Genomic DNA, 72,089 nt, shown 5'->3' on the forward strand with positions numbered 1-72,089 from the left:
AATCGATACCTGAGTTGTGTTGGGAAGGGACATTTAGGGATGGGGAATACCTAAGATAGGTGAGCAATTGTTTATAGTAAGGCGAATGGCCCAGGGTTGTTTGTGTGATGTTCACCTGTTTCAATAAAGCTGCCCTTTTCACACGAGCATGGTGTCAGTGGTTTGTGCTGCTCCCCCTGTTCCCCAAATAAGGCTGCTGCCTGCCATCTGTAGGTGCTGACTCTGGTCAATCAAACACTGCTGTGAGGTTGCAGGGGCAGGTGCCACTGCAAAACAACAACAGGAAAGGTGCCGCCCCCCCAGATCCACATGGTTTACTGTCTGCCTGGTCTGGAATTTTTAATAACACAGACACGCTCCACTTGGATTGATTGATTCTCCCACAGGGAACCAGAGTTCACTTATCAGGCACTGCAGTGTGTAAACATTAAAACAATTGCAACAGCACGCTCTGGTAGCACAGCGTATGTAAGCGCAATCTCAATGGTGTGCAGCTAAGCTCCTACAGGTGGCTCCTGCAGTGTTCGGTAGCAATATAATTACGTGACTAATTCATTTTATTGCTGTGATGCAGACACCAGCACTAAAATTGGTTAAGCTAACTGCTGCTGAGTAGTACTTGGCAGGGCTGATTAAAGTAATTAAGGGCCACATACATCAAGGAAAAAAACTGTTGCAAACGGGCAGATTTGCAGATTTTGCCCTTTTGTGACCTGTATTTTTGCATTTGGGATGCATAATCCCAAATGCAAAATCGTAATTTAAGGAATCGCAAAATTTGCGATTACTTAAATTGCGATTGCATTTAAGGAATCTCAAATTGTGATTCTCAAATGCTATGCATTAACCAGTAAAATTTTGCGATTTTGCAAATAGGAATTGCAAAATACCGTCAATCACAAGTCGATGGTAATTTGCGATTTCTTTGAAAAATGCACTAAAGTGCATTTTTCAAAGTCCCATGTTACACACACCATGCTCTTGGGGCATGTGTGTGCACAACATGTGGATACATTGAAATCTCAGGGGTGCAACAGGGTGTCCTTTTGGCACCCTTGTCCCTTGCTATTCCATGCGCAATTAGCGAGTACCTATTGGGTACTCGCAAATTGCGCTTGTAATTCCCATGAATGGAAAGGAATTCTTTAATTGTGACAATTTGAGAGTCGCAATTGAGGAATGTGTAGGAATCGCAATTTGTTTTGCGATTCCTACATGCATAGAAAATAGCGATTCTTTCATTGCAATTAAAAAATCGCTATTGACTATTTTGATGCATGTGGGCCTAAGTTGGATGTCATAAAAGACAACTTTAGAGAACTTGGGAGCCATGCACAAACATTCAATGGGCTTCAGCCCTTAAATAAATCTGGTTCTTCACTTGATTGCAATCTGTGCATGGGTAACAGCCACACACTGTGGACAGCTTCCTGAGCATACGTCTAGATGAGGCGTGCTATCCTGCACAGCAGCCTGACAACAGCCAACAGTCATTCAAACATTAACTTGCGTGATGTTTACAAACCGTTGGCTTGTTCTTGCTACGGCTATCAGCAGGTCAGCATGGGGCACACACAGTGCCTTCTGAATGCCAGGTTAGCAGTCGGGTTAACCTCTTTTGATTTAGGTACAGATTTTGTGGACTCAAAAGAAATGCTGGTTGAAGTTGCAGGATGCCCTCAATATTAGGCTTTCGAAATGTGCAGCAGAGTCTACTAGGGTAAGAAGCCACAGGTGCCAGGCAGGTAGAAATGCTTAAATTGTGCAGGAGCTTGTCAGTGGTCAGCATTGCCACTTATTTTTGGCGCCCATCATCAGAGAGAAAGGGAGAAAAAGAGAAGGAGGGGAAGCGAAAAAAAGGAAAAGAGTGTTAAAGCGAGAAAGCATTCATGAAAAAAAGATTCAGCAAGAGTAAATTAAAGAAACAGGAAGTGTAGGGTGATGGGAGAAAGAGGCCTGAGGTGGAATCAAGATTAGGTAGCCTGGATTTTCGGCGACCCATATATATATATATATATGGGTCACCGAAAATCCAGATTAGGTAGCTTTGTTCGGCAGGCAAAGAGAGAAACTATGTATTTAGGCTTTTTCTGGACCAAGGAGGCTTGGCTGTTCTTAATAAATGAGATCTGAAATGTATGTTTTTTATCATTGTGATTTCATCATTTGTCTTCTTCCCTGTATCTGAAGTAAGTTCAACAGAGGTCTGAATAAAGCACCATAATAGACTTAGTGGTACAAGAGCACTATGTAAAATAAATAAATAACAAACAGTGTGTTTGAGAACGAGATCCATTCTCAGGCTCACAAGAAGAAGCGGCATTTGTAGCCTGTAATTGGGTATTTTGCACCTAAAATGGTTACAGGAAATAGCTGGCTGAGGTGAGGGTAATAGGTGAGTAGGTGGGCACTGTTGTAGAGTAACGAGCACTGTTTCTTAAGGTATTTAAAGAGTCTCTTTATCAGGTTGAAAAGATCTGACGTACAGGGGCAATGGGAAGAGTTTTTGAAATCCTGCAGTACAGTTTTGGATTTTATATAGTTTTTATGGAGGTAATCCATTGGAGTCAGGTGCTGTCTAAATCCAATGTTGAATCCAGATTTGATGTCACCTTTGTTACGGGAGTAGATGAAGGGGTAATGTTAGCAGTGGGTTGCCCTGATGGCTGAAGTATACTGATATTGAATGCTCTATAATCAGAGCATAAAGCTTTCTGCCAGGTTGATTTTTGAAAAATTCTTGTTTAAATTGCAGTGTTATCGTTTAGAATAATGGATAAGGCGTGGGAGAAAGATTAGTTTCACTTTCAGCATAAGACTTCTTCAAGTGACGCATTCTACCTACTTCGGTTTGAAGAACCGTGTTTTAAACCCAGCGGTGCCAGGGGCACACCCAAAGTCTTCGGATTCACCTGTCTTGGTATACAGAGACACGGAATACTTCTGGGTGGCGTCAAAGACCAAATTTATTAGCTGCAGCTAGTAACAGAAATCCCAGCAATACAACACGGTGTACAACTCAGGAAACGGTTCCATTTTTGTAAGGCGAAACATCCCTTTTTATACCCAATATTCACATTATAAATGCACACCCACTGCACAAATTTCTGACCAATAAGATACATTTTCCCACGCAGCATCACATAGGAAAAACCTCAATTTACATTGTCCCAACCCACAAGTTAATTATTAGGAATGTCCCAAATTCAATCTCCACAAGCCGGACAAACCCATAATTGAAAGCACAATGCATGTAATGAAGAAACATAGAAAGGAAACAATGACAGATAACGAGCAAGATAAGGCATGTGTAAAGAACCTAAAAGTTAACAATGTCCTGAACTTTGATTGGCAATCTCAGACAACGATCAACCAAGGAAATTGGCTTAGCGAGGTCAGTTTCAGGTGAAGGGGTCAGTTCATTACAGTTCACCTTAGAGTCAAGAAGAACCTAGTTAATGTATACCGATATGAGAAGGCCATGTCACTTTATTAGTTCGACCACATTCATCGGCCTGCGTGATGTCAACACAAAATGGAGGCACGGACAAAATGGAACCCATATTCGAGACAAAGTCTCTGAATACGTAATGAACTCGCAAGTTAACGTGACGAATTCACTCCATATTAGCCGTACTTACTAAATACGGTACAACATCACCAAAATCGTGACGGAACCATAACCTCATAGGACATGACAGAATTTACAGAACCTCAGACCCTCCTTTTGCCAGTACGTAGGCAATAACCCAAACTCACGTTAATCTGAATCTAGGTGTATATCAATATTCATCAGATCATCAAGGTGTTGCTGGAGCATCATCCTACTACTCTCCACTTCTCTCGAGACAGGTCTCCGCACATACAAGGTAGCACAAAGACTACAAATGGCAGGACCACACTGGATGCAAAGACAACAGGAGAAAAGGATAGCTAAAACCATACCAAAGAATGTCAGAATCTTCCATCCCCATTTGGACAGTAGTCCCCAAAACCATCCAGTCAATAACCAGTCTCCTTCGTCCACATGAATAGACTCAGAAATCCTATGCAATTTAGAGATGGCTTGGTATACTGTAGGGGCATTATCTGGTATGAAAACACAGCAACTAGATTGGATCAATTTGCATACCCCTCCTTGATCTGCAAGTATGAAGTCTAACACCATACGATTCTGCAACGTCATAAGACGATCTGCTTGAGGCTCAGCTGTAACATTACTAAGGGCACCTGCAGTTTCATTTATAGTGGCCTCAACCACTCTCGTAAGTTGCCGTATATTCCAACTATTGGCCATAGGACCCCAAAACGGTAGGAAACCCTTGAAAAAGTCTCCTACGTCTTGTGCTGCCGTATCTTCCTGATCGAAGACACCTCTACTATATCTTGTCCTATGATAGTCTGGAGTTGTAGTGTATGCAGGGGGAAGCAAAAATGCCACATAACATGTTTCTGAAAAATCAGGCGGCAACCATGTGTAGGCTCTGTCGTGACAAACAAAATATGTGCCTTTAGCTGGCACGAACGGAGGAGAAGTCTGAGATGAATAGACATAGGTTTGAGCACACACACTCTAACCAAGCTGAGCTCTCGGATTCCGACCATTACCTTGCAAAAAAAATTGGCCTCGATGGGGTACAATCCAAATTGGGGGAGACCTTTTTCGTCTCTCCTTCTCTGTCAAGCTAGTACTGTATCCAGTCACGTTCCAACCAACATAAGCCTGCACCTCATCCTTAGTGATACTATTATATGCATCAATATCTCAAATTATATCTACTATTCCCTTTATCAAGGCACTATTACTCGGATTGTCTTTCACGGAACGTAAGGGATATACCTCATTTGCATAAATGAACATAGTCTGAAAAGCCCATACAGACCCATTAAAAGAAAAAGGCAAAACCAAATAAGGCATACCTCTATCTGTCGTATGAGGCATAAGACCACAAACCCAGCAATTAGTGGTATTTACTACCAACTGATGCTGATGCAACAGCTGTATAAATAAATTGTTGACAAATTCTGACCTCCTTGACTGTTCATGTTCAGGCAACGTATAGAATTGGTGCAAAGAAACAGTAGTAGAGGAAAGCATAGGTTGGGAGGTGGGTGCAGATTTCAGTGGTGTAGCATAAACAATCCAACCTACACAAGCTAATGTGATACTTAAAAACATAAAAGAACACAATATAATAAAATATTTGCTACGTATTAATGTATAGAATCTTATCTTAAAATCCATTTTATCAACAATTCTTTCAACAATTCTTTCAGTTACAAAAAACTCCATCCTCTAACGTGCTGCTCACTGCAATTTTCCTTCTGCGTCCAGGCGTCCTAGACGTCACTAGACCCGCAGACCTTTCGTCAATATGCGGGTCACCCCTTAAGAACTTATACCGTGACCCTGCAGCTGAGCTCGGATGGTGTCTCGAAAAAGAAAAATAGAACAAAAAAAGTTTCTTGTCTGAAAGAGTATAACTCTCAAAAAGATTGAAATTTTATTTGTCCTTTTTAGACCTCAGATTATAGCGTTCTTTACCAGGCACCGTCTGATTCTGAAAAAGTGTCTCTGGTTGCGAAGTGTCAAGTCTCAAATGCAATGGCAAAGCTTCTTGCAGAACTTCGTCATCCGCACGTTCGACTGAGTCCATTTCAAATGTGCATCACTAAAAGGCACAAATCTCGGAACCCTTTCAGTCTCAGAATCGGCAATACCTTTCTTAACCCACTGGTCACATGGTAAGGGTAAGGGTACCCTCTTACAATGGGTGCCGTGCACCCAATTTTTCTTGCCTCAAACCTTGACGGCACTCCGAGTCGCCAATAATACTTGAAACGGGCCTGTCCACCTCGGTTCCAGATTCTTGGTCCTTTGGAAGTTTCTCACCAGGGTCCACTCGCCAGGTTGAATCGAGTGACCTGCATCCACAGAGGCTGAAGGTAAAGTATCATGCACCTGTTGGTGAAGAACACGCAATTTAGCAGTCAAGTCATGTAAGTAATCAACCAACATAGGATACTCGATGTCACTATATTTATTTGGACTCGGCACACCCCAAACATTTGCCGGGCGAACAAAACAATCTTGTTTGGGCTAAGTCCCACACGAGAATGTACTGTCGTTCTTGTAGACAAAAGTGCCACCGGTAAAGCGTCTGGCCATGTAAGGCCAGTGCTTGCTTGTATCTTGGCCAATTTAAGTTTAAGAGTGCCATTGTAGCACTCGACCAAACCAGCTGACTGTGGGTGATTCGCAGCATGAAATTTCTGCCTAATTCCCAAATCCGCACACACTTTCTTCATAATCTGACCCACGAATTCACTTCCGTTGTCACTCCATACCATTCTCTGCAAACCATACCTAGGGAAATATTCTTTGAGCAAAACCTTGGCTGTAGATAAAGCAGTATTATCCTTGAGGGGGTAGGCCTCTATCCATCTGGAAAAGGCACAAACCACTACAAGGACATACTTTAGGTTATTGAATCTTTCCATGTGAATAAAGTCCAGCTGTAACAGCTCAAACGGATACGTTGGAGCAGCAAAATGACCCGCTGGAGTTGGGGTTCCCTTGTCAGGATTATGCATCAAGCAAATCATGCAGTTTTTAACCAGATTCTCAGCACATTTAGGAATTCCAGCATTCTGCCATACTGGAGCCAACAACTTACATATCCCTTTTGAACTGATATGAGCCGATCCATGAGCCATCGTAACCACTGGAAGCACATACGCATCAGGCAACAACCATCGCTGGTGCTCCGACAACTCAACCCAACAGCCAGTCGAATCCAACATTCCTATAGTCTCTATCCACACACTCAATTCTTTCTCAGTAGCTTCTGCCTGAATCGATTTCACACTTTCTATTGTGTCTTCACACATTCCTCCTGCCATAACACATCTAGCAGGGCCTGCAAAATACATACGACTCGTCACATCTTTCGCCGTTTCTCTCGTTACTTCATCCGCAAACGCATTGCCACGACCAACATCATCCGTAACTTTCCTATGTGCGCTGCACTTCACAATCGCAACTTGTGTCGGCAAAGTAAGTGACTCAAGAAGTTCATTCACTAATTGTCTATGCTGAATTTTCGTACCATGGGAAGTAAGAAATCCTCTCTCTCTCCACAAACGTCCAAAGCTATGAGCCAAACCAAATGCATATTGGCTATCAGTATACACATTCACTCTCTTTCCTTTTGACAACACGCACGCTCTCGTCAGTGCAATCAACTCTGCTGCTTGAGCTGAATTCTGTGCAATATGTGCAGTTTCAACAATCGTGTGCAAAGTCGTAACCGCATACGCTGCAGTCGTATTGCCATTCAGAAGCTTAAAGCATAAACCATCTACCCATAAGGTACCATCTGGATTCGTAAGAGGAGTATCTTTCAGCTCTACCCTTCGTTTCCTCCTCTGTCCGGAGAAAACAATCATGCTGTTCCTGAGCATCTGTCTCTACAGAAATCGGCAACAATGTAGTTGGATTCAATGTGTTACACTGCTTAATGTGCACATGACTAGCCAAAAGCGTCAACTCATAACCTGACAATCGCGCACTAGTAAGATGTTGAGTCCTTGTTCTATTCAATAAGGTATCCACTGCATGTGGGACCATCACAATCAATGTATTATCCAATACCAAACCAGCAGACTGTCGGATAGAAACAGCCGCTGCCGCTGTAGCTCTCAGACAACTAGGCAACGCCCTAGCAACCGGATCTAAAGTAGCTGAAAAATACGCACATGGGCGCTGCTTGTCTCCAAATTGTTGCGTCAACACTGACAACGCACAACCTTCTCTCTCGTGTACGTAAAGTGTAAAAGGCTTACTGTAGTCGGAAGTACCCAACTCCGTAGCAGAACACAATGCATCACGCAACTCAGAAAAACTCTTCTGACATTCGTCAGACCAAGGAAGAGGGTTTGGTGTGTCCTTAAGAGTAAGTGCCAACAAAGGTTTCGCTAGCAAAGAAAAAATCGGAATCCACTGTCTACAATACGAGGTGATACCCAAAAAGGCACGTACATCTCTCTGTGTGGATGGCACAGTCATTTGAGCAACCGCTTGAATACGCTCTGGGGTCAATCGTCTTCCCTCCTTCCACGAGAGATGACCTAAGTAGGTCACTTCTTGGCGGCAATACTGCAACTTCGAAGGTGATACTTTATGGTGAAGGTCAGACAAGTGTCGTAACAAAGAAAGAGTAACTTCTTTAGAAATCTCTTCATCATCAGCAGCAACCAACAGATCATCCACGTACTGGACAAGAGTCACACCAGAAGGCAAGACAAAAGTATCAAGCTGAGTTTTCAAGGCCTGGCTATAGATGGAGGGACTTTCACAATAACCTTGAGGAGCGCGCTTAAACCGGAAACTTCGGCCTCCCAAAGAGAAGCCAAAAATATCCCTACTTTCTTGAGCAATCGGAATACTAAAGAAAGCATTCTTCAGATCAATAACAGAAAACCAAGCAGCTGAAGCAGGGATCATAGTCAATAACGCAGTAATGTCCGGAACAACAGGAAATTGTGGTACAACAATCTTATTAACCTCTCGAAGGTCGATCACAAACCGATACACAGATGGCTGAGAAGAGTCAGTACAATCTTTTCAACAAATCCAAACCCAACAGATTCTCACCACAACCTGTCGTTAGATTAAGGGGTGCTTCCAATTCACAAGGCCCAATAGAAAGAGGCAAAGGACAAGAAACCGGATTACGAACTGGGGTGCCAGAAAATCTTACAGAGACATTCATCAAGCCAGACAAAGGTGCGCCAGGGAGTTTAGAGTGCATAATAGAACTCTTAGCCGCACCAGTATCCAAAAGAAAAGGTTCTACCACACCTGATGTAATTACTTCATCATAAGGTCCACTCTGGTCTACTGAAACTGACCCTACTCCCTCCCTTTGTCCATGGCTGTCCTAGCTATCATTAAAACCAACACTCTCGCTTTCAACATAATAGTCATCCGTGTAGTATTGAGCAGACTGAACAGACGAAACGTTCTGTTGATCAAAATAATTCATAGAATTCTGAGGGGGAAAGGAACGTTCATTCTGAGGAAACGTACCACGTCCTCTACCCCTAGGTGCTTGTTGAAAACCACCACGACCTCTCAGGCCAGACATACCATTCTTACGTTGTAGCAAGACCAGACAACTATTCTTAAAGTGACCTTCTTCCCTACAATAAGGTTAGGGCCTAGCGGAAGTCGCGGAGGTAAAGACTCAGGCTTCTGCAACAATCTCTGAAACTGTGGGGGCTGCCGAAACTGGGAAGGTTGCTGAAACTGACGCTGATTAGGGTGCGAGGCGGATACGCCTGCTGTAAGAGAACCTTCGTCTTCAATTCTTTAGTCTTCTTCTCTACTTTATCCTTCTCATCTTTATCTCTGTTCTCGTAGTATTGTGCAGTAGCCGATATCTGGGCCGAAGAAGAAACAGCCCATGAACTCTCAGAGTCCTTCAACTTATTACAAAGTTCGGGAACTAAATTAAAAACAAACTTATCTACGAACAACCTTTGACCACCTTCTGTACTCATGTCCTGACCACTGTGATCAATAAATGTTTCCTCAAACCTGGTGAAGAAATCAGACACACTCTCGTCTTTCTTTTGTTTGCATGCTGCTAACTTGTCCCAATTCACCCGCATAGGAGACATCAAGGTTTTCATTAAATTAATAATCCTACCAGGTAATTCCGCAACTAAAGGCTCAGGTTTGGCACCTCCTACCTGTCGACCATCTGCAGCAACAATATTAACCCACGTATCTCCGAACTCTGCCGCATGATCCTCATGACGGATCTTCGCCCACAAAGGTTGAGGAACTACATTACCCAACAACATATCCACGTCAGCTAAATTCATAACGCACGCATCAAATGTCTGAGACAACTCCTTGTAGTAACCAGAAGGATTTTTACGGGGGTCAGGCAAAGTCTGCTTAAGAGCCAGGACCTCAGCTCTCTTCCAAGGAACATGTACCCACACTCGCTGAAAATTAGCCCGTGCAGCCGCAATACCATGAGCGGCGTCAGCCAAAACTTTCTCTCTCCATACAGGGGGAACCTCTCTCATCAGGTACTGCTTCACTTTCCTCCTAACAGAAGGATCAGGTTCGAACAACGACTGAGAAGGAAGTCTACACCTAAACGCAAGAAGCATCTCTACCGCTTCCTCAACATCGGGACCCACTATCGTCCCTTTAGCAAATTCAGACTGAACACCAAGCACTTTCTGCGGAATCGGACCCAACTCATTATTTTCCCATTCTTCACGAAGGAAAGTACACATTACATCAAAAACATACCTTTGCTTAGGCGGATCCCACTGTAAGAAAACATCCATAACGGCTTGTAAATTATACCTAGAAACATTTAAAACCCATCTACAGGCCAAAAGATCCAACACTGCCCGCTCTTCGGGACCAGGAAGCTGACTACGACTCTGCTTACGTTCCGAAACCGGTGTCATATTCAGTGACCCAAAGAGTGGAGACAAAAGACTAGCAACAGTCTCAGTCATGCGTTTTCGAGCAGAAGGAGAGGAAGTTGACATAAGGACAGGAGACAAAGTGTTTTGAGGTTAGAGAGACGTAGGGTCAGTAGCAAAGGAAGTCGAAGGTAAAGGAGAGGAAGGCAAAGGAGTTTGAGGCAGAACTGTTAGCAAAGCTGGCGGCCCTAGAGGGGCCTGCGCCAATGGAGGAAGAACTAACTGTGGAGGAACGGGTGGCTAGACAACACCAGGTGGTTGTACAACTGGTGGTCGCGGAGGTGCCGTAGCACTCTGCACATAAGGAGGTGGTAATCTCAACAAATGCAACATCAAAGGATCCTTTTCAGGGTCATTTGTCTCATTCGGAAGAAGAGGTGGCAAAGCCGGATAACATTTGCCAATGGCCATGCAATGTTGTCTATCTGACACCTCAATCGCACGATCTTCTTCATCTTCCTTAAGCTGCCTAGCAGCTTGTAGTATCGATATATTCTTTTCTTTCCTATCTCTCTTAGCTTGCTTAATTTCTCGCTGTTTGGCTTCCTTACGCCAGAGGCGGAAAGAGTCAAACATCGCCGGCCAGGCTTTCTTCTTAAATAGCGTAACTTCTAGGTTATCTAAAACTTCTGATTCGAAACTACCATGTTGGGGCCATCGTAAGACACCATCTTTCTTCGTATAGCGGATCCATACTTCATTAAACGTAATTGGACCCATGCCATGCTTTGAACAGAGCTCAAAAGTTGGAGTTCCAACCGGAGGTATCGGACAAAGGTCCTCCAATCGGGAATCCCTGTTACAACTACAACAAAACCATTTCCTAAATTTGCTAAGACCAGGCATCTTATAGCTCACTAATCTAGCTTAAAACTTCAAGGGGTTATCAAAAAACGATATACTCGCAAATATACGAGCCCCTCGGCTTTGGTAATTGCAATAACCAAATCAAAACCAAGAAACCAAACAAAGTCGTGGGAGCGACCCACTTGTACTTAACCAAAATGTCTGTCACGCCACCAGAAGACCGTATAACGTCTCGCCTTACAAATCATCACAAGAGGGTCCGAGACAGGGCGACATTCAGGGCAGCAGTCCTTCGTAGCCGTCGGAAAGGGGGAAGCCTCGCAGTAAAAACCTTCGGTCCACATTCGACATGCAGGGGTCGATGAAGTGGGGGCCCTCCTCCAGAATTTCCTCACGAAGCTTCTCACAATCTTCAGGCTTGGACCGGTACCGCTGAAGTCGCCCCACACTGGGCGCCAGTTGAAGAACCGGGTTTTAAACCCAGCTGCGCCAGGGGCACGCCCAAAGTCTTCGGATTCACCTGTCTTGGTATACAGAGACACGGAATACTTCTGGGTGGCGTCAAAGACCAAATTTATTACCTGCAGCTAGTAACAGAAATCCCAGCAATACAACACGGTGTACAACTCAGGAAAATGTTCAATTTTTGTAAGGCGAAACATCCCTTTTTATACCCAATATTCACATTATAAATGCACACCCACTGCACAAAGTTCTGACCAATAAGATACATTTTCCCATGCAGCATCACATAGCAAAAACCTCAATTTACATTGTCCCAACCCACAAGTTAATTATTAGGAATGTCCCAAATTCAATCTCCACAAACCGGACAAACCCATAATTGAAAGCACAATGCATGTAATGAGGAAACATAGAAAGGAAACAATGACAGATAACAAGCAAGATAAGGCATGTGTAAAGAACCTAAAAGTTAACGATGTTCTGAACTTTGATTGGCAATCTCAGACAACGATCAACCAAGGAAATTGGCTTAGCGAGGTCAGTTGCAGGTGAAGGGGTCAGTTCATTACAGTTCACCTTAGAGTCAAGAATAACCTAGTTAATGTATACCAATATGAAAAGGCCAGGTCACTTTATTCGTTCGACCACATTCATCGGCCTGCGTGATGGCAATACAAAATGGAGGCACGGACAAGATGGAACCCATATTTGAGACAAAGTCTCTGAATACGTAATGAACTTGCTAGTTAACGTGACAAATTCAATCCATATTAGCCGTACTTACTAAATACGGTACAACATCACCAAAATCGTGATGGAACCATAACCTCATAGGACAAGACAGAATTTACAGAACCTCAGGTTTTCACCTTCACTGCTATAAGACAGAAAAAGAAAGGAGAACATTTCTAAAAGACCGACTTTCTGCTTTTTTTATAGAAAGAATCACATAGGTTTAGAGAGGGCATCCTTCCTTCATCAGAAAGAATCTGTTTAGATGAAGACATTCTGAGTTGAGAAATGTGTATATAGTGAAATTCTTAGGGCATGACAGAATACAAGATTTATGAGACAAATAGTTGCAGCATGAAACTTCCCTCAAGGAAGCTATAATAGAAATGCCATGTATGGAACAATTTATGAATACCTATCCCATTTTTTAATTTTTAATTTTTAATTGTATTAAATACCCGGCATACCAATAATAAATACATTTTACAATTCATTCTGTACTGTATAGTATAAAATATAAAATCCTGCGTATACATAAGACCAGTAGATTAATTAAACAGTCAATATGATTAATAAAAGATAAAACATGGGGAGACAACATAGATAGGATTACATTGCCTTGCAGTTCAATCAGTAGTAAAAGCAACCTATCGACATGGGGGTGGCTTCCTTTAATCAGAGACATATGTGCCATTTGACGAGCAATACAATTACACTAGGCTTTCTCTGACTACCATAATTCACCTTTTACCCTAGAGATTTATCATATTGTATCTGGGCAGTAACCTAGCCCACTCCCTCGCTCTCAATAGTCGGAGGGCTTTGCGCATTATCTCTCTATCTCTTGATGGGGGCCCAAATTCTCGAGCCCAACTCCCTCATCTTCCTACCTCTCCTTATATAAAGGGAGGATTCCAAGTTGTATATCCCTAAGAGGCGTGCAAGCCACATTTGAAAAGTGGGGGGAATTGGGCCCTTCCATCCTGCTGCTAGGAGTATCCTGAGAACTGCTACACATATGCAAACAAGGGATTCATCTTTATTACTGAGGCCCAGGCTAATATCATGCCCCATTAACATCAGGGTAGGGGATAGGTCGATATTAGATCCCAGCAGCCCCTTCCAGAAGATCCTGATCTCTCCCTGAATTACACTTAGTATTTTACATTGATAGAACATGTGTATTAAATCAGCTGGCCTATCTCCACACCTCGGACATTTGTCATCTTCTCTCTTACCCCAATCATACAATTTAGCTGGAGTAAAATAAAGATTAAATATGGTTTCATAATGTTGGGCTTTTAAGTTAATTGAACCGAATAGCTTTTCTGCTAAATACATCAGGATCATTTAATTTAGTTACCCAGGTAGCTTCACATTTTTCCATATCATCTTGTGAATTCAGGAGCAAGGTACTGTATATCATCTTTATTTTTCTTCCACCCCCTACTAAATAAGATTAATTCTACCCCCCGGATAGATCCGTGGCCTAAAATCGAATAGATTTTTCTGAATTTGTATAAATGCGAAGCCTTGATTTGCAAGGAGCCCAAATTTCTGCTGAATGCCGCTAAATCCCAACATTTGATCTCCTTCCTATATATCACCAGTTTTTCTTATACCTTGTTGATCCCAGATCATCCCCATCCTACCATACAATAATTGCGGCAGTACAGTTGTTTTCCAAAGAGGGGTGTGCTAGTTTATTTTGGGGATTGCCAAAGTTTTTTGTACTTCCTTCCAAACCTCCCATGCGTTAACCATTAACTTGTACCGTATTTTCTTGTAATATCGCCTGCCTGTTTTACGGAGTAAAAGTCTTATGGCCTCTCTGCCTAACATTAGCTTGAATATTGTTGGGAGGGTGTGATTACTTGCTGCCATAATCGTTTGGTTCCTTTGTGGGTCAAGTAGTATTGCCATCTGGCTCAATAGACAGGACCACTGATATAATCTAACATTCGGGATTGCAAGCCCTCCCCTTACCTGCGGGAGAGATAGATATTTCATGGCATGTCTAATTTTCCAGTATTGCCACATAAAATTCAGAAATGTTGATTCAATTGATTTCATAGTTGACTCCTCGATCATGAATGGGATAGATCGGAACAAATACAAGATTTTGGGTAGCATTGTCATTTTTAATACGTTGCCCCTCCCGATTATTGATAGATGCATACCATCTATCCTTTTTAGATCCGCTGAGATTGATTTCACCAGAGGGTCAAAAGTAACCTTTAATATTTTATCAATTGATGGGCTAATTCTGACTCCTAAATAAATTGCACTTTCTATACATCTCAAATCATTCATTTTGATATTATCCGTACAGACTATATGGATCTTGCTTTCATTTAAAAGATAATCTGAAATAGAAGGGGGTTCCCCAGGGCTAATGAATGATATAGGCAGGAACGAAGGGGAAAACACGCATGCAAATAGAAAAAATCACCCTGCCAAGAACGATGAATAGTGGTCCCAAGTGGGATCCAGTTTTGATTAGGAGGGAGCACTATCAAGTGAGTACCTAGGACCAAGGAGGCGAATGGACCACAGTCAAAATCATTCTTTATAGAAAATACATATTTTTTATTTTGTTTGATTTAGTGCAGTTAGTCATATTAGCAAGGTATTCAAAAAATGGTAAATACAAAAATTCATAAAATCATCAGTGCTGTTCATCATTTCATGGACGGAAGTAAATTCATAGACAAATAAACATAGAAAAATACAGTGTTCCACTCACTCTGGGGGGTAAAACGGGGGGCTCAACAGGCACTCGTATCTAAAAAATCATTCATACTCTAACACATTCAGTCACTTCATAAAGGTGATTAACGTTTGGTCTGCAACAAAAAGTAGATGGAATTATGGTTGCATGGACGTGGGTACACTTTGGAGAAGGCAAAAAGATGGAATATTGTTGCCGTTCCTGATGGTAAACGCCGTAATAACGCCAACGCGCGTTTCGGTGTGGGGCACCTTCGTCAGGGCTGGCAGAAGTGAGGGGGGAGGGGAACACACTAGCTGAAAAATTTCAAATAAAAGATACTTAGGTATATCACAGGTTAAAGGGGCAACATTTCACAGGTTTAGCATGACACAGGTTTGCACATTTTCAAACTTCTCATAGAATTTCCTATAGTGGATATTCAGATAATATTTCAAGACATGTTATGAACATCAAGTCTATGGGACACATCGAAAGGTGGTCTTGGTCTAGGTATTCACAGGTAGCTCCCAGGATAACATACCCCGAGGACTGGCAAATAGTCCAATCCGCCGGGATAAAACCGGTGAAGACACAGAAAATCTCTAATCAAACTACAAGCATTTTTCAATCATACTTCATATTACACGTTCTCATAATTAAGGTCCCTTATAGTTTTAAGTAAACTGGTCCAGATCTTCTTCCCAGGCTAAAGTATGTTATGGGGGACTATATTCTAGGATCATACCTGAGGAGAATGAAGGTCGAAAGTCTAAAAGACAGGGTCCTTTCTGAGGGGTCGTGAAGATAAGTAGCGAAAATTCCGGGAAATGGAGAAAGGAAGAATCACACTGGAAGGATAAAAGACAGGGACACCCCTGCTACAGTTAGACTCCTAGTTAGATCTGGGGTTCCTACAATGGGAGTGTCGGAGTAGGGAATGGGGGGATTCAGGAAACAAGAAAGCCAGGTAGCATACTTACCTAGTAGACTGGTGGAAAACTGATCAATGGCGAAATTATGGTTGATCAATTCTGGCAGAATTTTTAAGGGAGGAGGCTTCCGTTATTTGGGGAGCACTAGATAAACAATGAGGCATATTTCAGAAGAGGGTTATTTTCCCCCCATGATACATAGGCATAGGTAAAAAGCCACTAAGTGGACGGGCAGATGGAGAAGGTCTCATAGGTGAACTCACCTGGACATGAAGCCATGAGAGCTGCCGCGTCTGGATGCCGGTAATGTAGTGGGGCCGAAAAATGGAGCAATCTTAGATAATGAGTAAGTCGGGCGGATGGGAACTGAATAAGAGACAAAATAGATGAAACAATAATGGGTATTACAGCTCTCCGTGTAGTGTGGACACGATCTAAGGCGGTAGGGGTGCAGATCTGCCGATTCTCAGCGTGGGCTTACCTGATGATAAGGAAGTTCACGCTGCCTGAAAGAGATGTGGGAGCGACATAGGACTCGTCACAGGCAAGCAATACTGTTAGGCATTTAGGTTCAGGTCTGGAAACGGGATCTGAGTTCGGGAGAAGGAAAAGATAAGGAAAGTAAGGCGGATCATGGATGTATATAGGCGGGATCGGGGGTTCGAGGGGAGGAAGGGAATATCCTGGGCTTACCTCAAAAGAAATCCAGAAGGCTCGAATCCACCATGCGGGGCGGACAAAACTGGGTGCTAGCTGGTGTCAGGATACCCAGGATCAGAGAGCAGGGAAGGATCGGCCGTCTTAAATACAGGTCCAATTAATTGGATTCTAATAACCTGGATCACGCTGAAGTAATGCGGGTAAACAAGGGACTAAGGAATCGCGGTCCGTCGGATTTGAGCGCCATCCTGGAGAGGGGTTGCTGTGGTAAAGGACAATGTTAGGTGGAAGGCGTGTGGGTCGCACTGAGGTAGTGCGGGTAAACGAAGGACTAAAGGGTCGCGGTCCGTTGGATTTGGGCGCCATCTTGGAAAGGGGTTACTATGGTGGAAATCAATGTCAGGCGGAAAGCGTGTAGAGCGATAGATAGGTTCAACAGAGGGTCAGAGCAAAGGATGAGAGCGTCCTGGTAGGCGGCAAACAGACTAGGTGCAGCCCTCAGTTTGGAGTGCCATCTTGAAATGGTGCTATAGAAATACAGGAGGGTATAAACTCCAGGGAGGGGGGAAAAGAAACTGACTGGGAAGGGAATTAAGAAAAGAGTGGGATGAAAGAATACCGACATGTATAGAGAAAACGGGTCTCAAAACAGAAAGGAACCAGGACTCATAGGCCTAATGGGTCTAAAGGGTGAGCCAAGGGTGAACTTTATAGAAAAGTGTTCTGCCATGGGCATTCTTCATTAAGACCTTTGGTGATGGAATTCATCAGGAAAATCCAAAAGACCTCCCTTTTTTTGCGGAGGTTTACAGGATCAGTTCCAAGTCTTGCTTTTATTTTCTCCAGTATAAACCAACAAAGGTCATTTTCCGTGTGTCCCTTTTCCATCCAATGGGATACGATAGGGGCGGACATCTTGAGGTTTCTGATGTTGGACTTGTGCTCCCCGACTCTCACCCGGCATTCGCGTCCAGTTTCTCCCACATATGGGAGATTGCACAGGCATAAGATGACATAAACCACATTGCTACTTCGACAGTTGGTAAATGTCTCATTACGAGCCACTGAAATAGTTCGCTCTGTAGTGGTTATGGAGTCGCCAGTTGTGGCCTGTGGATATGCATGGCATGAACCACATCTGTGGTTTCCAAAGACTGGTTTCATACAGGTTATAGCACTTTATGTGCCAGTGGTGGTCTCAACTATCTTCCCTCGAACAAGGTGGTTCTTCAGGTTTTTGTTCCTTTTGAACGCAAAGATCAGTCTTGGTATGGGGGTTCTGTTCTTTTCCAAATTCAAAAGGTGCCAGCTGGAGTTGATGGCTTGACGCAATTTGTGATTTAAGTTGGAGTGTCGGGTGATGCAGACTAGTTGATCAACCTTGTTCTCCCTATTGGTGTATCTTGCTCTTTTGAAGGCGTCCTTGACCAGTTTGGGGGGATATCCACGGTGTAGTAATTTCTCTTTGAGGATGTCAGACTAACTGCACTAAATCAAACAAAATAAAAAATATATATTTTCTATAAAGAATGATTTTGACTGTGGTCCATTCGCCTCCTTGGTCCTAGGTACTCACTTGATAGTGCTCCCTCCTAATCAAAACTGGATCCCACTTGGGACCATTATTCATCGTTCTTGGCAGGGTGATTTTTTCTATTTGCATTCATTTAAAAGATAACCAGACCTCTGTCTGAATTCCCTGGCTATATCAGTGATTGCACTGATAGCTCTAGTTGGATCCGAAGTTAGTATAGCCAGGTCATCCACATATGCCAGCAACTTGGTCTCAAAGCCATTGATGACTGTAGGCTTGATGTCTTGACACCTCTGTAATCTTTCTATTAGTGGATCAATTTATAGGGCGAACAATATTGGTGAGCAGGGACAGCCCTGTCTTGTTCCTCTAGAAATAAAGATATTATCAGGGCTGTCCCCTATTAATTGAATTTTGACCTTTGGATCCGAATACATTGCCCTGATGGCCTTTGATATTCTTGGGCCAAACCCCTTTCGTTCTAATATCCCCCACAAATACGTCCACTTTACACTGTCAAAGGCTTTTTCTGCGTCGAGAAGGATCATGGCCATTCAGCCCTCAGTGGCAGCCTGTATATCAAAGAGTGTGATAGTCCGCCTTATATGATCAGTTGTTCCGCGCCCTGGGACAAACCCATGCTGTCACAGGGAGACAAAACCCCCAATGAGCCTTCCCAACCTTTTCGCAAGCACCTTGGAGTATACTTTAGTATCTGCATTGATGAGGGATATTGAACGATACGATGCTGGTTTATCCTTTGGTTTTCCTTTTTTTATGGAATACTACTATATTAGTTTCTTTCCAGGATTATGGGATCTTACCAGTATGTAATATACTGTTAAATAAATCTACCATAATTGGGGCGATCACACTCTGGAAACATTTATAAGCTTCCGGGGGAATGCTATCGGGCCACTGACTTTCCAGGTGATAGTTCTTGAAGGGCCTCATTTACTTCCTCTATCGAGAATTCATTTTCTAGTTCTTCTTTTGACTGACTGTCTAACTGAGGGCCTACACCCACAACCTCCATACTAGGGACTTCTGTAACAGTCTCTTCTTTATACAGCTTTTGGTAATAATCCTTAAATAGTGACAACAAGAAGGTGGGGTAGGGTCCTAGGGAAAAACTTTTAAAGACCAACGAAGAGAGCTTCCCCAATACGTAATCATAAACACTATACTACCTCGGGTCTATATACTTGGCACGTAAATTGTGTGTGATATTAATACAAATACCCTCATATACTAGTGTGAAGGAAATACAATCAATAAGGGGGATTATCCCTTAAGGACTAGAACCCTCACTCACCCTTAGGTGACATGCTTCATCATATGGGTTCCTCCTCCCAGCAGGAAAGCCTGGTCCTGCTGAGGGCTACAACCCCTTCACTGTGAGGGAGGAGCTCAGGGATGTTTTTCAAGATGTTTCCTGATATCCACATATGGGATTCTAGGATGCTAGAATCCCATATGTGAAAGTGTAGTGTAGTGAGGGCGCAGCGCAAAAATTAATAGAAAAGGTGAGACTAATAGTGAACTTAAAACTGCCTGGGACGATGCAAAAAGTTCTCTCTTTATTAGGTAGCTGTCACTGGCAGGGTTACAAAATGCAGTGCGTGGAACAGTATGGATTTAAAACTGCTCACTAAGTACTGTCAACATGTTTCAGCCAAATGATCAATGGTATGTATCGGTGGCTTTCTTCAGGACCAAATGAAGTAATGATATTCGCTGCTGCCAATAGTGATCAAGTGCTCAAATTATATATAAGAAAACAGATAGATACAACACCAGTAATCCTGGGCGGCTGTGTCAGGATTTACTGGGACAATCTGTAAAGAGAGAGAACAGAAAATATATGTATAACACACACAGTAAGTAATCATGCTTTAAGTCAAAACCATTTTGTGATATATTCAATCATCAAAATGAGAGTGCAAGTAAAATTGCCTGGAGTTCCACTTACCCTCCTATGTAGGATAAGTCACCTCACCTCCACCTGGCTAGAGTTCAGGGGATGAGGCCCCGCTCTGTGTGGAAATAGAAATTTGCGTAATCACACCTATTTTCATTTTGAAGTGGGATTGCTATATAATTAGAAACTCAAGGTGTATTAATAAGAAAAGGGTGGCATAGCGTCACCTTCAAGTCTGCCTATCTTACAGAGACAGCATGTACATAGTTAGAAATTAGACTAGAAAAAGGGGTGTAGAAACACCCATATGGCAATTGTGTCAGAGTACCATGCAGTCCTTGTGAAACTGAAAATGGCCTCTCCATAGAGCAGACACTAGTCTTATAAGAAGTTAAAATACCATTTAACAATAGGAGAAAAAAGTCCTTGTAGTGGCAAGTAACTTAGCTAAATATATAAAGTCATTACCCTCGTTTGTTTGAGGACTATGTCAAAGTAAATATACACTCTAGCCCTCCAATTTACTGGACCAGATACAACCCCAGACATCAAGACACCTCCTTACCTGTCTGTCGGTACCTCGTCTATGAACAGAGCTGCTCCAGGAGGTACCGAACGTGCAAAAGGGCTCTGTCTTTATAGTCGAGCTAATTACAAGTTCCTATCTGGTGTGAGTGTTAGCTGCCCTTTGACGCTGCCTGACAGACCTCATAGCGGAATTTTTGTATGTGCGCAAGCTCTCTTAACTAATACTAAAGTCATCTTGTCGTGCATGCGCTACAAAATCACCACTGTTTCTAATAGGGTATGGGGTTGCCTGCCATACAACAACTCACACGGTGAATACCCTGTGCTTTTTTGTTGTATACAGCCTATGGCGAAAAGGGCTTGGGGTAGCATGTCCTCACATTTGCAGGTTTCCAGATCAAGGATTTTTTTTAAGGTACTCTTAAGGGTGGCATTGTATTGCTCTACCAATCCGTCAGTTTGAGGATGAAAGGATGCCGTCCGGATTTGTTTGATGTTTAACTGTTGGAATACCTGTTTCATCAGCCTATAAATAAAAGGAGTGCCCTGGTCTATTATGATTTCCTGAGGAAAACCCACCTGGGAAAAAATAGTTATCATGGCTTTGGCAATTTGAAGAGCATTGGATTGCCATAATGCCACTGCCTCTGGAAATCGAGTGGCATAGTCCACAAGGATGAGTACATACCGACACCCACTGCGGGAGGGAAGGAGAGGTCCAATTATGTCCATCCCTCCTCTTGTGAAGGTTTTCTAGATGATGGGCAAGGGTAAATTTAGGGGAAGGGACCTACTGTTTTTCTGACATATGGAACACTCTTTACAGTATCTATGAACCTGCTGATATATCCCGGGACAGTAAAACCTTTTGAGAATCGCTTTTTCAGTTTTCTCACTCCCAAAGTGACTTTCCAGCAAGTGACTATGGGCGAGGAATAGTACTTTCTCCCTATACTGTTGGGGTACTAATAACTGTGGGGCTTGGGTCTTCCCCCCTCTTCTATATACCAACCCCTTCTTGATAAACAACTGGGAGCCTACTTGTTGTGGGTCCTCAACACCCATGACTCTGTTCCAGGCCTCCCTTAGGGTTGGGTCCTCTCTTTGGGCAGCTTGAAAGCCCCGATAGTACTGCCACATGGCATCGTCCTTGGGTTGCATTAAAGCCACTTGTATCCAGCCTCTTTTTTCTTTCCTCTTTTGGTTCCTGCTCTTCCTGGGCTTTCCATGGGGAAAGCCAGAATCCTGCTCCTGTGCAAAGGGAGCCGTTTTTCTCCATTCTTCTCCATCGTCCCAGGCTCCCTGTAGTACCTTGTTCATGTAGGGATAATCAGTTCCCAGGACAAATGGCTCGGGTAACTTAGGGATAAGTCCTTCTCGCAGAGGGACTAGCCTTAAGCATGGTTTGTGTTCTACCTGAACTTCGGTGGTGGGATATTTTCTGTTATCGCCATGAACGCTTTGAATGTTTACAAACCAAGTAAGTTGTGGGATTCCTCCTGGGATGGTATGTGGTCACATAACACTATGCAAACAGCTGGTATCAATCAAGGCTTGTCTATCCTCTCTGTTTACCATCACTGTTCTGTGGTAAGGAGGAACGCGTCCTGTGGGGGCACGGTAGAAGGAACTAGTAAGCTCTACCTCCATCTGCTCTTCCTTCTGAGGACATACGCTTGCTATGTGACCGAATGCCCCACAATTGTAGCTTGGGGGTCCGGGATGGGGTGGAGTTTGGATAGGTACCACTACCAGCAAGGGTCCAGGCATTAACTTGACTGTGTCTGGTTTCCTCTGGGTTGGCTGTCTAAGAACCTTTGCTGTGGTCCCCCCATGTTTCTTCCAATGGGTTTCTTCCTTCCCTTTTTGCAATTCCTGGGCCCTGTTGAAGGCGCTGGCTATCTCAACCGCCCTATCCAGAGTTAGCTGTGTGTGTTGGCGAACCCACTTTTGTATGGGGCGGTGTAGGGACAATAAATACTGCTCCGAATAAATCCTTTCCATTATCTTGTCTTTGTTGGATACCAATGGTTTTAACCACTTGTCTGCCATGTCCTTGACTCGATAAGACAGAGCTCTTGGAGTTTCTTGGTGTCCCTCCTTAATTTGTCTAAGATGGATACTGTAGGTCTCTCCATCCACACCGAATCTCTCCAGAATATTTTTCTTTACTTCTTCATAGGGGGTAATCATGAGTGGGTAGACTGCCTGATAAGTGGCCCGTAGGTCCCCGGAAAGGAGCAGCCCCAGATACTGTGCCCATTTGTCCAGAGGCCACCCTGCTGCTCTGGCATCCTCTCAAAGTTTGAAAAGAAGAAATCTGGGTCCTCCCCACTGACATACGTCTGTAGGACTACTGAAGGGAGGGTGGTATGGCTCCATTGCTGTCTAAGTGTGTCCGCCAGTTTACCAATCACTGTCTCATGTGTTTGGCTCTGGTCTGTCAAAGTCTTATGGAGCTGCTCTCTTTCCTCTTCAGCGACTGCCGGGAACTTTTCCATAATGCGCCCCAATTTCTCCTGGTTTTCAGCCATTTTCTGCACTGCTGCCTCCATTTCCTTGGGTCCCACTTCTGACACCAACTGTGGGAGGGACGGGCGGAAACAGAATCTAGGAGGCTTGATGTGCAGCTCAACCTTGGAGTAGGTTTATTGTAATGACACAAAGCAATAATTTAGAACAGAAATGGTAGGGGTATTCCCTGTGGTTCCAAACAGACACTCTTCTCCTTATTTTTCCTCTCCAGGTATCTTCTGTCAGCCTGTCAGGACGACGTCCCCCAGAGTCTCCAAAAAAGAAGAAAGCAGCTGTAAGTATGTGAGTCTTTTGCTTGGGCTTCTAGTGAAGGCTCCATCACAACACTAAAAGTGCAGGGATATAGAAGCGGAAAAAAGGCTTATGAACATGCTGGACAAAGAAAAAGAATAAGAATACGGTGCCGCTTTATCTTCTCCCTCCCTCTTGGCCAGATTCTGCCTATCCCTTAGTCCCAGGGAATAGGCTGTGTACCATACGAAAACAAGAATAAAAAGAAATAAGGTATAGAGAAGCATGCGTATCTTCAGAAGGTGAATATATCCCTCTAAAGAATCTCTCAGCCTCCCTCTCTGGAGATTATGGGTAATCCAGGAGTGAGGAAAAAGATCGAAGAAGTGCACACTCTCAGTGGGGTGTCTCCTCCTCCCCTTTTGTGGTTCTTCTAGGCCGGACCTTTATGTTCACTCCCCCTTTGCCTGAGTCACCTACCACAACTGATGTAACTAAAGGCAAACCCCATGGGGCGTCCACCATTCCTCGCAACAGTCGTCGGGGTTGTCGTCTTTGCCTGCGTCCTCTCTCCTGGTGTCAGCTTGGCTCTCTTCGACTGTCGGCTTTGAGTCTTCGTTCTCCATCGCAGCTGGGCTCCTCCAACACTCTGCATTGTCTGGGTTTCCTCTCTTGGTTTCCTGGGATTCCCTCTCTTACGTCCTGAAGGCCCCTCTTCTTCTGCCCACGTCGATATCATCCATTCGCCGACCTGCCATGGAGAATGCTCTTCTTCCGGTGAGGAGGAGGTGTTGGTTAATGTTAACTCCTTCCTTTCCATTGGGTCCAAGTTGCAGACGTCGGAGAGTGGTGGACCATGGAACAGGCATGGTAAGTTACCGGCCCATGTCCTGTCGTCCCCCTCACACAACGCCATAAAGGACAAGAATGGCTTCATACATGCCAATCCCAATAAGATTGTAGAAGTATTTAGAGACTTCTAATATAAACTTTATAAAAATAATTCCACGCTAGACTATACAAAATGTAAACAATACCTGGAGGAAATTACCTACACTAACAGAACAAGTAAAAGAGTTGATTAATGGTCCAATCCAGAAGAAATAAAAGAAGCAATTAAAAAAATAAAGTCTGGCAAAGCACCTGGTCCAGATGGCTATAATGCACAATTCTTCAAGTTTTTCTCTGCATTTATAATCCCCCCCGTTTAAGGCTCTATACTCATGTTGCCATGTCAAATCAAGTTACAGATACACCAGCAAAGGCTATAATAACAGTAATCCTAAAGGAGGTCAAAGATGCCCTGTTCCTAAAAAAACTACATGCCAATCTCATTAATCATATATGCTATGATCTTATCTAATAGGCTACAAAGCTACATCTCTAAACATGACAAATAGACTTTCTAGTGATAATGCAAGAGTTCTGTGCCATGTTCTAGAGAAAGCAAAAACAACAAAGTCATTGCAGCAATTACATCAGATACAGAAAAAAACTTTGATTAAGTTAATAAGTCATATCTAGATTTAACTCTGGAAAAATGTAGCATCGGAGAACCTTGATATGTATTATCATGGCCCTCTATCACAAACCTTTTTGCTAAAGTTACAGCGGACAGCACTATCTCCTCTACCCTCCCTTTGAAACAAGAGATGAAACAAAGTTGCCCAATTTAACCCCCACTTTTTCTATTAGCACTAGAACCATTTTTACACAATCAGAGAGAGGAGTAAAACACACCCAGCATCTCATTCAGAAAGACAACAAACAATTGCTGCCTATGCGGACAAGAGTTTAGTTGTCTCCGAGAGGCCCCATCTGCCATAGCCGCCCTAATGTCATCAGTCCAAGAATTCTCTGAGATTCCGGCTACACACTTAAGAAGGGCAAATCCAAAGGTAAGTGTGACATCGGTCAATAAATCTCCAGACGTTTGGTTAAGCAAGACCTTACGAAGTTTATTAAAATAACTGTCGACCTGACGACCTCAGCCACAGCCTTTCACCCAGGTCAAACTTCACACAGTCCTCCCCGGCGCTCGCCTTGGAACGCTGGTCGCGGTGACATTCTATGTGATGTCACCGCGAGCAGCTCCATTACATGCGGAGCCGCCGGGGGGGGAACAAAGGTGGGAGATACCACACATCCCCCTCCCCTGCGAAATGAAACATGAGAATAAACAGAAGAACAAAAGCATGCAGAAAATCACATCATAACATATTGATCAAAATGTCTTGGGGGTCTGGACACTCTCCTGCTAGACCTACCAACTGGATGTGAGACTGGCAACGGCTCCCTAGTGTTTGCACGATTGCTCCCTCCCACATCACTTTTCCCCTCTCCTTCCCTATCAGCGTCATGCCCGGGTGGGTGAAACCTCACTACTCTTCCCAGGTTCCAGATTTTCCCCTCTTGAGTCTTCACAGCATTTTTGAACAGTTTTGTGATCTTGGTTGGACTACTGTAACCTGACCAGCTTGCTCTACCAGTAGGTGTCCTGATCTTACAAAGGTGGGAGATACCACAGTAAGCTTCTTAATAACTGTGGAAATAAAGGCATATTAGGGAGCTCAAGACTGGCCTAACAACCTGGCTGCATCAAATACCTAGTAATATAATTCTCCAATGACCTCATCACTAACTTACATGTCAATGAAATCTCCCTATAAAAAAATTGATACTTTTTTTGAAGCATGGTCACATAACTTCCTTTCATGGTGGGGGAGGGCTGAAACATTAAAACTGATGATTACCCCTCTGGTTAACGACCTAATCAGTAAGCTACCTATGATCCTATTCGAAGACTTCTTAAAGAAGATTGAAAACATCTTCAATACATTACTCTGGCAAGGAAAGAAACCGAGAATCTCACTTGAAAAGCTCAGCTGTCCAAAAAGAGAGGCGGTTTAGACCTCCCCAAACAGCCTTTCTCTTTAAGCAGGGTACTAACTGGTTTGTTGAGGGTATGGACCATCAGCCAGTTTATGGAGCAGTAGAAAAGTCACTCCTAAAAGACTTACTGCATCCCTGACAATGCATGCCTCACAACTCCCTCACTCCAGATATATCATACTTAACACTAAAGCGCTCTCGTAAGAATAGATTACCACTCAAAGACCAAAATGCGAAACTCCAACATAGCATCTATATTGCACAACCCCAAATTTGAAATAGACAGCCACCCAGTACACTGGCCTTACTGGTCCAAAATGCAATCAATCTGATCAGTGACATCTCTGGGGGCAAGCCACAGCAGCCCATCTCTACTTCCCAAGCATGTTTCAGACTAGATAAGAACATGGACTTTTATGAATTCTTGAGATTGAAAGTACAGATCTCAAAACATACGCTATTAACTGACTACTCTTCACTACCCACTCTAATTGGGCACTTAGTCAAAGCTGGACACACTGTGTCCAAGGTATAAAAACTCCTCAAACCAAAGCCCCATAAAGCTCACATTCCTAATGAACTGAAGTGGGAAGCAGAGCCGAACAGTAACAATATAAAATTGGACTGGAAATGCCTACATAGATCCCCTTTTACAAACAAGATCTCACATTCACTATTCCAAACCTAATACATGATTATTATTAAAGCCTACTGGACAACAGTTAAACTTCGCAAACCTAACCTTATACAAAACTCTAAATGCTAGAGCTGCAGCTTACACGACAGCGACTTGGCCAACATCTTACTGGGACACTATCTTTAAATATATAAAACACACATTGAATATTGACCCCACTAAAGAATTCTCATATATAATGCTGAGCTACCTAGACAAGCAACTGAAAACCAACAATGAGCGATGCTTACAGGATTTAATACTGAACACACTATCTGCGGCAACCTTGGCGAAATACTCGAAAATATCAGAGCGAGCTACAAGAGACTGCACTTCCCAGAATGCCAGGGGTGAACCGTGCCTGAGAGTCAGCGGTGTGCTCCCACATTCTGTTGAGGATTTAATACTGACCCTTGCATGCAAAATATTTCTTAATAATTTGAAAAACTTTAATATAGTCTCATTCCAGATGTGGCGCGAGTTGTTCAGCTTCATCAGAGGAGCAGACAGCATATCACTGCAACTCTCACAGGCCACCCGCCCCACAGACCGATGTGGGACTCACTTGATGCCACCTCCTTTAATTTTAAACTCCCTTAAACTCAGAGATACTCTCTATTGCAGTATATTTTAGGCTACATTCACATATCACGAGACACCTTGCATCTACAACTTATGTTATGGGCCCTTCAAAGGCTTAAATTATCCAGATACTCACTCAAACATCACCTAGATTTCTATCAAATTATGTGCTGAAAGTTCTTTTCACTATGCACTCATAATCATGAGAAACTGATATCTGCTATAGCCTTATAACCCACGCTAGCAGACTATACCTGCCGTTGAAGGCCCGCTCCAGCGTTAACGGCCAAAGGTGAGAGCCTTTAACAAGAGAGTGGGATTTTAATGCTGGTATAGCCGAGCTACGGAGGGCAATAAGGCTATTAAAACATTCCACCACAATGAAGAAAGGCCTCACGGAGCCCGAGGGGTTGAAATCCCCTCGAGCTCCGTGAGGCCTTTGTTCACTGTAACAACTGTGAAGACAAACATTGGGATGTTGGTCTCCACAGTCTTCAGTGAAACTCCCAACATTCCAATGTTCTAATACACCTTAATGTATGTGAATACTCCATGAATGTCAGTATGATGAAGATATATATATATGTTTATAAATATGAATCAGATATATAACTATACCAACAGGAATGCAGGTCAGGATCGTGGTATAGACCTATGCACACTTATTTCTTTTGTACCCCTTATATTTATATAAGTGCCTAAAATGGTATCCACTCAATACTCGATGCCTCTTGTAATAAATTCTTTTGATCAACTTAGTTTTACCACTGTCTTTATGTTGTTGTTTAATGCAATACAACCAATAAAGACTACTTGAGCAAACAACATAAAGTAATTCACTGCTTGAAATAGACCCCTTAACATGACTTACTGCTTTCAAGACGAGTTATAGAATGGCTCTGCTTTAGCCCAAGTACTGCAAACAAAGATTTCTTTTTGCTGTAGAATAAAAGATCAGGAGACTCAAATATTGACTTCCTTTTTTTCTGGACCTATTTCTGCCTCCTGGCTGGGTATGCATATTCGATTGGATCTAACTACCCAGTGGCAAGGATTTTGTCATGGTTCAATGTTTTCTCTTTGCTGCTCCCCTCTAAGCAAGGATTTAGTTAAACTGGTTTCTTTGGCAAGCACTCCCTATGAACATGCAGGTCTTGCCAATGGCAGTGATACTTGGCAAATACAGAAGCAGCCTCTGGAAGTTGCTGATGTACCTTGCTAGGCTATTAAATATGGGCAGTGGATTTATGAACAGGAAGACTCTGAGCTCTGTTCTCTGTCTGATGTGACTCCAGAGTAAACATAGCTAAATCTTTCCTTTTAGTGTCATGCAATTAGTTCAGACTGTTTTGAGCAGCTCATTGAATCTGCAGTAAATGGTTGACGAGATTAAAAACATCATGCACAAGAAGAATTCGTGCTGAAGAATTTAGGAGCAAGATAAGGCTCAGAATAAATAACAGGAACTGATGGCAACTATGCCATGTGGATGAAACTAATGGTGCTCAGTTTAATGCCATCTTCCCATCTTTAACAATCATTGAACTTCTTTAATTTGTATTGCATTCTAACAAATGCAGGAGAGTCCCATTGTTGTCCCTTTGTGAGTTCAGATTTCCCATAGAAGGACTTCCACAGAATCTAGAATCTAGAGCTGGTATTAGTGGTGCAAATCATTCTCCCCAGTAGATTCAACATTTTACCATAAATGGAAGTAGGGTGATTTCAAACAAAATGATTGCTGCCCTGAGACTTTCTGTGAAGATACCAATAGTAAGCTCTGCAAGGAGATCTCTTCTAACAAGGACTTAGGGCCCGATTATGATGCGGTTGGGAAAGCATTCCCACCTAGGGCCTGATTACGATGCGGTTAGGAAGGCCTTCTAACGACATTTGCTCCTTACAAAGCGGATCAGGGATGTCTTCCTGAGCGAGGGCCCAATTAAGATGCGATTAGGAACATAGGCTCCCATTGAAGTCAATGGGAGTCCAACCAAGTCATATCTGAAAGCCTCCGGATGCATCATACTCGGTCGGTCAGACTCTCCCGATCCGAGTGGGTCGCAAACCATTTCTAAACTGATTCGGTCAGGAAGATTTCCTAATCGGGCCCTTAGTGGAAATTAAGGGGACACTATTCCTTCTCAGATATCAGTGACCTTAAAGCTGTCTATTTAAATCCATCCACAATAGCAATAGTAAGAGTATAAGATGAAGACTGAGGAGGTGAATCATAAACTGCGTGTTGTGGTATGTTTAGTAGTACTACAATAGTACAACTTAAGTACTACAAATTGCTATTCACAAATCTACGGGGGGTAAATCTCCACCTCTAACTCTCCTGTCTTTTCTATGAGGAGAGCCTTACATAAGTAAGTTTACTACTTAGGGGCCAATATCAATGTTGGATGGACATGCGTCTGTCGGACATCGTTCTGGAACTGGAACGAACGACCTTCTGTTGGCGGTCTCAAACCAGCTAGTAGAATGCGACCGAACACTGGTCGCAATCCTATTCTTTACAATGGGAGCATGCATTCGGAATGGAATACATGCTCTTATTGTAAAGAGCAGATTTGCAGCTCATCCCTGCACCCGTGGCAAGCACCTCAATGTGCCTTCCACCGGGTGCAGGGATCAACAGGGTGCAGGGATCCGGAAGCCTTGCACCCATGGGGGCCCTGCTGGGATCCCACAAGGTCGGATTCCCACAGCCTTTCTGTGTTGAAAGGATGGCACAGAAAGGCTGTGGAAATCTGCCATCGTAATCCTTCGGGTGGAAAGAGCAGTCCTTGGGATTACAGGCCCCTTTCCGAATGGCAGCCGGGCTCTTCAAGCTCGTCGTAAGGCATTCGGAAATCCTGTTTGGATTCATTTCCGACCGACCCCATCAAAATGCGTCGGTCGGAAATTATACCAAACAGAAGATTTTGATGCCGTAGGAACGGATACGACAGAGGGTCAGCGCCATTTCCTACAGCATTGTAATCAGCCCCTTGGTAGTAAATGTAGAAGCAACTGGAATACACTGAAAAGATTGGCATGCTTACTAATAAATGGGAGCAGTTTGGGGAGGAGGAAGGAAAGCTTTAGGAAATTTAGGGAGGGGTTTTGGAAAGGGCATGCTCCCACCTACAAACAAATGAGTCCATCGCTATACACAAACTGCAGTTCCAAATTTACTACATCCAAAAAGGGACCCAAAACAGTTGTAAATTACTCCAGCACAAAACTAGAGGATGTCCAGTGCCACAGAGGGCCAAACACTGGTACTGCAACACCCTCCCATAGAAAACAGTAGAAGTAGGGACTTAAAATAAAACCCCATAGAAAATAAGTACCATATTTTGAAATTGTTGAACATTTCAATAATTACAATGTAATGTTAAAGAACAAAACCTTAAAATAAATATTTATTATTTCATTATAAAATATTTTACCCCCCTTTTTTGAATTTATAAATTAATGTAACATTACTTTTCATGAAAATATAATTACATTATTTTAAATTCATTCTATACATCACTTTTAATAATTATTACTACATTTTGAAAACACTATTTTAAATTTAAGCTTTAGGAACAATTTTTATTTTATTTATTTGTTTATTTAGATAAAGATTTAATTCAAAATTAAGTTAATAGTGCTGTATCAGTTGATTTAATTTTGGGTTGCATATAAAATAAATAGATAAGATTAATTTACATGAATACTTAACATAAAAATATATTTACAATTTATTTGAATTAAATACAAAGTTTTCTATTCCCTATACTTCACCATAGGGAGACTCCACAGTAGGCACAAAGATCTTCCTATGGTACAGAACAGAGACCATTAAAAAGGTTTCTTAAACTTTAATAAATTAGTACAAATATTTTACTAAATATATATAACCCAATGGGATAGAGTGGCCGTGGTAAGGCGATGACCCTGCTAGGCAACACCAAAGGTAAACAAACGAAAAATCTACCTGGCGAAAGGAGGCAGTACGCTCCAGGTAGATCACTAGAGCCATGGTCAAATCCAGGGAATGGAGACGAATCTCCTCTTCCGAAGAAAGGGAAGGGAAAAAGGCAGGAAGGACAATATCCTTAGACAAATGAAAAGCCGATGAAATCTTGGGAAGAAAAGCTGGGTCAGGACGAAGGACCACTTTGTCAGGGAAAAAACAAAAGGAGGATGACAAAGCAAGGCCCCAAGTTCCCCCAAACATCGGCCAGAAGTAATGACCACCATAAAACAAACCTTCAGGGTGAGAAACTCCAGAGAGACTGAAGGCAGAGGTTCAAAGGGGGAAACCTGCAAGGCTTGAAGGACCAAGGGAAGATTCCAGGGAGGGACAGAAGAAGCAACAACAGGCTGCCGAAGATAGAAACTGCGCAGAATGCACGAAGCTAAGGACTCAAAGGGAACAAGAGAGCCTTAATGGCGGACCACTGGCTGAGGAGAGTAGAGACCGACAGCCCAAGGAAAAACCCGTCCAGGAGGAACACAAGGACAGAACCCCCCTCACAGGAATCAGAGAGAAACCCCCGCAAAGAACACCAAGCGGAGAAATTCCACCAGTGACGATCGTAGACCTTAAGGGTACTGCCCTTCCGAGAATTTCGGATAGACAATGCCACAGCAGAGGAACACCCCATGGAAACTATCCTACGCATTTCAATTTCAAAACCCCCAATGCCAACTGGCTGAGAACCTGATGAGACAGGTCAGGAAAGCCGTGAGGACAAGGGGACAGCGGGAACCTCCACGGAGGAGCAACCGCCAGACGAACAAAGAGGGGATACCAAGACTGAAGGCCAAAGGGGGGCCACCAAAAGCACCAACAGCCTCTCTGACCTGACATTGCCAGAACCCTGCTGAGAAGAGGAAAAGGAGGAAAGGCATAGAGAAGACCCTGAGGCCAAGGGAAACTCAGGGCATCCACTCCCCATGCCTCCATGCAAGGCAGAAGGGCGAAGAACCTCGGCAGAAGAGCATCCTGAGGGGACGCAAAGAGATCCAACCAGGGCCTCCCAAACCTCTCCGAAAGTTCCAGAAATACCAGAGGAGACAGGGACAGAGAGATCGAAGAAGGAAGAAAGCGACTCAGCTGATCCGCACACCCATTCTTCCTCCCGGCAGATAGATAGCTGTCAGACACAGCAGAATGTCCTCCGCCCAAGACCCAATGTGATCCGCCAACAGAGCCAAAAGAGGAGAGCGAGTACCCCCTAAATGGTTCAAGTAGGCACAAGCCACCTGATTGTCCGTCCGGATCTGAACCCACATGTCATGCAGGCGAGAAGCAAAGTACACGAGAGCATTGAACACAGCAGCCAGTTCTTTCCAATTCGAGGACATCCAGCTCTCCATGAGGGACCAAGCACCCTGAGCAGAAAGAACCCTGAGGGTGGCCCCCCAACCCCAAGGACTGGCATTGGTAGTCAGGGTACAGGGAAGGGGAAGGTCCATGGGTACCCCATTTGCCAGGTCGTTCGGCACCAACCACCATTACAGCAGGAGAGAAATGGCTGCAGTCACAGGAACAGAGGTCTCGTAGTCCAGGGACACTGGATCCCAGTCGGACAGAAGGTGCTACACCAGATGGTAGAGGTGTTTGCAAGCCCACTGGACCAGGAAGAGAGAGGCAGACATGTCCCTGTGAACCCACAATCAGGTCATTGTATTTACTTATGCTTGTTTTATGTTGCCCCAGTCATCTGCACTAAAGTCTGGTTACAAACATTGCACTTGCCTGTGCTTGTTTCTAATATGCGAATTCAGGGTGCATTTGTTTAAAGATTCAGAAAAGGGGGTGGTGATGAACAGAGTGTCTGAATTAAGCAGACCACTCTTACCCAGTCCAAAGATCAGGGCTTGATCCATCACCGTTTTTTAGCTCACTGCACCATCCCAGCTCAGAACTCGGCTATATGCAAATTAGTCTGACCCTGGCCCAGTGCATCATGGGAACAGGGCAGACCAAACTACCAAGCCAATTCTTATACTGGGAAGGAAACAAGCTACCGGGGACCGGTTTCTGGCATTTCAGCCGTCTTCGGCCCGGCTTGCTTGAATCCTGATGGTGCAATGAGCTAGGGACTCACATCTGAGTATACCCTTCCACGCTTATGGTGGACAAAAATGATTCAGAAAAGGGGGTGGTGATGAACAGAGTGTCTAAATTAAGCAGACCACTCTTACCCAGTCCAAAGATCAGGGCTTGATCCATCACCGTTTTTTAGCTCACTGCACCATCCCAGCTCAGAACTTGGCTATATGCAAATTAGTCTGACCCTGGCCCAGTGCATCATGGGAACAGGGCAGACCAAACTACCAAGCCAATTCTTATACTGGGAAGGAAACAAGCTACCGGGGACCGGTTTCTGGAATTTCAGCCGTCTTCGGCCCGGCTTGCTTGAATCCTGATGGTGCAATGAGCTAGGGACTCACATCTGAGTATACCCTTCCACGCTTATGGTGGACAAAAATGATTCAGAAAAGGGGGTGGTGATGAACAGAGTGTCTGAATTAAGCAGACCACTCTTACCCAGTCCAAAGATCAGGGCTTGATCCATCACCGTTTTTTAGCTCACTGCACCATCCCAGCTCAGAACTTGGCTATATGCAAATTAGTCTGACCCTGGCCCAGTGCATCATGGGAACAGGGCAGACCAAACTACCAAGCCAATTCTTATACTGGGAAAAAAACAAGCTACCGGGGACCGGTTTCTGGCATTTCAGCCGTCTTCGGCCCGGCTTGCTTGAATCCTGATGGTGCAATGAGCTAGGGACTCACATCTGAGTATACCCTTCCACGCTTATGGTGGACAAAATTATTCAGAAAAGGGGGTGGTGATGTTTAGTCTGCCCTGTTCCCATGATGCACTGGGCCAGGGACAGACTGATTTGCATATAGCCAGGTTCTGAGCTGGGATGGTGCAGTGAGATAAATAACGGTGATGAATCAAGCCCTGATCTTTGGACTGGGTAAGAGTGGTCTGCTTAATTCAGACACTCTGTTCATCACCACCCCCTTTTTTGTACCGTTTTTGGCCACTATAGGTGTGGCAGGGTATACTCAGACATGAGTCCCTTTCACACTGCACCATCAGGATTCAAGCAAGCCGGGCCGAAGACGGCTGAAATGCCAGAAACCAGTCCCCGGTAGCTTGTCTCCTTTCTGGTGAAGAATTGGCTTGGTAGTTTAGTCTGCCCTGTTCCCATGATGCACTGGGCCAGGGACAGACTGATTTGCATATAGCCAGGTTCTGAGCTGGGATGGTGCAGTGAGATAAATAACGGTGATGAATGAAGCCCTGATCTTTGGACTGGGTAAGAGTGGTCTGCTTAATTCAGACACTCTGTTCATCACCACCCCCTTTTTTGTACCATTTTTGGCCACTATAGGTGTGGCAGGGTATACTCAGACATGAGTCCCTTTCTCACTGCACCATCAGGATTCAAGCAAGCCGGGCCGAAGACGGCTGAAATGCCAGAAACCGGTCCCCGGTAGCTTGTCTCCTTTCTGGTGAAGAATTGGCTTGGTAGTTTAGTCTGCCCTGTTCCCATGATGCACTGGGCCAGGGACAGACTGATTTGCATATAGCCAGGTTCTGAGCTGGGATGGTGCAGTGAGATAAACAACGGTGATGAATCAAGCCCTGATCTTTGGACTGGGTAAGAGTGGTCTACTTAATTCAGACACTCTGTTCATCACCACCCCCTTTTTTGTACCGTTTTTGGCCACTATAGGTGTGGCAGGGTATACTCAGACATGAGTCCCTTTCTCACTGCACCATCAGGATTCAAGCAAGCCGGGCCGAAGACGGCTGAAATGCCAGAAACCGGTCCCCGGTAGCTTGTCTCCTTTCTGGTGAAGAATTGGCTTGGTAGTTTAGTCTGCCCTGTTCCCATGATGCACTGGGCCAGGGACAGACTGATTTGCATATAGCCAGGTTCTGAGCTGGGATGGTGCAGTGAGATAAATAACGGTGATGAATAAAGCCCTGATCTATGGACTGGGTAAGAGTGGTCTGCTTAATTCAGACACTCTGTTCATCACCACCCCCTTTTTTGTACCGTTTTTGGCCACTATAGGTGTGGCAGGGTATACTCAGACATGAGTCCCTTTCTCACTGCACCATCAGGATTCAAGCAAGCCGGGCCGAAGACGGCTGAAATGCCAGAAACCGGTCCCCGGTAGCTTGTCTCCTTTCTGGTGAAGAATTGGCTTGGTAGTTTAGTCTGCCCTGTTCCCATGATGCACTGGGCCAGGGACAGACTGATTTGCATATAGCCAGGTTCTGAGCTGGGATGGTGCAGTGAGATAAATAACGGTGATGAATCAAGCCCTGATCTTTGGACTGGGTAAGAGTGGTCTGCTTAATTCAGACACTCTGTTCATCACCACCCCCTTTTTTGTACCGCATTTGTTTAAAGGTCACGCTGTCAAGCCAAGAACTAATTTTCATAAACTGCGCCTGTCTGGTTAAGCAATTAAAACATGTGAGCCACATTTCTCTTCCCTCTCCAACTGAAGAACCCCACCCTTCAAGAACTCTATAAAAGCCCTTGAAACCCAATCACTCATCAATCACTATGGCGACGTCAATACAGTGATTCCTCTTTCCGGTCCCGATTCTTTTCTGCTCCGACCTGAAACACAAAACAAAAGAGAAGTTCAAGTAAGGTTATCGTGTGCATGATCAGAAGCACTTTTAAAGAGATTAAGGTATTTACGAACTTGGTTTTATAATTACTTTAGTTTGGATTCAATGCACTTTGTTAACCAAAAGCGATTCAAGGGTTTTAAAGGCAAGACGCTGTCATCGTTTTAACGTGCATAAACGAAAAACGATCTTTGAGAATAAATATACTTTTACGAATACTCACCTTCGAATTCTGGAACTTTTCCCAACACTTTGGTGCAATGAAGGGCAGCAGCTGTGCCTATAAAGAAATAAGACCAAGAGAAGAGCAAAACAATTAAAAACATTTCTAGACTCATTCATATGTTTTAAGTGACGCCGTATATTGTTATTGAAGATTGTTATTAGTAAGTTAGAGACAAGAAGCACATTATACTATGAGCAAAGATTTGGTGCATATAGTGAATATTATTCTTTTATTTCTCTGCAGATCTAGTCAGAAATATAGTTTAGGCTGCATTCTTTAACGAACACTGTTCGGGTGAAAATAACCACAAGCACTGAAAGGTAATTTCCCTAATGATAATGTTTAATAGATAGACAGACTGTTTCATTTGTGTTTTTAAATAGATGTCAGCTCACAGACGCAAGAGTACCTGAAACTCGGAACAAAAGAAAAGAGTGGCGTCAAGTGAAGTTGAAACCAGTGGAGTGTTTCTTTTTGTTTATTATTTTGTTCCAATTTTCCCCCTTCCCCTGGAGATCTATTCTTGTCAGACTGCGTTGTGAATTTAATCTGGCAGGTATAGGTTTTTAGGGGCAGAAGAGAAATAAAGTCTCATCTCTCAAGTAAAACAACCCGGATTTCAGGTGAGTGAAGGTTTAACACCAGGGGAGCCAAGACCTTAGTAAATACCTGAGGGGCAGAAGCCAACCCAAAGGGGAGAACACAAAGTGGAAGTGCTGACCCAGGGCAAAGAACCACAAATATCTCTGGGAGATGGGGTACACAGGAATATGGTAATAAGCATCCAAAAGGTCCAAGGATGATAAGAAGGCCCAGAGGAAACAAGGGAAAAGATCCGCTGCAAACTCACCATTCTGAACTTCTGGTAAGGCACATAGAGATTCACAGCCTTGAGGTCCAGATGTAGGGCGAAAGTTCCCCGAAGGCTTCGGCACCAGAAACATCAGGGATTAGCAACCCTGCTCCATCACCGGCCCGGGAACAGGCAAGACAGCACCCTTCTGGAGAAGATCCTGGATCCCCCGTTGCAAACCCAGCAGCCTCTCAGGAGTGGGAGTGGGAACAAAAAATCTGGTGTAGGAGAAGAGAAGAGAAGACAATAGAATAGCCTTCTACCACCAGGTGAAGAACCCAGGCATCGGTGGCGTTGTGAGACCAAGCGGAAGAAAACAGTCCAATCCGGCTGCCCATCGTGAGATAGTCAGGACTTGGCAGAGGCATTGGGGAGGGCAGAACCAGCAGGCTGCTGCCGGGACTTGGCACAGAAGGGGGTGCCATGGCCACGACCCCTCCTACGAAAGGGCTGGGAGGAACCCCTCACAGCAGACGGGGGATTCCCAAAAGCACGCTTGTAGCCAAAGCCTTGACCCCTCAGTGGAGGCCTCAGAGGTGTCAGAAGCTTATGATCTTTCACAGACTTCTTAAGGAGATCATCAAGCCGACACCCAAACAATTTAGCACCATCAAAGGGGCCGGGCAAGCCAGATAGAAGGGATTTTTGAGAAGCGTCCACATTCCAGGAATACATCCAGATGTTACGGCAAGCAGATATAATGGAGCCAGAAATGGCAGCAGCAGCAGACCGAGAGTCAAAAGTGATGTCAGACAACAAACAAACCTGCTGCTCCATAAGGGACAGACAGGGATTAACGTCCTCCCCCTGCTGGAGGGCCTCAGACAAGACCTGAAAATCATGAAGAAGAGACTGCACCACATATGAGGCATAAGCCCCAGCCCGGATCAAAAAGTTAGCAGCAGAGTAGGCCCGCTTAGCAACACCGTACACTCTCTTATCCACTGGATCACTAGGAGAGGTGTCCTCATATATAATCGAACCACTGGACGCCAGACCCACCATGAGAGAATCCATTTTAATGTTAGAAAGTCCTGGAGAGGATATTTCTTGGCGAGGAACCGTGGGAAACCAGTCTTTTCAACATCAGCCCACTCACGAGACAGAAGACCCGTGATGGCCTTGTGAACAGGAAGGGCGTCAGGCTCCCCATGATGGTACTGGGAGAAATAATCCTCATCCTCAGCCAGAGCAGCAACAGTCGGGAAGGCCAAATTATCCTTCAAGTGTGTGAGAACCTCCCTTAATTCAGCGCCCTTAACAAAGCACACACGCTGCTATTCATCCGAGTATCAGATTCAGGGTCAGGCAGAGAAGGAACCCTAGGAACCAGAGGCACCGGGCCATCCCGAGCCGCAAAAGCAGAATCCACAGCCCCATTAATCATGGACTGGAGAACATCAAGGTCAATGCCTACAGGCTGCTGGGACACAGATTCCGAATCTGAACCAGAAGACCGGCGAGGACGATTCCCTGAGTGTTTACCCCCATACTGATATAACACACCAGAGAAAAGGAGGGGAAAGCCTTAAAAAGGGGCGAGAACACCGTTGCTAAGCAACCGGCCCCTCCCCCTAATTCAGGAAACAGCTGAAAATGCCCAGGAACCGCCGGCGAGGACGATCAGAGCAGGCGTATGACAGCACAACCGCAGCAGGAGACGGTTTGAGGCAGCAGGTAAGCCAATAAGGACTGAGACAGAATTTTAACCTCCGGTACCAATCGTTCCTGAACGCTCAAGCGCAGGAGCGGCGAAAATGCCATAACCGAGCACAGCCGCACCCCAGACGCTCAGCTCTGGGGCAGCAGTGCATTCAAACAATCAGGGCACAAGTAGACAGGCAGCTGCTCCCATCGCTCAGCGCAGGAGCGGTGTCAAGCAAAACTGCTGCCCCAGGGGAGCGGCGGATGCACAAATAAACGGGGACGCTAGAGCAGACCTCGGTACAAAGATAAAATAAAATATACATACTGAGCCGGTGGATAACAAACCGCCTCGTTCAGTAGATAGGTGTTCCAGCCGGAACACGGAGAAAAAACAGGATGTTTCCTGTGTTGGTCCCACCCTTATAGGTCAGGTGGCAGGTACTTCCTGCCAGGCGGCCATATTGGGTGAGGACCTTTAAATTTATGGGTGAATGCTTTGCCTGGAACATGAGTGCTCCTTGGTGACTGTGATGAGGAAGACGGAGGAGGATGGTAATAAGGCGGGTCTTCAATGGGGACCTTATTCAAGGAACTCGTTCTCTTTATGATATTTGACATGATAATATATTCAAAATAATGGGCACCTAACAAGTTGAGCCCCACATGGAGGTTTTGCTGTGCAGAAGTACCTCTGAGATCCGCAAAGGATTCTCTTATTAGTTTTGCAAGTGAAACCGACCTCTACCGCGGATTGCAATGTCCAAACTGTAAAGCTTTGTAACTCATGCATCACGGTGTGTGTGTGTGTGTGTGTGCGTGTGTGAGCATGTGCGTGTGTGTGTGTGTGTGTGTGTGTGTGTGCGTGCACACGTTTGCCATGATGCCTGCTTGCACATGGGTTGTGATACATGGCTGCCGTGTTTAATTTACCATTCTAACATGGCAGGTGGCCATGTTACAATGGTAAATGAAAAAGATGAATGATGGTAAATAAAAATGATAAAAGACAAAAAGAAGTGTGTTCAAAATCATAAAAGATAATGAATCGTCCGGGAAAGTGTTGCAGCTGCCAGGTTGTTTTTTCCATTTTTTTCATTTACTCACTATAGATTCTGGGTCCTGAAGAAAGCCAACCTGACCCCTTGTGGGCGATAAAGTGGCTGAAACATGTCAACCTTTTTATGGACATTAACCAATGCGGAAACCCCCTAACTACAGTTTCCTACGCACGCAAATCTCTTTTAACTAGGCCTTTTTGCAAGTACTTAATTAAAACTTGCTGTAACTGATCATCCAAGCCTTTTTATAGTAACACCCCACTTTTTTATCACTACTCACTACTGCACTAACCAGTGGTCGACCTCCGGGTGGAGGAAGCATACAACTAAATCCAATGATGATGCTGTCACGTCGCTAATCTTAAAAGCAGAGAATCAAGATACACCGCTATCTCGAGCCTTGGTACGTGAATGAGGGTTTTTTTTTATCGGAACGGGAAACGATAAGAATACAAAAACCCTGGTTACTCAGGACAAGTGATCCTTTTCCCCCCCATTGATTTTTTGATATTGATGAAAAGGAAGCTGAAAGGGTCACAGACTTTTCCTTCTCCCCCCTTGTGATATAAAGCAGCTGCCAGGCCCTCATTAATAAATAAGTGAAAAATATGATGAATATTTAACACAGGAAACGGAATGGGAAACAAGCTAGTGGGAGGGGATTCACAAAGAAGCTCATGCAAAACACAAAGCTAGTCACCCAGCAGCACTTTCCAGCTGAGGAACACTCACACAAAAGAAAGTGTCAAATAGAAAAACAAATATATTACCCGAACGAGAAGGGGGAGCGGGACTGGGCACAACTGGAAGTGTGGATTAAAACATAACACCGAAAGGAAAAATGGAGCGATATCTCTAAAACACATACCCTACAATGGAGTTCATAAGATTAACCAAGCATTTACAATGCAACGGTCTCGGCATTGCAAAAGTTAGAGCTATTAGCATTGTAAATGAACGCGACTTTAAGGTCTTCACATTGTAAATGACAAGGTCTTTTATTCATGTTTTAAAAACCAAAACATAAATAAAAGTCATTGTCATTTACAATGCCAATAGCTCAAAGTTGCGTAATGTGTATGGCAAACTACAGTAGCCTCCTGACGATTGCACTTTCACTTAATTTTTTACAAATGAAAGCCCTGCCACTTTTTTTTTTTTACAAATTAAGCACGGGTGGTGTCCGTGTGTGCATGGGAGTGGTGGTGTCCGTGTGTGCATGGGAGTGGTGGTGTCCGTGTGTGCATGGCAGTTGTGGTGTCCGTGTGTGCATGGCAGTGGTGGTGTCCGTGTGTGCATGGCAGTGGTGGTGTCCGTGTGTGCACGGCAGTGGTGGTGTCCGTGTGTGTACGGCAGTGGTGGTGTCTGTGTGTGCATGGCAGTGGTGGTATCCGTGTGTTTATGGCAGTGGTGGTATCCGTGTGTGTATGGCAGTGGTGGTATCCGTGTGTGTATGGCAGTGGTGGTGTCCGTGTGTGCATGGGAGTGGTGGTGTCCCTGTGTGCATGGGAGTGGTGGTGTCTGTGTGTGCATGGGAGTGGTGGTGTCCGTGTGTGTATGGCAGAGGTGGTGTCCGTGTGAGCATGGCAGAGGTGGTGTCCGTGTGTGCATGGGAGTGGTGGTGTCCGTGTGTGCATGGGAGTGGTGGTGTCCGTGTGTGCATGGGAGTGGTGGTGTCCGTGTGTGTATGGCAGTGGTGTTGTCTGTGTGTGCATGGGAGTGGTGGTGACGGGTGTGCATGGGAGTGGTGGTGTCTGTGTCCCTCGCCATTGCATGGTGCCAAACCCACGAAAGAACAGTTTAATTCAGCACTCCAAAAAGTTAAACTCCTGCGCCACTTTGCCTGAGCCCAAACAAGGATCTGTGTAAATGTTACTTCTGCATGAGAATATTTGCCTTCCTTCCTTTTATGGACGCCTTAGCTGGCTCTGAAAATTGCCGGCACCTGGCTTGCAAATGGCGCCCCTGCCCAAACGCGCTCTTGTGTGGAGCATTTCATGGGCTGTCTGCTCGTGGCTGGGGGCGGCGCGCGCGCGACCAAATCCACATCACTAACGCGCACTCACCATCTGTTTTCCCCGCAGCTGGGCCTTGAATAATTGTCCAGGAGCTGATGGACTGAGGGGGGCACACCATCTCCGAGGGCTTTCTGATTCATTTAACCAGCCTGGCTGCCCCCCAGAGGAACCGCAGCACTGGTTTATTCATGATGGCTTTAGAAAAAACACTGTACATTTTTGTCTGACAAATGGTATCATTGTATAGAAAGAAAAGCTCTCACAATGCTGTATTGCCGGGTTTGGCAGGCGGTGGACGCATTCCCCTCTAGGGGACTGTGTTGTGCTCCGAGGAACGGGGGCTGAGCGAATGAGAGAGGTGGAAACAGCACGTGCTGGTTGTATTATGGCATTTACACGTAATTTAGAGTGACATACAGACTTTTGTGAACAGGGCATGCAGGCCAAATGGGCATCAGTGCCAATAGTGCCGGTTTATATATTAAAATTGTGCATGAGTCAATTGCCATTGGTGAAACTTGGTGAATTTGCAATGTTACACAAATGTGTACAGCTCGTTAAGTAGCAAACCCTAATTTTTCCGCCGAAAAGTAAGATAGTATACAAATAAAAAATAAAAGATAAAAAACCCGGTAGAAGGACACGCTACACTTTTGAGCAATCTCAAAAATAAACAAATGTGATCACATGGGAAACGTGCTGCTCGGCAGATCAAAGTAAAACAGCTGCCACCTATGCACACTACCCTCAGGAGGTTATGTCGAGCAGACCCTGTTGCAGCGAGTCAATAAAAGAACGTTTGCTCTTTGATGTACCCTCAAGGTCGCGTTAGGCACGTGGACAATGAACGGTTCAAATTGAGACACCGATGCTTGTTTACCGGTACAAACATTTACTTTTTTAACTAACTTCAAAGTATTGTAATTGCATTTGCTAAGTTGTCACTGCGTAGACGCCATGCTTGAGGATAACAGATTATAGAAGGTGCAAGGACATGTAGGTTTTCTGATACACAATGTAATATGGGCTTAACATTACCAGCGTAGGCGGCGGATGAAGAAAAGAAGCCTGTTCGAAGGGGCAGCCGTGTGTGTGTTATCAGCGCCGCGCGCTGGTATGCAGACTCCCCTTGCATACCAGCAGGCGCGCGTCGCGATCCAGCTGCATTCGCATGCTCTGGATACAAGACCTGGCCGCGCGCACAACGTTATCCTATGGAGAAACGCTGCACGCGGCCAGGTCTTGTCTCACTTCGGCGTCTCAGACTGCTGAGACGCCGACAATAGTTCTCTGGCGAGAACGCGCTTTCAGCGCGTTATAGCCGAGACCTAATAAAAAAGAGTTCCTTCAGAAACGCAGTGGAAAGACATCACTTAACCAATCAAAACACACTGTGACACCGAAATGCTCCATGGTGGGACAAACAAAAGAATAGAGAGGAAAGCCCTCGACAACTGAGACAGACAGTATAGCCATCCAATCATGAGCAGTAGGCTAATCCAAAGCCCACAGTAAGGATCTCATTATGAGTGGCCTGCATAATTCCGGGAAAAATGCACCCAAAATCTGGGTGTTACCCCATTATTGTGGACAAACTCATAAATGGGTGCTATTTATTTCATTCAGGGTCAGCTTTAGCACTGATGGCACCCGGTGCAACAATCTTTTAGGTGTTCCCCCCTCTCTCTACCTCCCTACAACAGCGACACTCATCTCTCTCTAGCCCCTCTCTCACATGCTTTTCACTTGTTTTATAGTGCTACTCATACCATTATACAAAGGCAATGAATCATATGTGTGTAAATCAGTATAAACGAAATATTAAATAAGATAATAAAGATTACAATGTGTGGAAGTCACGTATCATCCACACTAATTGGAAGTATATTTTAAGAGTTTCTGGTCTGGAGAATCACAAACTCGGGGTTCAAAAATGTTGTCTTTACTAATAAGAATGTATTTCAACCCAAATGAAACCTTTTTAGCGACATTAGTGTAATCAAAGACTGGTGAAAACATGTAATGTTCTAACCTATACCATACAGTTTACATACAGCTCTTTGATGACAGTTCATAGCTCACTGTGCTATATTAGAATTATAATTTATGAACTGCATGTAATAAAAGGATCTCAGTGACAAAATCATTAATCAAATGAGCTATCCACATTAGATGCATCTCTTTCATCTTCATGGTACATGTTCTTAGCAGCAGGCTTATTAACTCACTGAGCAACTTTGTGATAACTCAAAACTAGAGGTGGGTGACATATACCGCTCTGCTGGTGGAGTTTGCAGAGTTTTGCCCACTCTGTTAAAACTCTGCCAACCACCATGTGGTGGAGTTTTCTCTCGCACGTAGCTAACCAACTTCAAGTTGGCTAGTACGAGCGAGAATTTGCATCCCCTTGTGTGATGTTCGAGCACTAGAACACCTCCTAGTGAGATTTCTTAATGCAAGCAGTCGCGGCAGGACGCTACTGTTGCCGTTGAGAAAGCTGCAGCTTGAATGGAAAATGTACTTGAGCTGCAGAAAGAAGCAGCGCCCTCTGACATGCTGTGTGGTGTCGTTCATGCTGATTTTACAGCATGGAACAAGCTCCCAGAGCTAACGACAAATTCCATCTGTCGTGGAATTCCGCAGAATCTCACTGAGTTTTTAGGTAACTCCACAGAATTCCACGGAGTGAAACTCCATGAGTTCCGCCAACCCCTACTCAAAACTGCCCTAGACAAAACTCTGATCTCTCACCAGCAGGAACATGAATCATCAAAGTTATCTTGACATTTTGATTGGTGCCTAAAATCGAATGGGTATAAGGAACTCTGCAGCAGGTGCTTTTGAACCCATAAGTTATTTCTAAAAACTGCCTCTCTTGCCCCTCCCCCAGCCCCTAAACTCAGCGCCAGGTGCGGCTGCACCATTCACTCCACCCTAAAGCCGACCCTGATTGCACTGATGACGTCTGACCCACCGGTATAGGATTTCATCAGGTGGAATAAATATCGGTCCCACCACTAGGTCACTCATAATGAGGGCTTACGTACATGATATATATTGGAAACAATAGGTCCGAGTTAGAATTTCGACAGGCAAGACCTAAAAGGACTTTGGACAGACACAGACGGGTAATTATAGTGTAAGAGCAAAGACATAGCTGAAGCCTAAGTAAAGTCTGTAGCGTTACAGCATCGAGAGGCATGGTCAGGCGAGACAGGCCTGGTAGTTTTCAACCGTTTCTAGGTGTCCCCTTCAAAGTCTGGCTCATAAAATATTTTCTGGCACTAGTCACTATAGGTTATATTTTATGACAGCTCGCATCTGTTTGCTACAAGCCAGAAAAAAAACTCAGAGCCTCAGACTTGTAAACATTACATGATGATGAGCGACGCAATATTACTAAAATGTGCCTTGCGATTCCACACATTACCCTCTGCCGAGAAAGTTTCAGACTGCCAGACTTTTGGTGAACAAGGCTGTTTTATATGCAATGTTTGTAGTTCTTTAAATGGGTTTTAATGCGCGCTTTGCTAAAGGCCTCTGTATGACATGGGGCAGGGGAAGGGGCAGGAACGCAGCCGCCAGACCACAAGGTCAACCAAAAGTAGAAGAAAGTGGCTAGTTTGTCTCTGTTACTTCTGATCAGAAGACAAGCCTCAATGCAGGTACTCGGAGAGTCACGGTAAGTGAACAAGTCAGGGCAATGTTTTATAGCGTGCGTCACGAAACTGCCAACCAAGGAAAATATCTAGTGAGATTGCCCGGCTTCCCGTGACGTATTTAGATGACTGGGCAAAAGGAAGCATAGCCCCTGTTGATATTTAAGATAATTAACACGGACAAATCGGCAATAGAGCAAACACAAATTTAAATCATAAATCAATGTTTTAGTTAGGATTAAAAAAAAAAATTATTCACTGATTAAAAAAAAATTCTACTGTATAGGATTAGTCTGAGTTTGTAGCCTTGTACACAGAGGATGTGCTACTCTGACTTTTTATTCTTGTGGTGTAGGGACTGAAGTCTGCGCCTTGTGCAGAAACATAGACAGCCCTCCCCCAGCCACTTTTTCTGTCTGTGCCTATGTTTTTCACCCACTGGACCGTGTAATATCAATTTCCAGCACAGGAAGTGCTGTACATGCTTTTGGGGCACTCCTGAAGACTGCTGGGGGTGCATCTAAAGATTATCTTCACCTGCCATGGGTAATTGGGTAAATTTTTATTATGTATAGTTAATTAAAACCAGTACAATCGTTACATTTAAAACAGTTTCTTAAAATGTGGTAAAAGGGTAGTCTGTGTAATTGTCCTTACCGTAGACCATACGGTGAGAAACCGAGGGTAGTTATCTAGCAGTGTTCCCTGAGCCGGGGCGGGCTAGGCATTTGTAGCCCAAAGTTCGTCCGTTAGGTTCCAGAACCAGTGGTTGCTGCAAGTTGTAGATTTGGTAGTCTTTGCTCTATAGTAGTCAGAAACTTGATGTATCTACAATTTAGTTTTGTGTTCGCAGGGTTCAAGCATGCAAGCACAGCCTGCCTTCGCGTGCTGGTCCCTATCTGCTTGAGCTGGTCCCTTAGTAGCTGTCGGCGGGCTTGTCGGAGCTCTTCGCAGAGACAGGTCAGGTGGAGTATGTCTCCTGTTGCTAGGTTGAAGAGCTGACAGGCTTCATGGCCATTGTTCCTGAGCCATGGTGGTTGGTGCTCTCTGCTGGGCAGGATCTCTAATCTATATTTCAAAAACTTCAGTTTAGTGATTTTTGGGTAGCCCTGGCTGAAATAAAGTTGTGGTGTCAGGGATTTATACGTATTTAAAGTCATCCACGCATGGTTTCTTTTAGCAAAAGTGGATTTTTCCTCTGTTAGGGAAAGAGTTTTTACGTTCTTCCAAATCACTTTTTTAAACAGGTTGTGCCCCAGTTGCATGTCCCAAAGTGCGGATCCCTTGACAGCCCCCAATGCTGCCTTCAAGTAGGAGCGTGCCTGAGATGCATCCCTGCTTTGTATATCTTTCCACAACATCGCATTTAAGGTGTCATTGGAAGCAGAGCGGAGTTTGTGGCAACAGATAATGTAGGCTCCTTGTCTTGCAAGGTCTTGTTTTTTTAGGCCGAACTCCAGCCGTATTTGGGCAGGCGAGGTGTAAGACGGGAGTGAGAACAGAGTTCTATATGCTTTTACCTGGATGTTATCTAGGTTCCTGGAGTTTCTTCCTCGTAGTGCCTCGCTGCCGTAGGAAATTGAGGGGAGCAATTTAGCCTGAATGACTTTTAAGTCTGGTGTCAGGGTTGGCCCCGATAGTTGGTTTGCTAGATTTTTCAGTGTGATGGCAATCAAGGCCCCTCTTCTTTTGGTTTCCTCCATCTGCCTAACAAATGAACCGTTGGTGTCAAAGATAAGACCCAAGTATTTATATTCGCGTGAAGACTCTATTTTTTGGCCGCCCAGAGTCCAGGATTTTTGGTGTTTGTTCCTGGTATTGATCGACATCGTGCGTGTTTTACTTAGATTGATTTTTAAGTTGTTTTCCATTGCGTAGCTGTGCATTTCGATCAGCAAATTCTGGAGGCCAATATGTGTGTGACTGAGAAGTACCACGTCATCCACGTATAGTAGATTACTTAGGGTTTTTCCTCCCAACCTCGGAGAGTGGGAGTTGCATGTGTCGAGTCGGCCTGATAAGTCTGCCATAAACAGGTTAAACAGAGTCGGGGCCAACACGAACCCTTGTTTTAGCCCTTTTGTTGTGCGGACTTTGGAAGACAGATGGGTCCCGCTTCCCAGCTTCACCTGCACCCAGGTGTCATAGTGAAGTTACTTCAGCATATTTAAAAGCGGTTGAGGTATGCCCCATTGTGCAAGTTTCCGCCACAGCATGCCTCTCTCGATGTTATCGAAGGCCGCGCTGAAATCGATATAGCACAAGTACAGCAGCAGTTTTTTTGTTTTAGCTCCGTCAATTAGCAGCGAGATAACCAGGATGTTGGTTGTTGTTCCATTTTTTTTCCGGAAACCCGTCTGGTTCCATGGTATAATCTGCTTTGAGTCCGCCCATGTAACAGTCTCCTCTAAGATTATTCCAGCAAAGTATTTGGCCTCGTTATCAAGGAGGGCTATTAGACGGTAGTTGTCGGGGACCGTTTTGTCTCCCTTTATGTGTATGGGGACAATCATTGACCCTCTCCAGGAATCTGGGATTCTATTTAGGAGTCTGACTTCTGTGAATAAAGATTGTAGTATGGTGGCCCATTCTGTGTCTTTCTCCTTGAACAGGGCTGGCGGGATGCCATTAGGACCTGGAGCGCCTTCTTTCCTGCCCTTACGAATCTGTTTTTTTATTAGGGCTATTTGCTGGGCCGCTGATGGTGCCGGGGTAACACTAGGTTGAAATTGATCTCCCGGGATTGTCGGCGTTGACATGGTCGTTGCGGGTGCTTGCTTTGCGTTGGTACTTCTTTGTGCCCCTGTCTGTCCCAAGGGGTTGTTGAAATGACTGCTGAGGTAGTTAAGCCACTGATCTTCCCCAATGTGTGAACCAAGGTCCTTGTGGTCTGGGCGTAGGATCTTGTTTACTGTTTGTCAAAAACGGGCACTGTTGTTGCTTTTGGAGTCATATAAAAGTTTTGCCCAACCTTCATTTTCTGCGTCTTTTTTTATTACCCATTTTGTGTGTTTGAGCTCAGCCCTTTGTTTTTTCAGTGTGGCTCGTAATTGTTCGTTCTGGGGCGCTGCTCTTAGCCTCCGTAGGGATAGGTTTGCAGCTCTTTTTTGTGAACGTAGTTGTGTTCTTTGTCCTTTCTTTAGGCTGATACTGCTATGCTCTGTATTATGGTTGCCTTTAGGAGCAGACTTTCTTGCCAGTTTATTTACCAGTGAATCTGTGTATTGCTCCCAGTGGGAAATGAGCCCAGCTGCATCTGATGTGTGTATGTTGTACAGTTGGAGGGCAGTTTCAGCCAAGGTGGTTGTGTTGGTTGGCGAGCATTTGATTTTCCTTTGGTTGATTGTATAAATCTCCCCCAGTGTGTTGTCTGGCCTGATTACCATTGGCGTTTTTGCTGTCAGCTGGCTTTCCTGAGGGCGGTAGTCACTTTCCCCCTGGTCCCCCATTCTGAATTCCCGGATGTATGGAAATAATGCCAGGCTGGCGAAAGTGTAATCCAGATGGAGCTGGCTCTATGAGAGTAGAAAGAAGCTACTGGAGGGGAGTCAGTCAGAAATCTGCCGTTTAGTGCCCGAAGATTTTCGTGTTCTAAGTCTTGGAGAAAAGCGTTATTTTGGCGCTTTCTCCAATTTGGAGGAGTACTTTGTGCTGGTATACTGTAGATTTTATTAAGAGCCAGAGCTTTGTCTTCTAATGACGAGCCAAGTAAGTTTTGGTTGAAGTCCCCCGACAAGAAGAGGAGTGGGTTCTCCAGTTGGGTGACGTGCCCCGGCCAGTTGATTCAAGATGTTCTTTGAGTCTTTGGCTCTGTTTTTGGGTTGAGCATATGCGTTTACAAAGCAGACTTCTTCCTCTTTGATGCCCAGCTGTAGCTTAATCTTTATGGATAGGGTTGAGGATGTTAGTGGGACCAGTTGGACTGCCGAGGATATTGAGGTGGTGGAAACATATGTCGCCAAACCTCCTGACTGATGACCAAATTTATTGGTTCTGGCCGCCGCTGTTGAGAAGCAGGTGAAACCCGGGATGTGTTTTGTGCTTGAGAGCCAGGTTTCCTGCAGCATTACAATATCGAATTGGGAGATATACTTTATGAAATCCGGGTCATCCATTTTGGAGGTTAGGCCATTTATGTTCCAGGAACAGATGCCAAAAGCTGGCACCCTTCCTCTGATGTCTTCTCCCGTTCGGTGAGGGCGTCACACCTCTTCGGGGCATGTGAAAATCGTTCTGGACATTGTTCCTCTTACTAGTGCGTGATTTGAATGAGGTGCCTTCCTTGTGCTTACTGCTACCCATTCTCCCGTGGTGCGTAAGTACTTGTTTAGCGGGCTGTCTCGCTCGGAGTTGGCAGTGGTAAGTGTGCGAGGCTGCTGGTTCCTTGGGGCTGAGTTGAGCCTCCCTGTTGTGAACACTGGTTCCAAGCCAGTTGTCATTGACAGCCTATCCAATGGTTGCTGCCAGAAGATGTCCTCCCTTTTTGTTGGTGATCTTCCCAATGCACCCCTTAGGACACTGCAGGGGTTAGCCTGTTGCCTCGCTGGTTCAGAACTGTTTCTTCTACGGAGTGGCGAGGGGTAGGCTGGTCTTTGTAGAGGAACGAGCTCAATACCCCAGTTCTTGAATTGAGCTGCTTCTGACATAATTAGGTCAACAACGTTGCTGGAGGACCAAATCGTCCTAGTCACCTCCTGACTGTTTGAGTTCGGAGCGGGCAGAAATTCAACCAAAAGTAGATCATTGGAGTTTATGCCCCCCAAGGTAGTGATGCATTTCATCAGTTTGAGAATGTTGCCTCTATTCAGCACGTCCTGCTGCCCTTTCGATGTGTATTCCCGGTGGAAGACAAGAGTCTCAGTTAGTTGTGTTTTGCTGCCGTCTGCCTTCCGTTTTGCATTTGCAGCATGGACGTAGGCTGCTGCACCAAGATCGGGCGGAGCTTTGTGCATTGCTGGATTTCTGTAGTGTAGCCTTGTACACAGAGCATGTGCTACTCTGACTTTTTATTTTTGTGGTGTACGGACTGAAGTCCGCGCATTGTGCAGAAACATAGACACTCCTCCCCCAGCCACTTTTTCTGTCTGCGCCTATGTTTTTCACCCACTGGACCGTGTAATATCAATTTCCAGCACAGGAAGTGCTGTACATGCTTTTGGGGCACCCCTGAAGACTGCTGGGGGTGCATCCAAAGATTATCTTCACCTGCCATGGAGTGATTCTGCCACTCACCAGGTTATGAGAAACCTTGTAGCCCTTCTCTATTCTCCCTTTCGAGGCCAAAGTCACAGAAAAGATCGTCAGCGTCCAACTAATGAAATTCAACGAAGAGAACTCCATCCTTGACCCCTCACTATTCGGATTCCGCAGGTACCATAGCACCCAGCCTGCCCTACTCGCCGCTACAGACAACATCCATACGCTCTTCAACCAAGGTCACACCGCGGCCCTGATCCTGCTCGACCTCTCTGCACCCTTCGACACCATCTCCCACTGCGCTCTAACCGCCAGACTCCACAACGCCGGCATACAGGGAACCGCCCTCGACTAGCTCCTCTACTTCCTCACTGGCAGAACCCAAAGAATCAGACTTCCTCTCTTCCTCTCCGAAACCACAGAGATCAGCTGCAGAGTACCCCAAGGATCAACGCTTAGCCTCACGCTCTTCAGCATCTACATGGCCCCCCTTGCAGTCATCATCAGACATCATGGACTCAGCATAGTAACCTACGCTGACAACACCTAGCTCATCCTCTCTCTCACGAAGGACCCCCCTCACCACAAGACTCAGCTTCCAGGAAGGAATGAAGGGTGTCGCTTCATGGATGAGCAGCAGCTGCCTAAAGTTCAACTTGCAGAAAACAAAAGTCCTCATCCTCGGATCGTCCTCATCTGCATGGGACAACACCTGGTGGCCCAACACCCACGGCAGCTCCCCACCCCCCCTGACTACGGCCGGAACCTCGGCATCATACTCACCTCCTCCCTCTCCATGACCCGACAGATCAACGCCGTCACCTCCACCTGCTTCAACACCCTTCGAATCCTTCGCAAGACCCTCAAATGTATCCCTCGAATCAAGACAGACAGTCACCCAAGCACTCATAACCAGCAGATTGTGCTACGGAAACTCCCTCTATGCCAGAATCAAAAAATTTCTGCTCCGCAAGCTCCAGACCATACAGAACACAGCAGCCAGACTTGTCCTCTGCATCCCTCGACACAAAGTCATCACCCAACACCTGCGAGACCTCCACTGGCTCCCCATCAGGAAGAGAGTAACCTTCAAGATACTCACCCATGCATACAAATGCCTCCACAACACCGGATCCCAATATCTCAATGAAAGAATCGCCTTCCACATACCCAAGAAAAACCTCTGATCCGCCACCCTCGCAGAAACCCCGCGCATCCACAGAGCCAGAACAGGTGGAGGATCCTTCTCCTACATCACGAAAAAGACCTGGAACAAGCCTCCGATCAACATCAGGCATGCCCCCATTCTGCACATCTTCAGGAAGACCCTCAAGACCTGGCTCTCCGACTGACTGGAGCTGCTTCCCACCACCCCGCACCTTGTGACCCTTACGGGTGAGTAGAGCGCTTCACAATTCCCTGATTGGTTGATTGACTGTGACAATAGAAAATGAGCACAATGTTCATGTATGAAAGAATTTTGAGATGGTAACCAGTCGCATACTAGCTACCTACATCTAAATGGTATGTTTGCAATGTCAAAGACTCGCTAAAGTAGTGTTCCTTAACCCCTTGAACGTTCATGACGAGCTCAGCTCGTCAAGAGCCACGGTGCTCCGGTGCTCATGACGAGCTGAGCTCGTCATGACCATTAGAACGCTCGCACGCTGGGGAAATTCCCCTGCTGTGCGAACATTCTACACAAACGGGTGTGGTCATGACGAGCTCAGCTCGTCATGAGCACCGGGGCGCTGTGCGCGCATCCCCACCCCCCAGAACAGCAGGGGAATCCGCCCCGCATACAAGGGGTTAAAATGGCAGTGAATAAATTGCAATTTTTTATTTTAGCAACAGGAAATAACTAGTTGCTATTTTGATGTATAAAGCATTTGTTATTAGGAAATGTGTTAAAATACAGTGGTTCGAGTGTTCAAAATACCTTTGATTTGAAACATGTTGTAACTCGTTACAAAGGATAAATGGGGCCCTAAAATGCCATGCAATCTTTCACAATGGCTGCACTGTGTGATGTAGTGTGGAGGGTTCAAATTCTTGAAGCTCATCAAAGGAGGAAGAGGAGGAGAGAAAGGATAATCGGCAGAAGGTGACTTTGTTTGACCATACAGGCAAGGATGTTTATGCCAGACACATGTTTACAAAACAAGGACTTTTTAGTTTAATTAATGATTGAGACCCTGTATTAAGAAGGCATACCCAATGAAGTGTAGCAATTCCAAAAGATATGTAGGTATTGTGTTGTTATGTTATGCAGTTTTGTGGAGTGCACTACCATTGGAGAGGTATCCTAGCACTGAGCAGGAATGTGGTTAGCCAAACTGAGGGCTAAGTGGGACTATTCAAACAGCCAGGTCTACAGCTTCTTGTGAAAATCAAGCAGTGAGGAGGAGGAGGCTCTTCTATGTAGCAGCAGGTTGTTCCACATTTTAGGATCGATGTAGTAAAAGGGTCAACACCCAGATTTGGTTTTCGGTATGCATGGGATGTGTGCATGTAGAAGTCCAGATGACTGGAGGTTCTGGAAGGTTGTGAAAGCAAATGCATTAGTTGAGGTATGCTGGGTCAGTGTTATGTAGTACCTTGAAAGTGTGTGTGATGAGTTTGATTTGTGCTTGGTTGCATATGGGGAGCCAGTGGCGCTCCTTCAGGGGTGGTGTGATGTGAATGCAGCTTGGAAGGTTGAGAGTGATTCCGGCCAATGAGTTCTGAATAGTCTGCAGCCTTCAGTTGAGTTTTTTGTTGATCGGCTTAGAATGTATTCCTGTAGTCTAGACTGCTTGTGACAAGGGCTTGCGATGATTTTCTGGATGCTGGATGGGAGCTATTAAAAATCTCCCTCATCAGCTTCAGGGTATACAGGCATGAGGCGGTGACAGCATTGACGTTGGCTGTCATGTTATGGAGAACAAATGGTCCTAGACCTGCTATGTAAGAGTGCAAAAAGTGAGACAAACTTTTTAGTGGGTGCTATCCAAATAATCAACATATGGTAATCAATACAGTATAGAGCATGAATTAATCAGTGGTTAGCACCATGAAAGAGAAAAAGAGAAAACACATCCACATTCTGTTTTATCGAAAAATATTTACTTTTTCATTTTTTCAATCCGACAAATTGGTAAAGACATTACCACATATAAATTGAGAGCTTGAGTAGGTTGCTCAAAGTAAAAGTTGTAAGGAGAAGAAAGTGCTTGTGCTTAAAATAGAAAAAAGGGGAAATAAAAGGCTGTAGATAGTCAACTTAGTATCCATTTGATGTTGATACTGGTTATTTTGTACAACACATATTAGTATAATGAGACGTGTCCATAATAGAATTCAACAAATTAATGATCTTTTACAAAGTGCATAACTGCACCATCAGGCAAAAGTGCAGGGTGATATAGTATGGTACAGATCCTTGCTGGGGGGTATGCGTAGACGTTTCGACCCGACTTGTGCGTAGAGGATAATTTAAAACCTCCGCTCGCGGGCCTTCATCAGGACAAAAGGGAAGGTGAGGCAACCTCAGAGGTGAAAATAAAATTAATGATGCACATTGTCAACCTAAAGCCATATGGTTCAATGTGGTGTGCGTACTAACCTATTCCTGGTGCCGAGGATGGGCTGACCAGGTCGGTGAATAGTCTGTAAAAAGATTAAAAAGTGAGAGTCAAACTCTATTTGGAGGAGGAGGAATACTATTGATCCAGAGAAAGGGTGCAATCGAAAACAATTGCCCGCACAGTGGGAGCCTGTGCTTGCTCTCTCCAACCTGAAAACACAACTGGGTTGGAGAGAGCTTCAGTGCACGTCGGATTGGCCATCCTCAGACAGCTGGCTAAACCGACAAGCACACTGATAGACGTGCCCACCAATCCTCGCCGGTGCCTGTCATCCCCCTAGCCACCCCCCCCCCAAAGACTGGGCCGGGAAATAAAATAAAACGATAATAAACTGGCTTAATTAATAGGGTTTTTTTCTTTTTACACTGCTGGCGGGGCGTGAGGCCGATGCTCCTCTGCCATAGCGGAGGAGCTGCTGCTGGTTGTAATAAGACATCCTCTCTCCTTTGAATACACCCAGTGTCCTAGTGAAACTTGAGGCCCCCCCTGCAAAGTACCCCCCACCCGCCCCCTCTTCTGGACTCACTCAAGAGCTTGCAGGCCTGGGCACTGTCCTGGGGGGAGACCTTGAGCTCAGGGGCTGAGGGGGTCTGTGTTACGCCATTGAATGCACCTAAAATGCACGCCCAACAGAATAATAATATATGTTCTCCTTCATGAGTGTTTTAGTTGGGGGCAGAGAGGACAAATGGGTGTGATGTGGCACCTCTTCATTTATCAGGCGAGAGGTGGTCCTCCCTGCAATGGTCATGAACATGCAATTTTCTTGATCTAGAGGACAGCCCTTTCTTTTCTGGGAACCTGTAGTGCATATCTGCTTCTGAACTTCTTAACTTTTTCTCCAAGCAGCTAAAAACATTGTAAAAGCACTACTAGGGTCTCACTGAAATTCATTGTTCCCATAGGAAGCTAAGAGGGAAGGAAAATAGAGGCACTGGTGAAAATGTAAAGTTTTGACACAACCAGTTGGTCGTCCTTACCATGATGAACTGCTTTTATTGAAAATTGGCTTTTTTCAATAGTTTTTCTCCTAGGAGAAATATTTAGTTCCAGTGGAAAATGCTATCCTGTTAGTAAAACCATTTTTGTGAGTGCTCCAGGCCCATTCCCACCTTGGTAAGAAACCCTGGGCCCTGCCCCGTACGAAAGTATATCCCCAATCATTTAAAAGTGAGGGAGATGGGCCAGAAATTTTTTTGTAAATATTCACATACTTGTGAGTTTGTACCTTTCCTACAACTTTTCAGGGCATCTTCAAGGACCCCACCCTGACCCTCTTGTAGGATTTACTCAGGCCCAATAAGATGCTATTATGGGATGATAGTATGAATAAGTTGAGAGGTCAAGATGGCGTCAGGTGTGAGTGGAGCTTGAGGCTGGCCCGGACCCCCGTAACTTTATTTGCTCATGTTTTAGCCCATCCCGGCACTGAAAAATGCCGATTACGAGACAAGACGAGTGTGTTTGACAGCGACACCAATAAATTTGAAAGGAAAGAAAACGTATTGGTTGTGGCGGCTTGCGACTGACTTGCAACGACTCACCTGAGGCACCGGGGTGTGACCGGAGGTGCGTCTGGCGATGTGGACCTCTCGATATCGGATACCGGTCTCCCTATGTTGATATTGCTGATACTGCTGGCTACTGGTTGCGCCAGGAAAACGTTCGGAAAGACCGGTAGCTCGGCCGGCAGTACCGTGAAAAACGCCGACTGGAGTGCCTGAGGGTGTTGGAGCCTTCGGAGTGGTCGCCGTTCAGAAGGTAGCCGGCGCGCAGAGCAGGGAGAGTCGGGAGTGCTGGGAGATCTGCCAGCAGCCGCTGGAGTCCGCTGAGGACGAGCGGTTGATGACAAGTGGCTAGATTGACTGGAGAAGAGCCTTGGAACGTGAGTGAGAGCAGCTGAAAGGCGGGTAACACCGGGAGAAACACCGGGAGAAAATCAGGTGCTAGCGACCTGGCTGGCTGGCGGATTGCAGCGTTTGCAGCGTTCGGGGGGGTTTAAAAAAAACTCTCTTTCTCAGTAACTGTCACTCAAAAAAAAACTCTAGCAAAACTAGCAGTTTAACAAGTAACATTTTCTCATTGAAGACACTGAAAGACACTGAAAGATAGCAGTGAGAAAAATTCTTTTTTAGATGGTGGATAAAAACGCTGATGAGCTGTCTTTGCTGTTTTTGGTGGTTCCCTCTCTACTGACTGAGTGCTAAACGGTGTTTTAGCTTTGCTTTTGCTTGGCCTTGCTAAAAATTTGTGAAGTATATTTGAAGTGTTTTTTGAAGAGCTGCGTGGAGCTTGTGTAATTCTCGCACTACGCTGAGTATTACGTTGGGTATCAGTGGGAGCGAATCCTAACTGTTATTGATCTAACCATTAGGCATGGTAGGATTGGACTGGATGACACACGACCTGAGTATGGTTTACTCTTGATCTTAGTGGTTCGAATCTCCGCAAAAGGCCGGACTCCAACTCCGAGGAGATTGTGGGATTGTGAACTGTGAACTGATGCTTGCTCATGCCTACTGCTCATGCCTACTGTGTATGCTGTGAATGGTGATGTTTTCTGTTTACTGATGCTCGCCGATCCCAATCTCTGTAACCAACTCTGGCATGTTTTGCCCGAACTGATTTTTGAAAAGGGATTCAGGTCCAGATCACTCAAATCATTCAGATCATTTAGCAGACCGTTAAGTCTGCTCAGGAGGGCGAAATCTGGCAAAGGTGATTTATTCTTTAAAATTATCTGGGCAAAAACGAGAAGGAGTAGTATGGAGGAGTCTGCGGGAACCCACATCTTGGGCACTAATACCGCTGCAGTATTAACTGGATCAGGGGGGCCAGAGGTCACAGGTCCTATAGGTCCTATTAGTCCTATAGGCTCAACCGGGGAGGAGACTGCACCACAAACAGGGGCGAGTACCATGAGTATTATGAATATTGTGAACCGACCCGAGACAAGAGGCCTAAAGAGCAAGGCAGAGAAAGAAAAAGATAAAGAGAAGTTGAAAGATAAAAGCAGAGATAAAAACAAGGCTAAAACTGGAGTAATGGGGAGAGACAGAAGTACTGATTGTGATGGAGAAGATAAAGTAGATAAGTCGAACAGTGCCATAGATAAGACAGACTTGCAGGCAAAAAAGGCAAGAAGATTGCAGACAATAAAGAATTTTAAAAAACTGCCGCTAAAGCGACAGGGCAAACAGCTCAAGCAGCAGAAGCCCAACCATTGATCCCAAGTATATTTAATCCTGTAGCCAAAGCTATGCCGGGATCAGTTGGAAACGAAGATTCCACTGTTGTGAATATAAAACCAGTAAGTGATTTGATGAGTAAAACGAAAGAACCCACCTATACAGTCAACTCGATAACAGTACCCGAACATATAACGACACCAGCTAGGGTGGGGAAAAACATAGCTACTGTCGGAATGGTCGAGTGTAAGCTGAATACAAAAATAGACTCTAAAACTGGTCATGCCTCAGTGATACCCAGCGTAGAAACAACCCAGATCTTAGGTCAGGATCTAGAAGTGGCACCTCAGGTACAACTAACACAGATGATACACGACTTACCAGAATTAACTGCTGTTGGGGAAGATGTCAACCCAGATCAAAACAAAGTCAAGCACAAACAAGGTTCAGACAATGATGGTCCTGTAGCATCCGCTGAATCTGATTCAGGTTCGGAAATTTACGAAACTGGTGCCTCTACCTCTAGTGAATTGCAGCAGCTAGAAGAGCTAGAGCGGATAAGTGGCGGATCCCCTGAACCATCAGATAATAAACTCGACTTATCAGAACCAGAGCCCGCACTAGAATCGGAACCAGAATCAGAACAAACACAAGAGTCTGAATTTAAGAAATCGAGTACTGCTTCAAAGGATAGTGTGTTTAGAAAGAACCAGGAAAGAAGAAAAAGAAGGCAAAAAAGACAAAACAAACTAACCTATGAGGATACTACGGATCAAGGGAGTAATACTGAACAGACTAGTCACAGACCCAGGACTACTCCTATACAAGACGTTACTGGCTCGGCCTCAAGACCATGTCCTTCCGGAGAATCCAAAACATTTATGATTTCACAACCCGAACTTTGGGATGGTAGGAAGTCACAATCAGAACCTTCTTTGTGTGACATTTTAAAATCAATCAAGAATCTTAAAGAAGACGTGAAGCAGGATAACAAAAAAAACTAAATTGTCGTTCACACTGCTATTCAGAAACTTCAAGGGGCAGTACAAAAAGTGGGAGCTACATGTCTTGAAATTTCGGATAGGATGGTATCAGTGGAAACACGAATGGAAAATATCGAACAAGATGTATCGGCTCTACAAACATTGGGGAAAGAGCAGGATGGTATTGTTAAAGACTTAATGCAGAAGGTGGAAGACCAGGAGAACAGAGCGAGTTGGAATAATTTACGTTTTTTGGGGATACCGGAGAATGCAGAGGGGAATGATCCCCGGGGTTACATGATAGCACTTTTGAAAGAATCATTTCCAGAGTTACACATGTGGGACTTTACTAAAGAAATACAAAGGGCCCATCGTTTTCCCATGACCCTTTCTAAAAAATCTCAGACAGCTGCACAGTATCCTTGGGCGTTCTTGGTTAATTTTGGTAACTTCCTACTTCGCGAATCAATTTTTGATTTAGCCCGCCCCACCAGCAAAAGAGAATATAAGGGCTTCTCATTTTTTTGTAGACCTGATTTCGCTCATGCAACTGTGGAAAGAAGGTGGAGGCTGAGGATCTATGACAGAATTTCGACAGACAGAATTTCGACCTACACAAATATCGGCGTAATTATATCGATTGCAAGAATATCGACGCCCTATGTACAACATGGTAAGTACCAAAATATCGAAAAAATAATATCGATGTTAAAAATATCGTCAAATATATCGTTTTTTTGGGGGTTTAAAATAACATGAAAAATACTGTAAATAATACTTATAAATTACTTAAACATATTTAAATATATTTAATAATGGTAAAAAAAATAATAATACATATTTAATAAAAAAAAAATAACAAATCATACATAATATATACTTACTTAACAATAATTACTATTCCCACTCCAGAGGGTGCAACAGTAGGGAAAGTGTTGGATAGCGTTGGGGTAAAAATTACTATTCCCACTCCAGAGGGTGCAACAGTAGGGAAAGTGTTGGATAGCGTAGGGGTTAAAATTACTATTCCCACTCCAGTGGGTGCAACAGTAGGGAAAACTGACCCTGAACCCAAAAAATATCCCTTTACCCAAGAACTGAAAACTGACCCTGAACCCTAAAAATACCCCTTTACCCAAAAACCCAAAACTGACCCTGAACCCTAAAAATACCCCTTTACTCAAAAACTGAAAACTGACCCTGAACCCAAAAAATACCCCTTTACCCAAGAACTGAAAACTGACCATGAACCCTAAAAATACCCCTTTACCCAAAAACTGAAAACTGACCCTAAACCCTAAAAATACCCCTTTACCCAAAAACTGAAAACTGACCCTGAACCCTAAAAATACCCCTTTACCCAAAAACTGAAAACTGACCTTGAACCCTAAAAATACCCCTTTACCCAAAAACTGAAAACTGACCCTGAACCCTAAAAATACCCCTTTACCCAAAAACTGAAAACTGACCCTGAACCCTAAAAATACCCCTTTACCCAAAAACTTAAAACTGACCCTGAACCCTAAAAATACCCCTTTACCCAAAAACTGAAAACTGACCCTGAACACTAAAAATACCCCTTTACCCAAGAACTGAAAACTGACCCTGAACCCTAAAAATACTCCTTTACCCAAAATTAATTAATATTACAATTTAATTACTTCCCACCCTATTCCCCTATAAACCCACAACCCGCTCCAGTAGTAAAACATATAATTTACTTAAAAATATACATAAATTATCAATTAATTAATCAATTAATCAATTAAAATAATTCATTGCAAATTAATACTTAATTGCAAAATAAATTATTCATTAAAAAATAATTATTTAATTACAAATAAATTACTTCCCACCCTATTCCCCTATAAACCCACAACCCGCTCCAGTAGTAAAACATATAATTTACTTAAAAATATACATAAATTATAAATTAATTAATCAATTAATCAATTAAAATAATTCATTGCCAATTAATATTTAATTGCAAAATAAATTAATCATTAAAAAATAATTATTTAATTACAAATAAATTACTTCCCACCCTATTCCCCTAAAAACCCACAACCCGCTCTGGTAGTAAAACATATAATTTACTTTTATATTTTTTTTATTTATAAAAACATATTAAACACATATTATAACAATTAATTTAAATACTTAAGTAAAATTTCTAACACATATTAGTAAATCGAAATTACTTACATCGATATATATGCTATCGATATAAGTAATTTCGATATTACTTACCTTAGGGTCGATATTCTGGCCATCGATATTCTGGACATCGATATTCTGTCCCTTCGATATTAGCAACTCGATATAAGTGTAAGTCGAAATTAAAGATTCGATATTTTGACTGTGTACCGGAGGCTGAGACAATTAATTTCCCCATTTGAATCAAAGGGTGCCACTGTTTATCTACAGAACCCGGCACGATTAAAAATCATAATTAATGGCACTACGAGAATCTTCTCCAGTGAAGTACAGGCAGAAGCGTACTTAAAAGAAATCACCAAGCCAGTCAAAAGCAAGAATAATAAATAGATTACTCATCAAGAGTCACAAACAAAATCGATGCACTGATTCTAACTGTCACTAACTTGTATATTTGAGTATTAACTGATGCAAACCAAACACACTATGATTAAGATTAACCGTATTCTTTCGGGTACACACAGGCGTTCAGGCGAGTGGCCACTTAGAGCTACCAATCAAACTGGTGCCCATAACCTGGTTCAATCTGAACCAGGCAGCCTCAGTAAGGGGTAGTGGGGGTGGGATGGCCTAATGGGAGGGGGCAGTATGTTTTTTAAAGGGGCACTAGGGGGAATAGTGTGGGGATGGGGGCGCAGACATGAAATCAGGTCAGAGAATGTGGAATTTATAAGAACTCATTTGCTTGAGGAAAGCACTATTGTCAGATCAATCTTTTTTGTGTATCAATGAGTCAAATAAAAATATTAACAATTAATATTTGTAGATTAAACGACCCAAAAAACCGGCAAAGAACTGCAATATATCTTAACGCAATTGGAGCGGAAATAGTTTGCGTTCAGGAAACTCATGTTGAAGTATCTCAAAAATCAATTTGAAAAACCTTAAGTTATAGGGTGATTAAGGCAACAAGTCAGGCAAATAAAACACGGGGAGTAACAATTTGGCACGTGGTAGGGGTCTTCAATTTGGCAAATCAACGGCAGACAAATTTGGAAGATGGGCCATTACCGAATGTCAATATAGTATAGGGAAAAAAGTAACTATCTGCTCGGTATATGGGTGCGTAGATGATGATCCTGCTCCCTTTCTATTTCTGAACAATGAATTAGCACATTGGCCATTACTATTAATTATTTGCGGTGACTTTAATCTGAATCTCCCGGCAGATTGGGGGCAAAGGCCAACCAATTTTATCTATCAAGGAAGGAAACCGAGAGTGTATAAGGCCCTGGAAGAGATCTGTAATACACATGGTATTATTGACTGCTGGCAAATGCACTCTTCAAATAATCCAGGTTTCACCTTTTTCTCCAATCCACATCACAAATTGGCTAGATTAGATTATATATTTGCCTCACACTCCATAGTCATAAATTGCACTATAGATAAATTGCCGAAAGTTTTGTCTGATCAAAACCCTTTAATCATAAGTATTGATATAGGTAAGATACAACCGAATCATAAGAGGTGGACTTTTGAAAGGGCTTTAGTGCTCAACGAAGAATATTGTCAGCATATAGAAAAATGGATTCCGGAATTTTTAGAATTTAATATCGGCAGCGCCCCGCTGGAAATTGTCTGAGGTACTCTTAAAGCGGTAATTAGGGGAGAAACCATTAGATTTTCTATCAAAAGCAACCAAAATTAAAAATTGTTAATAAAAACTCTACAAAATAAATTAGCTAATAAAGAGGAAGATTTGGTAAGGGCAATTCAGGGAAATATTAACGTGGATGAAGCGATAAGTGAAGTTACCATTACCAAAAACCAAATTGTAGAAATATTTACATCTAAAGCAATTTGTAAAGCCACTCAAAATAAGGAAAAGGTGTACGAGCTTGGCGAAAAAGTGGGGCACCAATTGGCTGTTCGTACAAGGCAGGACTATACCGACAACATAATTAAAGAGATCAGAGACCCTGTGAAAGGTCTTATACAAGATACTGATTTAATTAGAGAATCATTTAAAAGATATTATGAGGAATTATACACCGAGACATGTAAAACCCAATCACAAATAGAGGAATATCTGGATTTGTTAACATTTCAGCACTTTCCCCAACGGATCAAGATATTCTGGCGGAGAAACCACAGTGGGTTGAGATACTTTTATCAATACATAGCTTTTCACCTGTTAAAGCAGCGGGGCTTGATGGTATTCCATCAGAATTTTATGCCAGGTTTAGTAAACAATTGAAAGAGATTTTCATTAAGTTACAGACCCAAGTGTTTCAGGGTGGTCAACCACCAGGGTCTTGGGCACAGGCAAAGATTATTGTATTCCCTAAGAAGAACAAAGACCCGAACGAGTTAGGGGCTTACCGTCCGATCACCCTAATTAATAATGACTCTAAAATGTTTTCTAAATTATTGGCCAGTCGCCTTGCTCCACTAATTCATACAATCATTTCAGTTAGACAACATGGTTTCATTCCAGGCCGATCAACCACCGATCACATTCAAAGGGTTATCACACTCTTTGACATAGCTGAAGTTGCGGGGGACCCTATGGCTCTTATATTGCTAGACGCTGAAAAAGCGTTTGATAGGGTCTCCTGGCAATATTTATGGACAACTATGTCAAGGAGTGGGATAGGGGAAACATTCATTAGGGCAATACGCATGTTATATGTTAAACCGGAAGCAACAGTTATGATAAATGGTGAGGCATCGGATAATTTTAAAGTGACAAGAGGGACAAGGCAGGGTTGCCCCTGCTCCCCACTACTATTTGCCCTTTTTATAGATCCGTTTATTCGGAAACTGTAACATAATCAAGCTATAAGACCCATAATGACCCCCAATGGAGCAACCAAAACATTGGCATACGCTGATGATATTGCTGTAACAACAACTAATCCAGAGGAGGCCATCAAATTAATCGAACAAGAAGCCGGGAATTTTGGAGCAGTTTCGGGCTATAAATTAAACTCAAATAAAACTCAAATTATAATTCATAACCAACTTAATTTTTGTGATAATAGGGTAGTAACTAATGCAGTTTATTTATGAGTTAATATTACCTCAAATCTCGATAATTTGGTTAAAATTAATCTTAATCCACTATTGAAACAAACGGATCAAGCTTTGAAGAAACTGCATAATTTACAGCTAGCCATTATTGGTAGATGTAATCTTATTAAAATGGTATTTTTTCCAAAATTCCTATACTTTTTTAGAACTATATGCCTAATGTTCGACCAACAAATTTTTAAAGAAATTGATGGAATATTCTCTCGTTTCATTTGGGGATACAGTAAATCACGTAGAGCCATACAATACATCAGTCTTCCTAAAGATAGGGGAGGACTTGCCCTTCCAAACCTTAAACTTTTTTGGTGGGCGACTATTCTTAACTATAGTAGAGCACTCTTAACCCCAAACTCGCTATCAGAGGAAATGAGAGGGGTTCCAACCCCACAGGAACTTATTTTAGGCGAAGAGACGCAAAATCATTTTTGGTGTTTGACATTTGATTGCCACTTTAAAAAGGTTTGGTTTAAAACTTTAAAGGGTATCTATACTGCATGGGGTAATATACGTAAAATCCTCAGGATTGGTAGATTCTCGCACTATACAACTATATATCGAAATCGTAACCTCCCAGAGATCTTTTCCGATGCATGCATGGAACGGTGGGTCAGGCTCGGTATCACAACACTTGGTTCATTTTATAATTCAATTGGGTTTAGCACATTTGATCTGTTGAAAAAGAGATTTGGTTTGGATCATCGTGATTTCTTTAAATATCTACAAATTAGAGATTTTATTTTAACAAGGGTGGTGGCAACTCCTCATTTCGGAAAATACAATTAATTGAAACTATTACACAAAATAATACAATTAAAATTGGGGAAATATATACTAATCTGATTACCATGTTGCCTGACGATTTAGATAAACATATCCAAATTTGGCAGGATCAATTAGATATTCCAGAATCCTCTATTCAAATGGGTTTCGATCATTGTCAATCAATGTTAATCTCAACCAAATTACAGGCACAATATTACAAGACTTTTTTTCAACTCTATTATACGCCTAAAAAATAGCTAAGTGGAGTACAGGCAAGGGGACTCATTGTCCTAGATGCTCATTACCGGAAGCTGATTTAATGCACATGTTAGCCACTTGAGGGGAACTCTTTATTATAAAACAGGAGATATCCACTTTTCTCTCTAAAATTTTTAAAGATAAGATAGAGATAACCACTCCCGAAATTGTAATTGGGGCAAGTGTTGATACACGACCACTGCACACAAGGGGCTTGATATATGTGGCATTGGCTGTATTTAGAATTTGTCTTGCATCAGCCTGGCTTGATGTATATCCACCTACATTCCAACAGTGGCAAACACGCTTAGTGGCAACTTATAGTTTGGAAACTGCAATATATAAGCGAAAGGGCCGTAATAGGAAGAAGCTAGGACTTGAAATTGGGAAACCCTTAGCACAATGGATTGAACATACGGGTTAAATAAGGATGTATAGGATGGAACTACCTCTTTATTAGATCTGAGCAAACTATACTTTTGTATAAATTATTTGTTTATTTTGACCTATGTTTATATTTATGTTTATGCTTATATATTCATTTAATTATCATGCCTGTGTCAGGGTGGGGTGGGGGCTGGGGGTTGGTTTGTTTGTTTAATGAAAAACATCAATAAAGACTGTTTAAAAAAAAAGATAGTATGAATAAGTAAAGGAATTTGCCAGTGCAACGTCACTGTGAATACCTTGCACTTCTATATCAAGACTGGGGCATATTTAAGCTGAACATGCATGAGCAAACAGCTTTAAGAATCGGACCATGGAATGCTCACAAATAGGGTAGTATGATGAGACATACGTAGAAAACTAAACATTTGTAATATTGTTAGCAGTCTAAGAGAGGCCAAGCATTTATATTCCTGCATAGCTATTAAGCATGCTGATGGCCAATGTGGAAAGCGAAAAGCAATTTTCTGCATGCTTACTGTTGAGTTTTAAATGGAAATTGCCAGTTCTTCCAGGTTGGGCTAGTAAAATTATGGTATGCAGTACCAGTACCTCACAGTTACAGTTTTAATCGGGCACAATCAGATCCCAGCAAGGACACTGATGCCTTTCTCAACTGGCCTTTTTCTTTCAGGGCTTTGTTGCTTTTAATATCAATTTTGAAAGGACTGCTATAGTTTTAATGATGCAGTACAAGTGCTAGTCATAACTGAGAGGCCTAGAACTGAATGGGTATATTCTAAATGCCCCTCTCACCTTTCTCATGAGGTATGAGAAACATGAGTTTGCAGTGTGAAAGGATTGAACACCTGGCTGGGACATCCAGTCCTGTTCTTAATCCATCTCCTTTCACTACATTTTACATGCCTGATACATAAAAGACTGTCATAGTCCAAATGCTAACAGTCTTTCAGAGGCAATGTCCAACTTTCCAGATTCTCAAATAGAATAATCGTTTGTTTGCCCAGTAGAGATGAGGCAGAGTCAGGCACAAGTTAGATTAAATATACATTTGTCTCTCAATATTCCTCCCTGTGATCTTTCCAGGGTCACTATCCTGGCGTGAAATATGGTTTCTTGTGTTGATGTACCTGCTGCAGTAACCTTTATTTAGGTCAGGTTCCACTCATAGCAAGATAGTTTGTTTGGTAAATGGGCCAGCTGGAGAACTCTGCAAAGACTCTAATGTCAGTAGTTTGAGTATGAAGTGAAACGACAAAACCATCTTTTTCACAGAAAGGCCTCTTTAGGTGCTAGCTATAAATCTTTCAAAAATGCTTTAATATCTACGTAACTCTTGGAGGGTCAACGTTTTATCCCTTTGGACATCCCTTTGGACTGAATATTTTGTGAGTTAAGGCAATAACTTTATGTGTTCATTATAATCTAGACCATAAAAGCAAAATACAAACATATGCTATAAGACACAAGTTACAAGAGAACATGCTAAAACAACTTGATTTCACATTAACATCCTTAAAAAAATTTTTTTTAAAGAATTCCGGACTATTATCCCCAATCAATACTTTAAAACATCTTAAAAACAGAGATCTCAAAGTGCAAAGACTACAAGAACTTTTAACTTGAGAGCTTACCGATACATTTTATCAGCATTCGGATCAGGCCTCGCAAGAATATACACAGACAGCACAGTTTTGTCTAGGGTCAAGGATTTCTAAGGATGCAGTACCTCAAATAGTTATGCAAAAACATTCATCTTATAGCCTAACCAAGCAATTTCCTTGACTTAATCACCAACCTTAGGAAAGTATAAACAGTGAAAACAATTTCCTCTGAGGCCAGGCAGTGGTGTAGTGGGGGGAGGAGGGGGCTAAAGGGGGTCTGTCCGCTCCAGGTGGTACAAGTTTTACGGGCAGCGGCCTTCTCCATTGCTCTTACCTGCGGCCATCGCAGGGAAGCAAAGGCAAGAATTGCCAGCACCCCCACCCCCCTCGCTCTTACATTCGGGCACCAAAGTTAAACTTAAGACCAACACTTGAACTTAAGACCAAACCTTTGTCTCAGTCAAATCTAAGTTTTGGTCTTAAATTAAATTTAAGACCAAAATGTAGATTAAGCTGAGAAATTGAGACAAAATCCTAACTTTACTACTCCTAAATGCACTTTGTGAATATGGAAAGATTTTGTCTCAGATAACTTTTGTGAATCGTGCCCCCTGTGTCCAGTCTTTGCATCAATGAAAAGTGCGTAGCCTATGGAATAAGCTAATGCAAAACTTCAGTAGAATAAAGTGCTGTTAGTGATGTGCAATATGTAAAAAAAATGGTTGAACAATCCTAAATGGAGTAAGCTGCAGATATGAAGTAACGAAATTGGACTCAGTTACTCTTACCCACCTCTTATCTTCCCAATAGGTGCAGCACATGTCACTAAGAATCTTTTTAACCACCATATTTAAGGCTATAGAAAGGTCTTCAAAAAATCCTGCCTGCTCACGGCAACGACCATATTCCTAATTCACCTCAACCAGGGAATCTCTAATCCTTGGGTCAAGGACAAACAGTCCTCGTGATCATTTTGTCCAGTGATAGAGCCTCATTGGTCTAAACCCTGCGCCACAACATTACTGGGCATGTCCTTTGAATGTTCAAGGTATAGTAGCCCTAACTCGGTATGACAAATAAAAGTAGAGGTAAATGGGAGAAGTGCCACTAGGCAGCAGATATATTTATTTTCCGTTACCTGCAAGGACGGAGCCACCTGTATACTCCATAGCCCTGTTCCATAGGATGCCATATTAGTACATTTAGCCAAATAGCTGGTCAACATGAGTCTAATCTGACTTTTACCTAGTTTGGCTGTGAAGGGGAAAAGAGCATTAATACTCCTCGCTGGCTGATTACTTCTAACTTCTAACTGAGGAAGCCACGAGCCTCTACATTGAAAGGTTACCCCTAGATAATTTAAACTGCCAGTGTGTTTTAACAGGCTAGAGTATAGCTTAAGGGATGATTTGGTCCACAGGACATTACAAAGGACATGGTGGTATTGATCCTCAGATCTAGCCCTTCCTTAAAGGAGCAAAAGGCATCCCTTTGTCGCTGCTTGGCAACAGGAGTGCAGCCCATGAAGATGGCATTGTCTGTTTATAATAATGCTAGTATGGGATGCTGTCCAATGTGGGGCCTGTCCCTAGACCTTAGCACTAACTCCCTCTCCAGATGGTTAATATATAGAGAGAAGAGAAAGGGCGCATGGACACTCACTTACTCCAAACATCTCGTAACACTCTCCCCAAATTCAAACCTAACTTCAGCTCTTAAATCGCTGTAAATGTTCCTAATGGTGTTGATGATTGGTCTGTCAATGCTTAGATCTTCCATTATATCCCACAATTTAGGGTGGAATACACAGTCAAATGTGTTGGACAGATCAATGAAATCCCAAAACAGGGAGCCACGCTTAGCAACTGTATATTACCCCAATACGTTGGAAAGATTGAGGCTTTGATCCTCTTTCCCCATCCCTATCCTGAACCCATTCTGGATGTCTGTGAAGGTTCTGGTCTCCTCAACCCATGCCGCATGGCAGAGGAGTAAGACATGGCCCGCTGCATGTAAACAAGTGCCAAATAAGGTGTGGTTTCCTTTGACCAGCTGGGACGAAAATGTTTTGGCATTAACAAACTCCCATTTAATGCGAATACCTTTTTTCTTTTGTGCAGACATAGTGGTGACTCACTTAGTTGGACAGATAACCACATGCCAATTGGGATTTTCTAGAATTAAACTTTGGGGAAGATGGTCACCCATAGTGAGGTTATATAAGAGATGACCTCTACCTTATTGACTAAGTTGGCAAACAATAAGATAAATTCAATACCTGAATCCTCACGCTTACCCTTATCCGAAACTCATATTGAATTTCACCATTAAGTGATTAATTGTATTCCCAAATGTATCATGAATTCCCATCAACATCCCGGTAGACAGTGGGGCAAAGAAGGACATTAGAATCACCTCCCCACAACAGACCCAGCTCATTGCCACCTTTTGATTTAAGGGAGTCCAGATCAAAGTCCAGCTTTCACAATACACAGCCTCTATCAGCTTCAGGAATGTTTTTATAAAAATTCACAATGCCCAAACATAAGCCGTTCACCAATTCAAATCAAAGTATCTGGTAAAATGGTGTATCATCTTTGTAAAATAAGTATTTGACGTTGACCATGACTGAAATATATAACACAAAGCCATCTTGTGGTGGCCAAAGGGAGATGGAGTAGCTGCCAGATGGAATGTTTTAAAGCCATTGATGTGTAAAACAGTACAGCCCATGTCTCCTATAAAGAGAGCACCAGAAAAGAGCACACAAAGTCAGATCATGTCTGGATCCCAATTTTCCCACTTACACCCGCCACCTTCCAGACCAAGAGTGAAAATCTAAAAATATTGCTGCTGTTTTTATCATAGACAGGCAGAAAGTTAAAGCATTCTGATGATTGGTTTGATACATTGTTTTCCTTTACTTGTACCGGCCTTCTGTTGAGTTCCTGGTTTATCAGGGTTTGAGGGATATCCAGAGCTTGCTGAGAAGGATGTATAAAAGGCATGCCACATTTATTTCCTTGTGCCAAATCTGAGGTTTTACATAATGATGAAGAAATCCAGATTAATCCTTTCACCAAGTTTATAGCAAAAGGCGGAGTCATGCTCCTGGATGTGTACTTGTTGTTTCCCACAGAGATTTCATGCACAAACAAAAAATTCCACAATTCTTATCCATGGAACCTTCTCTAATGGCCTGGTGTATTTGAGAAATGACTTTGCTATAATGACCCTCTGTGTGCACACTTATGCCTTCCAAAAGAGTAGGTAGATGCCTTTGGAAATGGGAGCCCATGGATCCTCTCACGATTCCAACTTCTGGAGCATTGAAGTTACTAGTGCTTGGTGACAAAGGACTAGGATAACAAGGTGGAATCACTTGCGACTAATCAATGTCCCTTGAGAAGAATTTGTTCTTAAGCAGCCAAACAAGGTTGGCTATCTCCGGGGAAGACCCAGAGGCTATAGTAATAACTCTTCCTCTCAGGTTTGGATTTATCTTAAACTCTATTGCCTCCAGATGTGTTGTTTTAATGTGTCTAGAGCTCTCCAATGTCCCAATGTATTGTAGTTCCTTTATTCCCAATAGGCTCTGGTCATTGGAATAATATATCCTATAGATGTAACGTAGGAGTTGTGTCTGATAGGTCTCTATCGAATATACTAGACTTAATTGTGAGTGCCAGCTAGCTCAGAGGTCACTAGAAACTTTCTCGAATAAACAAGAAGGGATTTGTTTCTGACAACCGCATAAACATGACAACTTTGTTTCCCCAAGAATAAACTGATCTTCAGAGTCGTTGAAACAATAGATAGATATTTCACTCAGTCAATTGTGCACGCTTCGTTTCACCAGAGGTGCAGAGAAATAGATAGACTGGTGTTTTCAATAAAAAGTATTTATTGAACAGTTTTCTTTCTCAAGCATAAGAAATGAACCTCTACAATCGTAAGACTGGTTGCAAAATATAATGCATACAGTAAGAAGAGTAGAATAAAATAATACTGTAAGAGCATTGTATGGTTCCTAATTCATAGATAAATACATACATACAGACCAAAGGCTAAAAGTACTCAACTGGTGCTTCTATACGCCTACCCCAATGTACCTAACCTAAACTTAGTACGAGGGAAGAAGTAAGTGAGGTGTAGCATAAATGTACTATTCTTTGCCAAGAATCTATCCAAGATTTCTCTTAGGGTCTAATCAGCTCCGTACCTTGATTTGGAATGAAGAAGGTCAGGCTCAGGACTCGATTTCCCAACAACCCGCAAGGGTAGCTTGGAAACACTGGAGCTGGATTTCTCGGCAGGAGAAAAGACAGTGTCTCTCTCAGTGCGTCTGCTGGAGAGTCGGCTTCCTTTGGCACTTGAAGTAGCAGGGCGCGTCGGGCAAATAGATAGTCGAACTGCTCTAAACAACTGTGTATTTGCTTATGGCAAGTGTGGGCAAATTTATACCTTGAAGGTACAGAGTTTGACGTAAAGGTGGACAGAATAACGTCATTAAAGAGTCTCAGTTCTTTCAAAACTCCATGAGTTCTTGGACAAGTCAGTTTTCGAGCAAGGGGAAGTCCCTCGCTGCTAAAGCAGAGTTTTCCAAGAAATCATTGTAGATTTTCGGAACTAGTGGAATTAGCCCTGCCATATTTGGACTGCATGAGCTATGCCTAAATATGGTTATGATTCTTATGCCTATATAAGGATCTGGTGATTTATACCTATATAAGGGCATGAATCCGGAAAATTACAATAGGGTCCTAAAATGTTATACAACATCCACTCCACGTTATCATGTTCATCTAAGTTCAAGTACTACAACATATAATCTAGAGCATGTGTTTACAATCCTACCCCAAAATACAAAAAAAATGCATTTGAAAATGGTTGTACACATAAAATGAGCATTTGTACAGTACGCAATTTTAAAAGAAATGATTTCATTGTAAGCATATGATATGTTA

This window comes from Lissotriton vulgaris, chromosome 2_1 (genome assembly GCF_964263255.1).
Source record: "Lissotriton vulgaris chromosome 2_1, aLisVul1.2, whole genome shotgun sequence".
Taxonomy (NCBI): domain Eukaryota; kingdom Metazoa; phylum Chordata; class Amphibia; order Caudata; family Salamandridae; genus Lissotriton; species Lissotriton vulgaris.